General features: G+C 46.1%; 1 protein-coding gene across 1 annotated transcript; it reads right to left on the bottom strand.

Annotated features, from left to right (window-relative positions):
• Window positions 1-22,965: 22,965 nt before the first annotated feature.
• Window positions 22,966-64,945, bottom strand: LOC116967250 (synaptic vesicular amine transporter-like). The gene is made up of 16 exons (XM_033013712.1): window positions 64,888-64,945; window positions 56,837-57,004; window positions 50,661-50,994; window positions 46,784-46,842; window positions 45,850-45,933; window positions 42,251-42,343; window positions 41,463-41,552; window positions 38,969-39,012; window positions 38,663-38,723; window positions 35,994-36,089; window positions 35,806-35,884; window positions 30,392-30,443; window positions 30,227-30,290; window positions 27,188-27,307; window positions 24,621-24,754; window positions 22,966-23,100 (listed from the first exon to the last, which is right to left on the bottom strand). The coding sequence occupies exons 2-16, from the start codon at window positions 56,961-56,963 to the stop codon at window positions 23,014-23,016; spliced, it is 1,524 nt and encodes a 507-aa protein (XP_032869603.1). The 5' UTR covers window positions 56,964-57,004; window positions 64,888-64,945; the 3' UTR covers window positions 22,966-23,013.
• Between the last annotated feature and the right edge of the window lie 1,814 nt (window positions 64,946-66,759).

The following is a 66,759-nucleotide window of genomic DNA, read 5'->3' as shown; positions in this document are numbered from 1 at the left end:
CTGTATGTGTGTGTGTGTGTCTCCCCATGTGTGTGTGTATTCCTGTATGTGTGTGTGTGTCTCCCCATTTGTGTGTGTGTCTCCCCCCGTGTGTGTGTGTCTCCCTGTGTGTGTGTGTGTGTCTGTCTCCCTGTGTGTGTGTGTGTGTGTGTGTCTTCCTTTGTGTATGTGTCTCCCTGTGCGTCTGTTGTCACTGGCCTTAGACAGGGCTGCCAACTCTATCGATTTGAGCGTGAGAGTCACGCATTTCAGCCAATTCTCACGCTGATGACAGAATTCTCACGCTGTATTCAGTCCCTGCGCAGTTTGTCTTTTTGCGCCATATCACAACGATCTGTGCGGTCTGTGGAAGCGCGTCAGTTGGCGGCTGTGAGTGACGTCGCATCTCTTTCTTGGTTGGATGTGCAGCCGCCGACAACATGAAGCAGCCGGAGATAAAACTAACCAGGTGAATCGGTTGTAAAACATGGGGAGGACCACAATGAGGCCAAACATCTAGGATGGGGTTCGGCAACCTACGGCACACGGGCCGTAACCCAAAAAACCTGAACACCCTCCTCCCATCCACCCCCCGCCTCCCCCCTCCCACCACCCCCCCCCCCCCCCCCCCCCCCCCCCCCCCCCCCCCCCCCCCCCCCCCCCCCCCCCCCGGTCGCAACGCACCCACGCAATTTCTCACTCTCAACTCTCACCCAATGTTGGCAGCCCTGAGGAAGGACTCAAGTAGAACAACAGACGCAGGAACAAAGATGAGAAATGGAATCGCCAAGATCCAGTTAAATGGCAGAGCGGCTGAAGACTTCTCTTTGCACAAAACAGACTTTAAGATGAGTCGAGGTCACTGAGTTTTGTTACCAATATTACACCGTTTCTTCCATTCTCAGAAATATAGAAAAAAGGAACTGCAGATACTTCTTTACACCAAAGAATACAAACTGCTGGGGGAACTCAATAGGTCAGACAACATCCCTGGAGAACATGGAGAGGGACTCTATCAGTCTAAAGAAAGGTCCTCACCCAAAACATCACCTATCCATATTCTCTGGAGATGCAGCCTGACATACTGAGTTGCTCCAGCATATATGTATATATATATTTCCTCATTTAGGTGCATAGATCCTTGGGACATATCATTGTGTTTCATTTGATGTGAGCAAGGTTTTCCTTTGGAAAGCATCACAGCCTTGATACATCGAACAATCCAACATTTTCATCTCTAGATGGCAGTAGTGTTAATCAAATGCTTCTGTATAATTACATCCAGCCAGAAAGCCTTTTGCATGGTGGCAAAGCCAGTTGTAACTAGCACCACGACATAAATACTTACTCACTCTTGCATTTGAGCAAACAATAGCGATGGAGCTGAGCACACTGTGGCACAACTGGTGGAGCCACTAGTTAATAGTGTTTTTTTATTGCCACCTATGTTACTTGTTAACACTGTGAAATTCTCTTCCTTACGAACAGTCCCGGCAGCTCGTTGTGGCCGGTGACTTCAACTGCATCATTGATGCGGCTGGACGATCCGGCAGTGCCGACAACAGACTGGACAGCACGTCCAAGTTCCTGATGGAGACGGTAAAATACGCAAAGCTGCACGACGCCTTCAGCGACCCTGCAGGTGGGCCCCAGCCGCGGTTCACCTGGTCGAGATCGGACGGTTCAGCCCGATCCCGGATAGACTTCCTCTTCACGACGAAGGCCCTCACGGTGAGACACACCGACCTCACGCCGGTGTTCTTCACTGACCACTGCCTCCTTCAGGCTTCCTGTCACCTACAGGAGGACCGGAAGGCAGGCAGAGGGACGTGGAAGTTAAATGTGAAGCTGCTGACCCCAGAGAACGTTGAGGAGCTAAAGAGGGACTACGCAGGTTGGAGAACGGTGAAGTCCCTCTTTGACTCCCTGACACACTGGTGGGAAGCAACCAAGGAGAACATCAAGAGGTTCTTCATATTTAAAGGGGTTCAGAGAGCAAGACAGAGTCAGAGGGAATTGTGTCAACTCCAGACAGATTAGTAGCAACTGCTCCTTCTGCAGTCGAGAGGGGTGGATGTGAGGGAGGAACTTAGAGAGGTGAAGGACCGGCAAGCTCGGCTCTTTACCTCTGAATCCTCCAAGATCATCTTCCGATCCAGGGTCCGCCATGTGGAGCAGGATGAGACGTACTCGCGTTTCTTCTTCCATAAGGTTCACAGGGGGCGCTCTGTGATCAACAGCCTTAGGGAGGAGGACGGCTCGGTAGCATCCTCGCAGTCAGACATGCTGAGGGTCTGCAAATCCTTTTATACGGAATTGTATGACAGAAAGTCCACAGACAGCACCGCCTCCCAGAACTTCCTGTCCTCTATCACGGAGGTCTTAGAGGACAGCAAGCGGGAGAGTCTGGACCAACCACTGACCCTAGAGGAGCTGACTGGCTCCATCTGTTCCTTTGACTCGAGTAAAACTCCCGGAAGCGATGGCTTACCGGCCGAGTTGTATTCGGCTCTGTGGGACTGGGTGGGCCCAAACCTGCTGGAAATGTACAATGACATGCTTCTAGCTGGCAGCATGTCAGACTCTATGAGGAAGGGCAGCATCACCCTAATCTACAAGCAGAAGGGGGAGATATAAGGAATTGGAGACCCATCACATTGTTGAATGTTGATTACAAGATCCTGTCTAAGGCCATCGCCAACCGGGTCAAGTCTGTTCTGGGACAGGTGATCCACCCGGACCAAACCTTTGCTGTACCTGGCAGGAAAATCTCAGACAGCTTAGCGTTGCTGAGAGATACCATCGCCTACGTGCAGGACAGACAGGTGGATGCCTGCCTAGTCAGCTTGGACCAGGAGAAGGCCTTCGACAGGATATCGCACACGTACATGAGGGACGTGCTCTCCAAAATGGGATTTGGGGAAGGAATCAGAAGTTGGATCCAACTGCTCTACACCAATATCCGTAGTGCAGTCCAAATCAATGGGTGGGAATCAGACAGCTTCCCCGTCAGGTCTGGAGTCAGGCAGGGTTGCCTTCTCTCCCCTGTCTTGTTCATCTATTGCATTGAACCTTTTGCCGAGTCCATCAGAAAGGACGCGAGCATAAGAGGAGTGACATTGCCAGGCAGTGGGGGCACTCAAGTCAAAACCGCCCTGTACATGGACGATATCGCCGTCTTCTGCTCGGATCCAGGGTCGGTCCGCAGATTGATCAGCTTCTGTGACCAGTTTGTGTCACCCACTGGAGCCAGGGTGAATTGCAGGAAGAACGAGGCCATGCTCTTTGGCAACTGTCCCGACCGATGTGACAGTGGGGGTGGGACTGCTGATCGAGGGCGCCGATTGGACAAGAGGGATGTCGGTCAGCAGGCAATGGGGGCGGCACAGACCTGCGCCTCATCCACAGCCAGGATCGATCCCGGCTCTCCAGCCTGTCCCTCAGGCTGTCTTCCAGTTCATCTGGGGGTCGAGGATAGACTGGGTGCGACGGGCCACAATACACAAGTCAGCAGACAACGGGAGTAAAAGCGTGCCCAACGTCACCCTCACCCTGATGGCCACCTTCATGTGTGGCTGCATCAGGCAGAGTGTAGAGCCAAGGCACGTGGGCACCAAGTGTCACTACCTGCTGAAGTTCTACCTGTCCCCGGTGTTGCGAAGGATGGGCCTGGCACAGATGCCACGCAATGTGCCAGCCAGCTGGGAATTTCCGCCCCATCTGTCGTTTGTGGAACGGTTCTTCCGGACCAACACCTTTGACCACATGTCCATCGGGCAGTGGTCAGCACGGAATGTCCTGCAGGCACTGCGGGAAAGGACTCGATGGATCCTGTGGCGTGGTTCCCAGAGCAGACTGCCCAGCTTATCTGGCAAAATGCCTCATCGCCAGAACTCACCAACAAGCACCAAGACCTGGCTTGGCTGGCGGTGAGGGGAGCCCCCCCAGTCAGATCCTTCCTGCACAGTCGTAATGTCACTACCAGCTCACGCTGCCCTCGGGACGGCTGCTATGGAGAGGAGACGGTTGCCCACCTCTTTGCAGAGTGTAGATTTGCAAAGAGAGTGGAGAGGTTTGCAACGGTCCCTGTCACGTTTTATTCCGAACAGCTCCGTCACAGAGGACTCTGTGATTTACGGACTGTCCCCAGGGACGCATTCAGAGACTGACATTGAGTGCTGCTGGAGGGTCATCAACTCAGTGAAAGACGGTCTTTGGTCAGCCCGAGCGTTGTTCAACACCCAGCGGAGCGAGATGTCCGTCAGGGAATGTTGCCAACTGGCCCGCTGCAGACTGCAGGAGTACGTGCTGAGGGACGCACTGAAGCTTGCTGCAGCCAACGCCAAGGCTCGGTGGGGGAGGACCACAGTCTAGGGTTCTCCCCGCTGCTGGACATGGGGGGCATGGTGTGATGGAGACGCCCCTCAAAATAAGGGAAGGGATCCCACGCCAGTGGGCACAGGAGTGGCAAGGGTGGGGGATAAATTTGTGAAATTTGAGCAATGTATGTAGACTGTATTGAATAATTTGTATAGCCTCCAAAAATGTTGGATGAATTTGTCGCACGGTTCATGTATTGTATATATTTATTACCTGAATAAAGTCTATTTTGAAATTTTTAAAAAACAGTCTAGTAGAATGTCGCCGTTCCCCAGATTAGTTAAAGTGTACAGGAATCATCTACTGAGCCACATGCAGGAGGATACATGATCTGGGCCCATGTTCAAAATCCAGGCTCTAGATCTACCGAGCGGTGCCTGTTCTAGGCAAGTCCCAGGCTGTTGCTGGCCTCCAGCAGTCTCCTTCCTTCAACGTCACGTCATTCTCTTCACCCCTTCCTTTGTTCCGCGGGAGTGTCTCCCGCAGCCAACCACGAGGGCGGGGTAGGCCAGACCTCCGTTCCCTCTGCTCTCCTACTGGACAGGAATAGATAGGGTAAATGCGTCTTTTACCCAGAGTAGGGGAATCAAGAAACAGAGGAAATAGGTTGGAGGTGAGGGGCGGGGAAGAGGAGGGAAATCTATTCCTCTCATAATTTTATGCACCTGTATAATATTTCCTCTCATCATTTGCGCTCCGAGGAATAAAGTCCTAGCCAGCCCAACCTCTCCCTATAGCTCAGGTGCTCAAGTCCTGGTATCATCCTCATAAATCTTCTTTGCACTCTTTTGAGCTTAATGGCATCCTTCCTATAGCGGGGTGATCAGAATTGAACACAATACTCCAAATGCGGTCTCTTCAAAGCGGTGGAAAAGTGGCGGAGCTGCTTGAAATGCTCCCTCACAGCACCAGAGACCCAGGTTCGATTCTGATCTCGGGTGCTGTTGGTGTGGAGTTTGCATGTACTTCCTGTTGCCACGTGGGTTTCCACCAGGTGCTCCAGTTTCGTCTCGCATCCCAAAGATGTGCGGATTTGTAGGTTAATTAGTCTCTGTAAATTGTAATGGATGCTTCTTCTACTTCTTCTTGCGTATGGTGTGCACTGCCTAAAGTTGTAGGACAACTTGTTCTATTTGATCTTATTTGATTGTGGGAAATGTATGCGGAAGTGGGATAACAGAACTAGTGTGAGCGGTGATCAGTGGTCGGCATGGACTCAGTGGGCCAAATGGCCTGTTTCCATGCTGTACCTCCATAACTAAAACTAAAACCCAACTATGTTGTACAACTGTAACATAATGTCCCACCTTCTATACACAATACCTTGACTGATATGAAAAAAGCCTTAAGTTACAGCTGCATAAATGGCAATAAAGAGCAAGACAATGTTTGGAAGATGTGCGATGAACACGTTCCTAATGAGATTGACACAAAAAGCTGGCATAACTCAGCGGGACAGGCAGCATCTCTGGAGAGAAGGAACGGGTGACGTTTCATGTCGAGACCCTTCTACCCATCCTAAGAATCCAGTTCTTGAACACCTCTTACGTATCCTTCTAAGGCCAATCGTCGTTCTTCCTATTGAAATGATCAGTAACAGTGACTGTGGAAACCAACCAGTCAGGAAGAAAACCCAGAGTCAAGGACTCAGAGAAGAACGAGCCAAGGGAGCCCTGGCTGGTTCACCAGACGTGGGTGATATCTGAGTACAAATGGTGGGGTTTGGATGTTGGGAAAGTAGATCAAAGATTTCTGTAATGAAAGACTAGGTAATTGTTCAAAACGAGGTCATAAATCTTCGAGTTGTTTGAACTAATCAGGACAGCACAATGGCACGGCTGGTAGAGCTACTGCCTCACAGCACCAGAGACTCGAGTTCGATCCTGATCAGGTGCTGTCTGTGTGGAGTTTGTTCATTCTGCTTCATGGTTTCCTCCGGGTGCTTCTGTTTCCTCCATGTACTAAAGACGTGTGGGTTTGTGGGCTAATTGGCTTCTGTAAATGTGTGCTTGGTAACGAGGAACTAGTGTGAAGAGGCGATCTATTGCCAGCAAGGACAGTGGGCCAAGGGCCCATTTCCATGCTTCATCTCTAAAACCAATCATAATTAATGTAGTTGTTAGGCAAAGTCACTGTCTGATGGGTTTCATTTTGTGCTGCGTTTAATTGGGGAGCAAGGGGCTGAGTGGTGATCTTATAGATCTTATAGAGTAGGAGAATCAAGAAGTAGAGGACATTTTGATAAAAATACATCTTTTGATGCTCCTGAACACATCATCAGTGATGTAACCTGGGGTTTTGGGTCTTTCAACGTCAGACACCCTCGCCCAGGCGACCCAGCCGTGGTTGCTCAGACCACGACTTGTGTTCAGGTGCCATTCACTCCTCCCCATTGACCTTCTCTCCTGATCCAGAGCCATCTTGAAGCCTTCTCCGTTGCCTCTGTGGTGTTGTTGATGGCTCTTCCCCTCGCCACTCCGTTGATGCCCAGTGCACTCAAGGCTTTGTAGAGCGATTGCCCTGCAAAACCTCTGCAGCCAACCTCGATGGGCATACACCTTGCCTTCCAGCCCTGCTTACGGCAGTCTATGACCAGCTCTTCATACCTGGTCATCTTCCTCTCGTGGGCCTCCTCCAGACAGTCCTCCCACGGCACTGTCAGTTTCAAAAGGTGGATGTTTTTGTTCGCCTCTGAGACCAGGAGGATGTCTGGCTTCAGGGTGGTCGTGGCAATGTGCTGTGGGAACTTCAGCTGTTTCACCTGGTCTACAGAAAGCTGCCAGCCCTGCATAGGTTTAAGGTGAGAGGGAAAAGATTTAATTGGAACCTGAGGTGCAATTTTTTTCCACCCAGAAAGTGGTGAGTTGAGTCGTACACCAACTCACAAATGTTGAGCACAACAGTTTAGACTGACACTCGAGTGCATTTCGGTAGGAGTACTTTACCCACAGTGCCTTCTTTGGCTGGGGCCCCATTTCGTCACTTAGGTCCACAGAGCGCTTTAACATAGCACAATGTTGTTTTCTTGACAAAGCTTATCCCTTAACCAACTTTAGTTTAGTTTAGTTTAGTCGAGTCCGCGCCAGTATTAGCGCCAGATTAGGATTACTATAACACTGGTTATTAGGATAACATCAGGATAACACTAGATAGGATTAACACTATCCTACGCACACTAGGGACAATTTACACATACACCAAGCCAATTAACCTACATACCAGTATGTCCTTGGAGTTTGGGAGGAAACCAAAGATCTTGGAGAAAGCCTATGCGGTCACTGGGAGAACGTACAAACTCCGTACAGACAGCACCCGTAGTCGGGATCGAACCTGGGTCTCTAGCGCTGTAAGCACTGTAAAGCAGCAACTCTACCGCGGCGCCACAGGAGTTTCAACCGGCCCAACGCCACTGTACCTTTACTTGAGAAGTTACCTGGTCATTTTCTTTTTTCTGTTTGTGAAATATTACTGTGCACAATTTGGATGTTGAGAGACCCATATTACCAGAGCATCCCAACTGGGCGCACATTTAAATGGTTGTTTAGCAGTTCAGAGAACCCTAAAGTCATGAAAGATGACATAGAGAGACGCAGATGCTGGAATCTTGAGGAAAAGGCGAAAGGCTGGAGGAACTCAACGATCATAGTGTTGTTGGTGACTGAAGGTGCTGACATCTATCCAAAGGTGGAACAACACATGCGGTGGTGTGACAGCCCCATCTGATTAAATACTTGGAAATGTAATAACGGCAGTGTGCACACAACCTCTTGCAACCTGCATTGTATACACGGTAACCAGCAACGGAGAAGTGCTGCTTATCATCCAGCGTCGGTCAGATACTAGCGACAAAGACAAGCATTAAATCCGGGCAGAGAAAAGGTCATTGTCGATGTACACATGCATTAATCACACAAAGAGCTCCTGACAAACTTCCTCCAAAGTGATGTTTGTTCAGCTGCTGCCGAGGAAGAGAGATCTGTGCACTCAGTGAAAGGCGACAAAGGGTTCTTTATTTTCTTATATTTTTAGAAATGTGTCAGTCAACGGTAATTGTAAGTAATTTATTCGCCAAGTATGTAAAAACATACAGAGGATTTGATTTGCCGTACAGTCATAAGAAAAAAGCAACAAGACACACAACAACATAAAAATTAACATAAACATCCACCACAGCGCACTGTGATGGAAGGTAATAACATATTATCTTCTTCCCACCTTTTCTCCCGCGGTGGGGGCAGTCGAAACATCCGCAGTCGTGGCGATCAAAGTACCCGCAGCCGGCGATCGAAGCTCCCGCGTCGGGGCGGTTGAAACTCCTGCGGTTGGAGCACAAAGGGACCGCCAGCTCCACGATGTTAGGCCGCAGTGCGGACGGAGATACGGTACGGTAAAAGACGCATCTCTGTCGAGGAAAGAGATTAAAAAGTCCCCCACCCCCCACATAATACAAAACTAAAGATACACTAAAACACACATTTAACAACAGACTAAAAACAACAAAGAAGAAAAGGACCAGACAGACTGTTGGCGAGGCGGCCATTGTACACCGCCACCCCGGTAGATGTAATTACTCATTACAAATATAGAAGTGTATATAATTATGAGCCACATAGATAGGGTAGACAGCCAGAACCAGTTTTCCCAGGGGGGAAATGCCATAAAGGTGGGAGCGCTTAGCTTTGCAGTGCGAGGGGCAGCGTTTAAAGAAGCCGACGAGATGGGTTTTTAGAGCAGCTCGTGGTCGAGCCCACTAGGGAAAAGGCAATTCTGGACTTGGTGTTGTGCAATGAACCAGATGTGATTAGGGTGCCGAAGGTGAAGGAACCCCTTGGAGGCAGTAATCAGAACTAGATAGAATTCAACCTGCAGTTTGAGAGGGAGAAGCCAAAATTAGATGTATCAGTATTTACTGGAGTCACTGCCTCAAAAAGGCAGCCAGCATGATCAGAGACCCACACACTCATTTCACTCCTGCCTTTGGGAAGATGGTTCAGGAGCATGAAAATTGTACCATCCAGGTTCCGAAACAGCATCTTTCTTAGAAACATTTGGCTTTTAAACACTACAACCTCAAATACGCTCCGAACTACATAGACTATTACTGTAATTATTGCACTATTATTGTTTGTTTTTTGTGTGTACGTATGTGTGCGTGTACATACATATATATGATCTATATATATGTGTATTTGTGAGTATGTGTACATTCACACGCACACTGAACTTTTTTTTCCTCTTGTTTATTATATAGTTTACAGTGTACTATGTTTACATATGCTGTTGTGCTGCTGCAAGTAAGAATTTAATTGTTCTATCTGGGACATATGACAATAAAACACTCTTGATTCTCTCACTCTTGGTTCTCTTGACTACTGTTCAGTAATGGTGATGACAGAGACATGAGGGAGGAGTTGATTGGAAGGGGATCCTAGCAGGAATGACAGTGGGGCAGCAATGGCAGGAGTTTCTTGGAGTAATTCAGAAGACGCGGGTTCTTTTTGAGCCAAAGATGAAGAAACATGCTAAGCGGAGAATGAGGTGACCGTGGTCGATGGAAGTCAATGGAAGTCAAAGAGCATAAAAGCAAAAGACAAAGCCTATAACATTGCAACGATTAGTGGGTAGCTAGAGGGTTGGAAGGTTTTATAAACCAACAGAAAGCAACTAGAAAAGCAATAAGGAGAGAAAAGATGAAATATGAAGCTTGCCAAAGTTCTTTCAGATATAGAAAGAGTAAAAGAGAGGCTAGTGTCGACATTCGACTGCGGCAAAAAGAAGTAGTAATGGGGAACAAAGAATTGGTGGACAAACAGACTAAGTCTTTTGTATCAGTCTTCACAGTGGAAGATATTAACAATGTGTCAGAAATTCAAGTCAGAGTTTGGGGGCAGAAGTGAATGCAGTCGCTAATACTGAGGAGAAGGTGCTTGGGCGCTGAAGGGTCTGAAGGTGGATGAGTCACCTGGACCAGATGGACTACACCCCTGGGTTCTAAAAGAGGTAGCTGTAGACATTGTGGAGGCTTGAGCAGTGATCTTTCAAGAAGCACTAGAGTCAGGGATGGTTCCAGAGGACTGGGAAATCGTGAATGTAACTCCACTGTTTGGGAAGAGAGTGAGGCAATAGATAGGAATGTTCACTCTTGCCTCTCTTTTACTGTTTATATATCTGAAAAATGTTTGGTATCCTCGTTTATATTATTGGCAAGCTTACCTTGAGTGTGAGGCAAAAGATAGGAAATCATAGGCTGGTTAGTCTGACTTCAGTGCGTGGTGAGATTTTAGAGTCCATCATTAAGGTTGAGGATTCAGGGTAGTTGGAAGCAAAATATAAAATTGGCTAAAGTTAGATTTTCTTAAGGGGAGATCTTGCCTGACAAATCTTTTGCATTTTTATGAGGAAATAACAAGTAGGATAGACAAAGGAGAGTCAGTGGATGTAGTTTACTTGGATTTTCAGAAGGCCTTTGATAAGGTGACACACACGAGGCTGCTAAAATGATAGGAGCCTCCTAACATTTTAGAGGGAAGAAACTAGCATGGCCTGTACCCGCTGGAGTTGAGGAAAATGAGGGGGATCTCATTGAATTCTACCAAATAATGAAAGGGCTAAATGGAGTGGATGTGAAGAGTATGTTTCCACTAGTCTAGGAGAGTCTAGGTCAAATGGGCACAGCCTCTGAATAAAATGATGTACCTTTAGAATGGAGATGAGGAGGACTTTCTTTAGCCAGAGGGTGGTGAATCTGTGGATTCATTGCCACCGATGGCTGTGGAGGCCAAGTCATTGGGTATTTGCAAAGTGGAGATTGATGGATTGTTGAATAGTAAGGGCGTTAAAGGTTACGGGGAGAAGGCGGAAGAAGGGAAAAATAGATCAGCCATGATGGAGGAGACTCAATGGGCTGATTGGACTCATTCTCCTTCTTTGTCTTATGGAGATGTGGGGGGCAAGTATTTTACACAAGAGTGTGGCGGGTGCCTGGAACGTGCAGCCAGGGATAGCGTTGGAGGCAGATATGATAGAATCAGACTGAAGAAGGGTCTGGACCCAAAAATGTCACCTTTCCTTTTCTCAAGAGATGCTGCCTGACCTACTGAGTTTCTCCAAAATGTTGTGCCAATCCCTACCTGAAATATTATCCGGATGTATTCAAGAGAGAGTTCGATATAACTCTTAGGGCTAACGGAATCAAGGGATATGGGGAGAAAGCAGGAACAGGTTACTGATTTTGGATGATCAGCCATGATCATGTTGAATGGCAGTGCTGGCTCGAAGGGCCGAATGGTCTACTCCTGCACGTATTTTCTACATTTCTATGTTTCTATATCATGTGTCCATTCCCTCCACAGATGCAGCCTTGACCCGCTGAGTTACTCCAGCACTTTATGGGTTGCTCAAGATTCCAGCATCTGCAGTTCCCGGTTTTTCCAATGTTTCCATGTTTTCCAGCAGCTGTTTCCAATTGTCCCTGTAATCTTCAGTCAGTCTCTTTGTCAAGAAATCTTTGTTTAGTTTAGTTTAGCGGAAACAGGCTATTCGGCCCACTGGGTCCGCGCCAACCAGCGATTCTCCGGACATTAACGTGATTCTACACCCACTAGGGACAATGTTTACATTTACCAAGCCAATTAACCTACAAACCTGTATGTCCTTGGAGTGTGGGAGGAAACCAAAGATCTCGGAGAAAATCCACGGGGAGAACATACAAACTCCATATAGATAAACACCCGTAGTCGGGATCGAACCCAGGTCTTCGGCGCTGCATTCGCTGTGAGGCAGCAACTCTACCACTGCGCCACTGTGCTGCCCGTAAATATCTTAAATTCTCTCCAGAGATGAGAACATTGTACAGTACATGCAGGAACAGGCCCTTTGGCCCACAAAGTCTGTGCTGAACCAGATGCCAAGACCCACTTTATCTTCCTGCATGTAACCCATTCTTCCATTCATAAGATCATAAGATTATGTTAAAGGAGCAAATTTAGGCTATTCGGCCCATCAAGTCTACTCTGCCATTCAATCATGGCTGATTTGTCTCTCCCTCTCAACCATATTCTCCTGCCTTCTCCCCATATAACCATATAACCATATAACCATGTGCCTATCCAAAAATCTCTCAAAATGCCACTATTTTATCTGCTTTCAACACCACCCATGGCAGCACATTCCAGGCACTCACCAGGCAACCCTGTGTATAAAAAAACATGGCCCGCACACCTCCTTTAAATTTTACCCCTCTCTCCTTAATGCTGCTATTTCCATTCCGTGGAAAAGGTTTTGACTGTCTACCCTATCTATGGCTTTCATAAGTTTGTATAAATCTATCAGGTCTCCACCAAACCTCCGGCATTGTAGAAAAAACAATCCGAGTCTGTCCATCCCCTCCCTGTAGCTAGCACCATAATCCAGGCCTCATTCTGGGAGATCTCCTCTGCACCCTTTCCAAAAACTCCACATCTTTCCTGTGATGGGGCGACCAGACTGAGAAGTTTAGTTTAGTTCAGTTTAGTTTAGTTTAGTTTAGAGATACAGCGTGGAAACAGGCCCTTCGGCCCACCGAGTCCCTACTGACCAGTGATCCCCTGCACATTAACACTATCCTATACACGAGGGACTGCGTGGGAGGAAACCGAAGATCTCGGAGAAAATCCACGCGTTCACAGGGATAGCGTACAAACTCTGTACAGACAGCACCTGTGGTCAGGATCGAACCCCGGACTTGACAGTGCAAAAGCTGTAAGGCAGCAACTATACAGCTGTGCCACCATGCCGCGAATGTTTGGTTTAATAGAACATATTGTATTAAAGAACAATTGCAATTCAATTCAATTGTAACTTTTTGTAAAGAACAGAATAGAGCTCTAGGGGCTAGTGGAGTCAAGGGATATGGGGAGAAGGGGAGATAGAGCACTAGGGGCTAGTGGAGTCAAGGGATATGGGGAGAAGGCAGGCACGGGTTATTGATAGGGGACGATCAGCCATGATCACAATGAATGGCGGTGCTGGCTCGAAGGGCCGAATGGCCTCCTCCTGCACCTATTTTCTATGTTTCTATGTAATAAACGTAAGGAAATGAATAGCTGATGGGCCTCTGTGGTTTGAATCAATCATCTTTTATTGTTCTCCAATTATTTACAATCTGTTTACCAACTCTCCCTGCAGCGGTTTCAATTTTTTTAATGCTATAAAAACTATTAAATTTTCACTTCATTAGTCTACTCTGTTCTATGGAAACAATCCAGTTTTATGCCACCATTAAAATTGTTCATTGTCACTCGTGTATTTTTTTTTATCATCGAGTCAAAGAGTCACACAGCACAGAAACAGGCCATTCGGCCCAACTAATCCATGCTGACCAAAATGCCATCTAACTGGTTCCGTTTGGCCACATTTGACCTATATCCCTCAAAACCTTTCCCATCCATGTATCTTTCCAAATGCCTTTTATATGTTGTTTTGTATGTGCCTCAACTTCCTCTGGCGATAGCCACTATGTGAAAAGGTTGCCTGTCAGGTCCCTTTTAAATCTTTCCCATCTTACCTTGAACCTATGCCCTTTAGTTCATGATTTCCCATCACCTGTGAAAAGGATTTGGTGTGAATTCATCTCATTGAGGCCCCTTATGACCTTATACGCCTCTATGAGGTCAACCCTTAGTCTCCTAAGACAGGACAGACAGGAAGCAAAGAGTAGGAGTAAACGGGTCCTTTTCAGAATGGCAGGCATGGGGTACCGCAAGGCTCAGTGCTGGGACCCCAGCTATTTGCAATATATATTAATGATTTGGATGAGGGAAATGAATGCAACATCTCCAAGTTTGCGGATGACACGAAACTGGGGGGCAATGTTAGCTGTGAGGAGGATGCTAGGAGACTGCAAGGTGACTTGGATAGGTAGGATGAGTGGGAAAATGCATGGCAGTTGCAGTATAATGTGGATAAATGTGAGGTTATCCACTTTGGTGGCAAAAACAGGAAAGTAGGCTATTATCTGAATGGCGGCCGATTAGGAAAAGGGGAGATGCAACGAGATTTGGGTGTCATGGTACACCAGTCATTGAAAGTAGGCATGCAGTTGCAGCAGGCAGTGAAGAAAGCGAATGGTATGTTAGCATTCATAGCAAAATAATTTGAGTAGAGGAGCAGGGAGGTTCTACTGCAGTTGTACACGGTCTTGGTGAGACCACACCTGGAGTATTGCGTACAGTTTTGGTCTCCTAATCTGAGGAAAGACATTCTTGCCATAGAGGGAGTACAGGGAAGGTTCACCAGACTGATTCCTGGGATGTCAGGACTTTCATATGAAGAAAGACTGGATAGACTCGACATGTACTCACTAGAATTTAGAAGATTGAGGGGGGATCTTAGAGAAACATACAAAATTCTTAAGGGGTCGGACAGGCTAGATGCAGGAAGATTGTTCCCGATGTTGGGGAAGTCCAGGACAAGAGGTCACAGTTTAAGGATAAGGGGGAAATCTTTTAGAACTGAGATGAGAAAAACATTTTTCACACAGAGAGTGGTGAATCTCTGGAATTCTCTGCTACAGAAGGTAGTTGAGGCCAGTTCATTGGCTATATTTAAGAGGGAGTTAGATGTGGCCCTTGTGGCTAAAGGGATCAGGGGGTATGGTGAGAAAGCAGGTACAGGATACTGAGTTGGATGATCAGCCATGATCATATTGAATGGCGGTGCAGGCTCGATGGGCCGAATGGCCTACTCCTGCACCTATTTTCTATGTTTCCTGCACTAAAAAAATAAAAAGCCCAACCTCTCACTTCAGTTTAGGCCCTTGAGTTCTTGCAACATTCTCGTAAATCTGCTTTGCACTCTTTCTAGCCGTTCCTATAACAGAGTTACCAAAATTGTATGCAATACAGTGTGAATCCTCGTCAACGTCTTGTACAGATGTAACATATTATCCTAATGTGTATAAGCAGTCCCCTGACTGAGCCAAGCCAATGTGCCAAAAACCTTCCCCACCCTGTCTCCTTAGGTTCATAGTGTGATACTGTGTGGAAACAGGCCCTTTGGCCCAACCTGTCCACACCGGCCAACATGTCCCAGCTACACTAGTCCCACCTCCGGTACTTGGTCCATGTCCCTCCAAACCTGTCCTATCCATGTACCTGTCTAACTGGTTCTTTAACGCATGGGCCGTGGAACCGGTTTGGCGAGACATGGTTTATAACCCGAAATTATCCGGCCCGCAGCCGTATTTTTCTCTTCTTCTGAGGACCTCCGCCATCCAGAATCTCAGAACAAGCGCACACTGAGTGCGGCGAAACTACGACCAGTCGCGGCGGAATCTGACTGCCCCCCCAAAAACTCTCCCTCCCCTCCGCTCAACGGCCAATCACAGAACGGTTCACAGTCGAGATATGGGGCAGTGAACGAAGCGCTGTGATTAGCCGCCGAGCGGAAGAGAGAGAGTTGGCCTGGGAGTTGGGGGGTGGCCTGTATTATCCCCCAGTTTTTGGAGGTCAAGCAACAACAAAAAATAATAATTGTGCCCTCCTCCTACACCCTCCCCCCGACTCACTCGGTCGCTCCGCTCCCTCACCGGGTTCCCCCAAGGCCGATGATCAGTGATCGCTCAGCCCCCCCCCCCCCCCCACTTTCAAAAATGTTCCGCGGCCCCTGTAACGTTGGGATTGTCACAGCCTCAACTACCTCCTCTAGCAGCTTGTTCCATACGCACACCACCCTTTGTGTGAAAAAGATACCCCTCGGATTCCTATTAAAGCTTTTCTCCGTCACCTTGAAGCTATGTCCTCTGGTCCTCGATTCCCCTACTCTGGGCAAGAGACTCTATGCATCTACCCGATCTATTCCTCTCATGATTTTATACACCTCAATAAGATCACCCCTCATCCTCCTGCGCTCCATGGAATAGAGACCCAGCCTACTCAACCTCTCCCTATAGCTCACACCCTCTAGTCCTGGCAACATCCTCGTAAATCTTTTCTGAACCCTTTCAAGCTTGACAGTATCTATGAAGCATACAAATTAGCCAGAAAAAGCAGCCAACCAGAGGACTGGGAGAAATTCAGATTCCAGCAGAGGAGGACAAAAGGCTTAATTAGGAAAGGGAAAACAGATTATGAAAGAAGGTACACAAAATTGCTGGGGAAACTCAGCATGTGCAGCAGCATCTATGGAGCTCCATAGATGCTGCTGCACACGCTGAGTTTCCCCAGCAATTTTGTGTACCTTCGATATTCCAGCATCTGCAGTTCCCTTTTGAACAGATTATGAAAGAAAACTGGCAGGGAACATAAAAACTGACTGCAAAAGTTTTTATAGATATGTGAAGAGAAAAAGATTAGTTAAAACAAATGTAGGTCCCTTGCAGTCAGAAACAGCTGAATTGATCATGGGGAACAAGGACATGGCAGACCAATTGAATAACTACTTTGATTCTGTCTTCACTAAGGAAGACATGAATAATCTTCCGGAAATAGCAGGGAACCGGGGGTCAAATGAGATGGAGGAACTGAGAGAAATCCAGGTTAGCCGGGAAGTGGTGTTAGGTAAATTGAATGGATTAAAGGCCGATAAATCCCCAGGGCCAGATAGGCTGCATCGCAGAGTACTTAAGGAAGTAGCCCCAGAAATAGTGGATGCATTAGTGATAATTTTTCAAAACTCTTTAGATTCTGGAGTAGTTCCTGAGGATTGGAGGGTAGCTAATGTAACCCCACTTTTTAAAAAGGGAGGGAGAGAGAAAACGGGGAATTACAGACCAGTTAGTCTAACATCGGTAGTGGGGAAACTGCAAGAATCAGTTATTAAAGATGGGATAGCAGCACATTTGGAAAGTGGTGAAATCATTGGACAAAGTCAGCATGGATTTATGAAAGGTAAATCATGTCTGACGAATCTTATAGAATTTTTCGAGGATGTAACTAGTAGAGTGGATAAGGGAGAACCAGTGGATGTGTTATATCTGGCCTTTCAGAAGGCTTTCGACAAGGTCCCACATAAGAGATTAGTATACAAACTTAAAGCACACGGTACTGGGGGTTCAGTATTGATGTGGATAGAGAACTGGCTGGCAGACAGGAAGCAAAGAGTAGGAATAAACGGGCCCTTTTCACAATGACAGGCAGTGACTAGTGGGGTACCGCAAGGCTCAGTGCTGGGACCCCAGCTATTTACAATATATATTAATGATTTGGACGAGGGAATTGAATGCAACATCTCCAAGTTTGCAGATGACACGAAGCTGGGGGGCTGTGTTAGCTGTGAGGAGGATGCTAGGAGGCTGCAAGGTGACTTGGATAGGTTGGGTGAGTGGGCAAATGCATGGCAGATGCAGTATAATGTGGATAACTGTGAGGTTATCCACTTTGGCGGCAAAAACAGGAAGCAGACTATTATTTGAATGGTGGCCGATTAGGAAAAATGGAGATGCAACGAGACCAGGGTGTCATGGTACACCAGTCATTAAAAGTAGGCATGCAGGTGCAGCAGGCAGTGAAGAAAGCGAATGGTATGTTAGCATTCATAGCAAAAAGATTTGAGTATAGGAGCAGGGAGGCTCTACTGCAGTTGTACAGGGTCTTGGTGAGACCACACCTGGAGTATTGAGTTTTGGTCTCCTAATCTGAGGAAAGACATTCTTGCCATAGAGGGAGTACAGAGAAGGTTCACCAGACTGATTCCTGGGATGTCAGGACTTTCATATGAAGAAAGACTGGATAGACTCGGCTTGTACTCGCTAGAATTTAGAAGATTGAGGGGGGGATCTTATAGAAACTTACAAAATTCTTAAGGGGTTGGTCAGGCTAGATGCAGTGAAAGCTTGTTCCCTTATTTCTACTTGATTTAACCACGTCGTTTGAAACAATCACTGCTGAAGTGAATAAATCAGCTAAGTATAAAAAGTGTCAGGCACAATTCACATGTCTGTAATGCCCCTGTCCCACTTAGGAAACCTGAACGGAACCCTCTAGAGGCTTTGCGCCCCACCCAAGGTTTCCGTGCGGTTTCCGTGCGGTTCCCGAAGGTTTTTGTCAGTCTCACGAATGGTCGAAAGTGGTTTCCGCTTCTTCTATGTTCCGGTGATTATTTCAAAAAATTCAAAAACGTTTTAAAATTCGGTAATTTTTTAGTCGAAGCCGGTTGCGATGCTAGTTGAAGGTGGTTGCCGGAGGTTGCAGGTAGTGGAAGGTAAGACCTTCCACTACCGGCAACTACCTGCAACCTCCGGCAACTAGCATCGCAACTGGCTTCGACTAAAAAATTACCGATTTTTAAAACGGCGACCTATTTTTAGTCGCAGCCGGTTTGGAATTTTTTGAAATAATCGCCGGAACATAGAAGAAGCGGAAACCGCTTTCGACCATTAGGGAGACTGACAAAAACCTCCGGAAACCTTGGGTGGGGCGCAAAGTCTCCAGAGGTTTCCGTTCAGGTTTCCTCAGTGGGACAGGGGCATAAATATCTATTTGCGAAAGGAAGTGGTTTACAATTTCAATCAAGTTCTACCTGGCAAACACAAACCTTTATTAGTCTCCCTTTATTTGTCTTCATTTTGATTAGTTTGAGCAATTTAGTGAATTATTATCGTTCAATAATCAGGAGCCTGGGAGAAAGACAGCTGAAAATAGACGACTTTATCATTGGTTATTTTAGCAACAGCCTTTTTTTCCTTCAATTTTGTACCTTCTTACATATTGTCTGAGGTTCCGATGGATGGAATGGAAGTTTATCTTTCCTGTGATAGACACAAAAAGCTGGAGCAACTCAGCCGGGACAGGCAGCATCTCTGGAGAGAAGGAATGGGTGACGTTTCCGGTCAAAACGAGACCCAAAACCAGCTATTCCTTCTCTCCAGAGATGCTGCCTGGCCCGCTGAGTTACTCCAGCATTTTGTGTCTATCTTCGGTTTAATCCAGCATCTGCATTCTTTCCTACACATTTTACCTTTCCTGTATTTTGTTTCCTGGTTGTTTGGGATCTGGCATCTATTTTTCACAGTAGTTACTGGTGCAGACAGAATACCACGAGATGGTTACTCTCTCCCTTGGTTTCCACGGTTCATTGGACAATGTGTGGATCCAGACTGAGGTGATGGCAGAGTGGGCCGCAAGAGGCCCTGCAACAATCTGGGGTCATCTGGAACCAGGAGACCAGGACACCAAGTGCGCGGACCAGATGCAACCTGGAATTGTGGAATTCTCTGCCTCAGAGTGGAATTCTCTGCCTCAGAGGGCGGTGGAGGCAGGTTCTCTGGATGCTTTCAAGAGAGAGCTAGACAGGGCTCTTAAAAATAACGGTCAGGGGATATGGGGGGAAGACAAAAGTGTTGGAGAAACTCAGCGGGTGCGGCAACTTCAATGGAACGAAGGAAATAGACACCGTTTCGGGCCGATACCCTTCTTCAGACTGATGTGGGGGGGGGGGGGGGGAAGGAAAAAGGAAGAGGAGGAGCCCGAGGGCTGAGGGAGAGCTGAGAAGGGGAGGAGACAGCAAGGGCTACCGGAAATTGGAGAATTCAATGTTTATGCCACTAGGGTGCAGACTGCCCAAGCGGAATATGAGGTGCTGCTCCTCCAATTTCCGGTGGTGCTCACTCTGGCCATGGAGGAGGCACAGGAGAAGGCAGGAACTGGGTACTGATTGGGGATGATCAGCCATGATCACATTGAATGGTGGTGCTGGCTCGAAGGGCCGAATGGCCTACTCCTGCATCCATTGTCTATTGTTTATTGGCCTGCAGTAGCACGGAGCAGTGGAGCTGCAGTGAAGGACACCAACAGCTTCACTTGGCCAGGCCGACACTGCAACACTGCCAAGACAACAGGCCTTTGTAGTCAGGTTAAGAAACTCTGCACTTACAACAACTTGGACTTGAAAATGGCGACAAAACCTAGCGACTCTTGTACTCAGTGTACTATTCCTATAAACATACTTGATCCAAGATTCTGCTTAATTGTGGTAATACGTTTGATGAACTGTATGCAATAAAGAATTTCACTGTACCTCAGTGAATGTGACAATAACCCATTGAACCACGATTGAACCATTAACCAGTGTGCTTGTTGGCAGGGTGGATCCACCATGATCAGGTACTGTGACTTTTAACCAAAGACTAAAACTCTAACCAATGAAGCATGGTACGCTTGCCTTCATCGGTTGGGGCATTGAGTATATGATATGAGTATGAAAGTCAGGAAGTCATGTTTCGAGTATTGTGTGCAGTTCTGGTCGTCCCATTACAGGAAGGTAGTGGAGGCTTTGGAGAGAATACAGACCACGTTCACCAGGATGCTGTCTGGATTACAGGATATTAGTACATGGTTGGACAAACTTGGATTGTTCTCTCCGGAGTGTCAGAAGTTGAGGGAAGACCCGATAGAAGTTTACAAAATTGTGGGAGGCATAGACAAAGTAGACAGTGAGAACTCTGCTCCCAGACTGGATGCCAAAGTCTAGAGGGCATAGCTTGAAGTTGATAGGGGAAAAGTTTAAAGGAGTAATGTGGGGCAAGTTTTTTTACACAGAGTGTGGTGGGTGTCTGGAATGTGCTGGCAGGGGTAGTGGTGGATGCAGATAGAATTGTGACGTTTTAGAGGCTTTTAGATAGGTACATGGATATGGAGGATATGGAGTGATATGGATCAATGGAGGACCAGGCGAGGGGGGACTGCTGTGCAGGAGGGGGGAGGGGGGAGAACAAAGGGGGACTTAATGCGGGGGTACTTTGTAACTTTGTATACGCTCTCTATGAGGCAACTTGAGTAGCAAAGAATTTCACTGTGACTTCTTACATGTGATAATAAAGTATACATTCATTCATTCATTCATGTCTAGGCTGAGGGGGGTGGAACATTGCAACCTTCACGTGGTCCTCCCTGTTTCGACTAATGCAATCAACTCGACGTGCACAAACGGAAGATCAAATATAACAAGTTGTCCCAACAACTTTAGGCTGTGCACGCCACACGACAGAAGAAGTATAGGCTGAGGAAATTGGTTCATCTTGGCATCATGTTCAGCGCAGACGTTGTGGGCTGAAGGGCCTGTTTCTGTGCTGTACTGTTCTATGTTCTATGTAGTACAACACCAGCTAAAGTCAAATAAAAGTTGGTTGCAAGATTTCAAAATGGAGATGAGGAGGAATCACTTTAGCCAGAACGTGGTGAATCCGTGGAATTCATTGCCATGGCCGGTTAAGTCATTGGGTGTTTTTTAAGTGGAGATTGATAGGTTCTTGCTTAGTAAGGGCATCAAATGTCATGGGGAGAAGTCAGTAGAATGGGGTTGAGAAGGAAAAATAGATCATCCGTGATCAAAATGGTGGAGCAGACTCGATGGGCTGAATGGCCTAATTCTGCTCCTATGTCATGGTCGATAGATTTGAAATAGTAGAAGATGCAATATATTTTTATTTTCAAAAGGGTTGTTGAAAAAATATTATGTGGTGCAAATAGCAGAATAGTTGGGCAGCTGGCTGCAAAACAAAGATTAGGAGTTAATGCCGGGCGCTCACAAGAAACGGTGGGAACGGTTGATGCACAGAAATTAACAAGAAAGTTATTGTTCAAAACGTGGGCTCAGAAGGTGGCACATTGGAGTATATAGTAAATACTGAAAAAGACATTCTGGGCAGCACAGTGGCACAACGGTAGAGTTACTGCCTTACAGCGCCAGAGACCCAGGTTCGATCCTGACCATGGGTGCTGTTTGAATGGAGTTTGTACGTTCTCCCCGTGACCTGTATGGGTTTTCTCGGAGGTCCGGTTTCCTCCCAGACTTGAAAGATATACAGGTTTGTAGGTTAATTGACTTCGGTAAAATTGTAAATTGCCCTTAGTGCGTGTTGGATAGTGTTAGTGTGTGGGGATCGCTGGTCGGCGCAGACTCGATGGGCCGAAGGGCCTGTTTCTGCGCTGTCTCTCTAAACTAAACTAAAAATTAATTAACTTGTCGAACACAAATGTAATTGAGACAAGTTAATCAGGATATAAAAGGCAAACAAGACTCTGCAGTTCATTTATGGAGAGATATTTAAAAAGCAATTATGTAAACATATCAAATCTTGATTAGAAGGATGGTGATTCATGGAGTGTAAAATAAGAATTTCATTGTTCCAGTTCACATCTGATGCATATGATGACAAACACTTGAATCTCTTGAAGGCAATACGACCTTTAAATAATTAGAACATTTAAAAAGATAGACAAGAGAAGGGGTCTTCACCTTGTAGATTGTGAAACTACAGTCCATAATTATGATAGTTACAAATATGAAATAAATTAAAAATATAGGAAAAGCTGCCATGCATCATGAGTTTTAGAAATATGGAATTCACTATCACAAGGGCAGATCCGGTGAATATATGAAGGCTATTTAATGAAAGCTGGATAAACAAACACAAGAGGAAGGAATAGAAGGATATGTTAAGAGATTTGGATGCAGGGGATTGGGGAGGGAGGGGGGAGGAAGAAAGGGTTGTACCAAACGGCCTGTGGTGTTCTTATGCACTCTGATGTTTCACTGTTGTTTCAAATACAGCAGTCCTGTGTCTCCACGCTGCGTTTGGTCACACATACTGGTCATTTGACACCGAACTAAATGATGGCTTCAATTTATTGGCCGAATAGGGTTACAAGACTTTTTCTGACCACCATCGCACTGACTTTATTTAGTGCCTCCTGCCATCGGAATATCTTGACCGAACCTCTCGGAAGTGTAACAATTGGCTGTATGGTCCTGGTTCAAAATCATCTATAAATAAAAGCAAAATGATTAGTATTTAAGTAGATATTAGGCATAGAGTCAGACAGCATGGAAACAGGCCTTCAGTCAGGGAAAAGGGGTCTACCCTATCTATGCCTCTCAAAATTTTACATACGGCGGCACGGTGGCGCAGCGGTTGAGTTACTGCTGGAGACCCAGGTTCGATGCCGACCATGGGCGCTGTCTGTACGAAGTTTGTCCGTTCTCCCTGTGACCGCGTGGGATTTCTCCGGGAGCTTCGGTTTTCTCCCACACTCCAAAGACGTACATTGGTCAATCGGCTTGGTATAAATGTAAAATTGCCCCTAGTGTGAATGATAGCGTTAGTGTGCGGGGATCACTGGTCAGCATGGACTCAGTGGGCCGAAGGGTTTGTTTCCACACTGAATCTCTGAACTAAACTACCTGGATTAGAGTGTATTTGCTATAAGGAGAGGTGGATATATTTTTTCTTGTAGAATGCCAGAGGTTGAGGAGAGATCTGATAGATGTTTTAGTAACCAGACCTCCCAGAGAAAACCCACACAGTCATGTGGAGAAAGTACAAACTCCGTATAGACAGCACCCGTAGTCAGGATCAAACCCGGGTCTGTGGCGCTGTAAGGCAGCAACTCTACCGCTGCGCCACCGTGCTGCCCCTCTTCCAGTAGATTATGCACTGGGATTGAGAGAAGGGTTGTGAACATTAAGTAAAAGGAGACAATGAATTCATTGGATTCCTTGGCAATAGACTGGAAATGGATGGGCCTCTACAATGTTGATACCTACACAGTCCAATTCACACACATTTAGAGTCATAGTCATCGAGCATGGTCACAGGCCCTTCTGCGTTTGGACTATATCCTTCTAGATCTGTCCTATCCATGTACCTGCTCATGTGTCTTAAATCTTATTATAGTGCCTGCCTCAACTACTTCCTCTGGCAGCTCATTCCCTGTATCCAGCACCCTCTGAGTGAAAAACCTGCCTTCCCGTCTCACCTTAAACCGATGTCCGCTGTTTCTTGATTCCTCTACCCTGGGAAATAAACTCTGTGCATTCACCCTACCTACTGTAGAGTGAATGCACTTGTCACCCCATTCCTCATCCCTTGTTCTCACTCCTCACAACCCTCACCCCTCACCCCTCACTCCTCACCGGCCAACTCCTCACCCCCTCACTCCTCACCACCACTCCTCATCCCCTCACTCCCCTTCCCTCCCCTCCCATACCCCAGCACCACACTCCTCACCACCTCATCACTACCCCACTCCTCTACCCTCCCTCTCTTCACCACCTCACCCCCTCCCCAACATCCCTCACCAGCCCGCTCCTCACCATCTTATCCCTCACCATCTCACCTCTCACCACCCGGCTGCTCTCCCCTCCCAATGCTCAGCGCCCCACCCTCTCATCACCCCATCCCTCACCCGTCACTCTCCCCACCCCACCCCACTGCAGACTGACCCCAGTCTCCATCCCTGACCCCATCCATCACCGTAAGCCAAAGGCCTTTTAACATTGTTTACCATTTTCTCTTCATTGACGGGTGGGTTCCTTAGGATGAAACAGAGTGGAGAATAGCAAATGTTGATGGCCCCGATGATGAACATCACCCATTGGAATCCGATCGTTTTGACAATAGCACCTCCAAGAGAAGGCCCTGTCGGGAAACACAAAATTACTAATCCTTGAGATGCGGCAGGTGCTGTTTTCAAATTAAATTAATCAAACTGCCTGCCTTCCAAGGCAGAAATCCCAGGTTCAGATCCAGATCCTGCTGCAATCTTTCACAACCATCTTCACTATCTGCGAACCCACTAACTTTTGTATCATCAGCAAACTTGCAAATCTTGCCCTGAAGCTTTTCATCCAATTCACTGATGTGGATGATAAACATAACAGGCCCAGCACCGAACCCTGAGGCACACCACTAGTCACAGGCCTCCAGTCCGAGAAGCAACCTTCCACCATCACCCTCTGCTTCCTTCCATGGAGCCAATTTGCGAAACATTCAGCTATCTCTCCTTGGATCCCATGCAATCTAACCTTCCAGAGTAGTCTACCATGCAGAACCTTGTTGAATGCCTTACTAAAGTTCATGTACACAACATCTGCAGCTCTGCCCTCATCAACCTTTTTGGTCATGTCTTCAAAAAAATCAATCAGATATGTGAGACACGACCGTCCACGTACAAAACCATGCTGACTATCCCTAATCAGCCCTTGCCCATACATGCCTGTATAACCTATGATTAGTGGAAGGGTAAGTGGCAAAGGTGAGGAGAAAAGGAGACAACAGCAAAGATCCTATAGCGAGCAAGATAGTCCACTCGACGAAAAAGATGTAGTACGGTCATGGGCAGATTCATGGGTAATATTCGGCCCCATTTCCGTAATCGGCTTCCGTCTCCGCACCAAAGATCCCATAGCGGAGCTTGAAACATAGAAACATAGAAAATAGGTGCAGGAGCAGGCCATTCGGCCCTTCGAGCCTGCACTGCCCTCCCCTTCCATCAATAGAATCACTCCATCACAAACGGTCCGTGTCAAGGGTGAAGAAAATCATCTCTGATCCCTCCCACCCAGCTCACCACATCTTCCACCTGCTGCCATCAGGAAGGCGCTACAGCTCACTGCCCGCCAAGACATCTCGATTTAAAAACAGTTCTTACCCACACGCAATCCGAATTCTGAACACACTATGACAACAGCACATATCCTCCCCTTGCATGTACTGTATATTGTATGATGTTGTGTTTTATGTTATGTTTGACGGGAATCAGCCTACCTTGTAACATCCTGTACTGAACCTGAATTCCACCAGCTTGACTGTGTGGTCATTAAATAATCTAATCTAAACTAATATGATCATGGCTGATCATCCAACTCAGTATCCTGTACCTGCTTTCTCTTCATACCCCCTGATCCCTTTAACCACAAGGGCCACATCTAACTCCCTCTTAAATATAGTCAATGAACTGGCCTCAACTACATTCTGTGGCAGAGAATTCCAGAGATTCACCACTCTGTGTAAAAAATGTTTTTCTCATCTCAGTCCTAAAAGATTTCCCCTTTATCCTTAAACTGTGACCCCTTGTTCTGGACTTCCCCAACATCGGGAACAATCTTCCTGCATCTAGCCTGTCCAACCCCTTAAGAATTTTGTAAGTTTCTATATGATCCCCCCTCAATCTTCTAAATTCTAGCGAGTACAAGCCGAGTCTATCCAGTCTTTCTTCATATGAAAGTCCTGCCATCCCAGGAATCAGTCTGGTGAACCTTCTCTGTACTCCCTCTATGGCAAGAATGTCCTTCCTCAGATTAGGAGACCAAAACTGCACGCAATACTCCAGGTGTGGTCTCAACAAGACCCTGTACAACTGCAGTAGAACCTCCTTGCTCCTATACTCAAATCCTTTTGCTATGAATGCTAATATACCATTCGCTTTCTTCACTGCCTGCTGCACCTGCATGCCTACTTTCAATGACTGGTGTACCATGACACCCAGGTCTCGTTGCATCTCCCCCTTTCCTAACGGCCACCATTCAAGTAAAAGTCTACTTTCCTGTTTTTGCCACCAAAGTGGATAACCTCACATTTATCCACATTATACTGCATCTGCCATGCATTTGCCCACTCACCCAGCCTATCCAAGTCATCTTGCAGCCTCCTAGCATCCTCCTCACAGCTAACACTGCCCCCCAGCTAGTGCGGAGACTGAAGCCGGTTACGGAAACATCCTCGTAAAAATAAAAGTTCTTTGGTAAAAATCTTCTCCTCATTTTCAGAATTATAATTTATTAACACAAACTGTTCCCCCGCAACGTTGATTACACTGCGAGTCAGGTCGGGTCCGGTTACGGAAATGGATGAAAAAAAGACCCACGTTCCGCTCCGTTGCGTACTACACGTCAGCCCGTTGCATTTAGCAGGAGTGGTCTATCTTGCTCCGCTATAGCAGCTTTGGACAACAGGGTGTGAGACCAGGAAGGAAGAAGCTGGGGGGAGGGACACCTAAAGAGCTGCGTGTGTTGCAAGTCTGGACCCGTTGGGCTGAGTAGCCTCACTCCCACCCAAGGAATATTGACTCACCAATAGCGAACCCCATACAAAGCGCCACATCAGCGATGGCAAAAACACTTCCATACACGGACACGTGACGAATATCTACCAGGTGACTCATCGTGGGGACCATCGAAGCATCGATCATCCCTGCTCACATCAGAAGGTATAAAGATAGAAACATACAAAATAGGTGCATGAGTAGGCCATTACGCTCTTTGAGCCATTAACGCCATTCAATATGATCATGGCTGATCATCCAAAATCAGTACCCCGTTCCGGCTTTTTCCCCATATCCCATGATTCCCTTAGCTCTAAGAGCTAAATTTAATTCTCTCAAAATTTAAGTATCAGTCATACTTTACAAATCGTGCATCTGATTTAGGAACAACCCTCTATATAGTCTCAACACCATGTTTAGTTTTGAGTTTTGAGGTACAGTGTAGAAAGAGGCCCTTCGGCCCATCAAGTCCATGCCGATAGTCGATCGCCTGTACACGCTGTCTACGTTATCCCACTTTCGCATCGCACACACTGGGGGAAATTTGCAGAAGCCAATAATCCAACAAACCTCACACGTCTTTGAGATAGGGGAGGAAACCGGAGCATCCTGAGGAAACTCAAGTGGCTACAGGGAGAAGGTACAACCTCCGCAATGACGGCACCTGTAGTCAGGATCAAACGCAGGTCTCTGGCGCTGTGAGGCAGCAACTCTACTCTTCCATCCCAGAGAGCCCGAACAATAATATACTGAGAATGGAGGATGGAGCATCAAAACCAAATGGCTTGAAGCAATCTTTATGTGTGGGACGTGGTCAGTCCATGCCCCGCTGCGTGTAGTTATTGACCAGGAGAGGCGGGGGCTTGCTTTAGCTCTGTGCCTCATATGTAACTTTGGTGATAGTTTGAAATAGGCTGTGTGAGGATTCACACAGTGAAGCTTGCATACAGTGTTCTTGTCTTCATGGGTGGGGGCATTGAGTGCAAGAGTCAGGAAGTCATGTTGCAGCTTTATGAAACTTAGTTAGGCCGCATTTGGAGCCTTGTGGGTCATTCTGGTCACCCCGTTACAGGAAGAATGTGAAGGCTCTGGAGAGGTGCCGAAGAGGATTACCAGAATGCCGCCTGCTTTAGAAGGCATTAGCATGAAGTTGAGAAGAGTTTGAAAGACAGGAGGCACAGCGGTGGTGTTGCTGCTTCACAGCACCAGAGGCCAAGGGTTCAATCCTGACTATGGGTGCTGTCTGTGCAGAGTTTGCATACTCTCTCTGTGACTGCGTGGGTTTTTTCCAGGTGCCCCGGTTTCCTCTCACATTCCAAAGACCTGTAGGTTAATTGACTTATGTAAATTGTCCCCCCAGCAAGTAGGATAGGACTAGTGTACAGATGATGGTTCGTCAGCATGGACTCAGTGGGCTGAAGGGCCTGTATTCATGCTGTATCTCCAAAATGAAAACAAAAAATGTGCATAATTTTCTCTGGAGCGCCGGAGTTCGATGGGAGACCTGCTAGAAGTATATAAAATGATGAAAGACATAGATGTAGGACGACAGAAGGCACAATGGGCTAAGTGTTCGGCTGGCAACCTGAAGGTGGCCGGTTCGAATCCTGCTTGGAGTGTGTACTGTCGTTGTGTCCTTGGGCAAGACACTTCACCTACCTTTGCCTGGGACTAGAGACGGAAATTAGCTACTGATTGGCTACAATCTCGCATATTTACATGCAAATGTTCATTAATATGCACTGTCCCTATAAAACAAATTATTATTATTATATAATTATTATTATTATAGGGTAGACAGTAACCTTATTCTCCAGGATGTAAATGTCCGAGACTAGCGGGCACAGCTTTAAAGTCAGAGGGGGGAAATTTAAAGGAGATGTGTGGGGCAAATTATTACAGGAAGTGTGGTGGATGCCTAGAATGCGTGTCTGGTGTTGGTGCAGAAGTAGCTACAAAGGTAGCATTTAAAAAGGCTTTTAAATAGGCATATGGATATGTTGGGAATGGATTTGGATTGCTTGCAGGCAGGGGAGATTAGTCTAACAGGCTTCATATTTGGCACAGATGTCATGGGCCGAAGACCCTGTTCTTGTGGTGTATATTTTATGTTCTATGAAAGAAAGCATTAAGCTTGTGAAGACAAACAAGGATGTTTGCTTTGGCTTTTGAACTTGAAGTGTCCAATTTTTTAATCCTTCTCATTGTGTAACAATAAAAGGAATTCCAGTTGAAATGTGATTGAGTCTCCCACTTCATACGTCAGCAAAAGGACATGTTGAACCATTTTTGGTTAAACCAAAAATGCTCAGGTCATAATTATCAGTAAGCTGGTCAGAATCTTCCGCCCTACCTAAAGCTCGAGGATACTGAATTCCCAATGAACTGAAACCAGAAACGATGACATATGTTTTAGATGTCTTCTATTCTGCAGTTTGAGAGACACAGATCATATCAATGAGTAGCTGTTGAGTTGAGTAGACCACTCACAAATGGCTGTACAAAAACTGACCCTGCCTGTCACCCAATCCTGGTTGCAAATACATTCAAATGTAGATACCACGAACTGCAGATGGTAGCTTACAAAAAGAGACACAAAGTGCTTGAGTAACACAGCAACTGTGGAGAACATTACAGATCGGGGCATTCTTCAGACTGATTGTGGTGGTGGGAGTGCCGGGGGTGGGAGGCGTAGGGGGGGAGGCGAGGGGGGGACAAAGTTTGACACGTGATAGGTGGATACATATGGGGGGAGGGGGGGGGGGTGGATGGGAAGATGGTTGGACAAAGGCCAGGGATGAAAAGACAAAAAGTGTGAGATAAGGTTAGAAGAAGTGCAAATTGTGAAGCCAGAGGAAGGAATATAGGTGGAAGGTGATGGGGGTAGGGGTAAGGTGGCAGACTTTGTGTAAGTAGTCTACATTTTGTCTTGCCAATGTAAAGGAGGCCACATCGGGAGCTCTGAACCAAAGATACTAGAGGAGCTAGTATCTTTGCTCTGAACGCAGTAGATGAGGTTAGAGTAGGTGCACATGAACAAATGCATTCTTATCCTTTGTCCCACTGACCTATAGCTAAGCCTGCTCCAAAACCAGGCGCTATCAGCACAAAGATGCTCGTTGCAAAAGGAACCTAGGACACAAAAGATATTTATATTAGAAACAAGGAGAGCAAGCAGTCAAAAGAGCTTCAATTTGAATGAAACATTAAAAAAAATGAGATGAGTATCTTACTAAGATTATGCTGATCCCTAAGACCACCATTCCAATCAGGGAACACAGCCACCTATGGATAGACAGAGAATAAGGGTATAAATACATTTATACACAGGTGTTTATTAATATGAGAGAATATTATCATTATTAAAGAGCGGAATAGCTATGTTGGGTTAATACCTTAATACCTCAAGGAGTTCCATAATTCTGTACCTCAGTGTTTTAAATCACTGCATTGATGTTGAATTGAATTTATTGTATTTTAGCGAGACGGGCAGGTTGAGTTAAAGGATTTTTTATTAACAAACAAACACGGAAATTGAACTCTGTACACGCATGCCTGGTCAGCTAACTCTAAAAGAGCTCCTGCTGCTGGGAGGAGCGCTGACGACTGATTAGGCACGCGTTTGCTGAGTTCAATTATCATTTTTGTTTGTTAATAAAAAATCCTTTAACTCAACCTGCCTGTCTCGCTAAAGTGGTGACCCCGACGTGATCGAGCCAACCAATGACGAGGGTTCATACTTCCCCAAACCACCACTAGGTACCGCTACAGTATATTTCTGTCTGAGTGATGATGAATATTTGGCAGCTGTCCATTTCTGAAGAAGGGTCTCGACACAAAACGTCACCCACTCCTTATTTCCTGAGATGCTGCCTGTCCCGCTGAGTTACTCCAGCATTTTGTGTCCATTTCTGATCCAATACCACACATCCTATTCAATTCTCATTCCTGCTCCCACTCTACCTCTGCTTTCCGCTCCAGCTCGTCCGTCCTCTGAGCACTCTCCTAGAATTTAGACATAATCTACATTCACAAGTCTTTGGTTCATTATCGACCCAGCATTAGAAGCTGCATCTCCAGCTTCTAAACTTTAGCACCTCTTCCATAAACATCTTCTTTTTCTGTCTCTCTGGTCTTAAAATTATTCTTAAGCTATTTTAATTCGAGTCACAGGGTTATACAGGACGGAGTAGGCCCTTCTGCACAGTCCATTCATGCTGACCAAGTTGCTTAACCAAGGAGGTCCCACTTGCCTGTGCCAAGTCCACACCCCTCCATACCTTTCCTCTCCTAAGTGTCTTTAACATGTTATAGTTGTACTTGTCTCGATCATTGCTCTGGCAGTAAGTTCTATGTATGCCCCACCCTTCGTCTGAAAAGGTTGCCTCCTGGGTCCCGTTTAAATATTTCCCATTTCATCTTAACCTTTTTCCCTCTGTGGCTATTCACTTTATCTACGCTCTTCATGGTTTTATTTACCTCTATAAGGTCACCTTCAGCGACTCGTGTTCCTGAGAAAAAAACTAGAAAAGCCTAGAAAAATAAGCCAACCCCTCCAGACCTGGTGAGATCCTCATAAAACCTGTTTTCCACCTTTTCCAGTTTAAATATATCATTTCCATGGCAGGAGAAACCAGAACTGTACACAAAACTCCAAATGTGGCCTGTCCCACTTGGCCGTCATTCGCGCGCCATTTACGCGACCTGCTAGTGTGTGGGTAACGTGCGGGTAGCACGTGGGTAGCGCGTGGGTACGCGTGGGTAGTGCGGGACGGGCGCATGGATTGGTGTGGAGAAGCGTGGACTTCGTCCTGTACGAAATCGTCGCGCGCCACCGGACTGTCGCGTAACCGACGGCCAAAGTGGGACAGGCCCAAGACCCTGGCGCAACGCAACATCTCACCTCCAACAGCAGCAGAAGCAGGCAAACGATCGCTGAGCTCGGCCTGGGGCTCACGGCCGTTGCGGTCCGAATCCGCCCCCACTTCTACTCCCAGAGCGGGGTCAAGATGTTTGGAGATAAACACAAAATGCTGGAGTAACTCAGCGGGACCGGCAGCATCTCTGGAGAGAAGCAATGGGTGACGTTTCAGGTCGAGAACCTTCTTCAGACTGAAGAAGAGTCTCGACCCGAATCATCATCCATTCCGTCAAACGTCAGTCACTACCGGCCTGTCACATAAATGACGGCCATGTGGGACAGGCCCTTTACCAATGCCTTGTACAGCTGTAACATAATGTTCCAACTCCTGTACTCAGTATGTGGATTGATAAAGGCAAGTGTAACACCTTCTTCACCACCTGCCCACCTGTGTCACCACCTTCATTGAATAATGTACCAGCTCTCTGTTCAGCAACACTCCCCAAGTCCTGACCATTAATGTGTCTGAAATCTTTAATTCGTCATAAATGCTACTGTTTAACCTCACATTTAGTTACAAATTATTATTAATGGTACTGTGGAAATATAAGATTTGGAAACTGAATAAGGGGTAAGCCATTTAGAACGGAGATAAGGAAACACTTTTTCACACAGAGTTGTGAGTCTGTGGAATTCTCTGCCTCAGAGGGCGGTGGAGGCAGGTTCTCTGGACACTTTCAAGAGAGAGGACTCTTAAAGATAGCGGAGTCAGGGGATATGGGGAGAAGGCAGGAACAGGCTACTGATTAGGGATGATCAGCCATGACTACAGTGAACGGCGGTGCTGGCTCGGAGGGCCGAATGGCCTACTCCTGCGCCTATTGTCTATTGTCAATTGAATTAGAAAAAAAGTGAACAAGAAAAGCAGTTTTGTAAGGTTTTATCAGTGTTTGCACCCATTTCTGGACTTTATTCATTGGAATGCAGGAGGCAGAGGGGTGATCTTATAGAGGTGTATAAAATCATGAAGGGAATAGAGGGAGTCTTTTTTTGCCGGGGTAGATGAATCAAGAATTAGAGGACATAGGTTTAAGGTGAGAGGGAAAAGATGTAATAGGTACCTTTTCAATGGGTGATGGATATATAAATAAGCTGCCAGAAGAAGTATGAGGACTGTAGAAGGAACTGCAGATGCTGGAAAAATTAGATTAAAATGCTGGAGGAACTTAGCAGGTGAGGCAGCATCTATGAAGAATAGGTGACGTTTCGGGTCGAACATTGACAATAGACAATAGACAATAGGTGCAGGATTAGGCCATTCGGCCCTTCGAGCCAGCACCGCCATTCAAAGTGATCATGGCTGATCTTCTCCAATTTCAGGTAGTCCTTGCTTTATCCCTCCTCCCCCTCCCCTTCCCAGCTCTCCCACATCCTACTGTCTCCACCTCTTCCTTTCTTTCCCCCCACAATCAGTCTGAAGAAGGGTCTCGACTGGAAACATCGCCTATTCCTTGTCTCCATATTTGCTGCCTCACCCGCTGAGTTCCTCCAGCAATTTTATCTAATTGCCAGAAGAAATAGTTGAGGCCGATACAGTAACCAAATTCAGAGGACACTAGGACTGGAAAGTCTAAAGGGCCTGTCCCACTTGGGCTTAATTTGCTCGTAATTTACGCAATATAATTTACGCGTCACGACGCACGTATGGTACGTGGTGACGTAGGCAGTGACGCGCGGCCGTGCGCGACGCCCTAGGACTTTGGGATGTACAAAATCTTTGCACGCCATCTGCGTGACGCGCAAATGACGCCCAAGTTTGACAGGCCCTTAAGAGAGATGTGAGCCAAATGATGGTAAATGGGACACACTTAGATGAGGCATTTTGGTCACCATGGACAAGTTAGGTCCAAAGACCTGTTTCCATTCCGTATGATTCTGTGACTGGACATCTTGCTCCCCAGGAAAGTCGACCCCACACTGTCCAAATTCCTTCCCAGATCGGGAATTATTCCCCTGTCATATCTCCTACACACAAAGTGCACGGCAAATGTTTCTAACTAACGCACAAAAGGTTTGGCGCCCACTATAAACAAGAAGTATTGACAGTGAAGTATTTACAGGAATGATCCCAGGATTGAGTAGGTTAACATATGATGAGCGATTGTCGGCACTGGGCCTGGACTCGCTGGGGTTCAGCAGAATGAGGGGGACCTCATTGAAACGTACAGAACAATGAAAGGCTTGGATAGACAATAGTGCAGGAGTAGGCCATTCGGGCCTTCAAGCCAGCACCGCCACTCAATATGATCATGGCTGATCATCCAAAATTCTGCTCCTGCTTTCTCCCCATAATCCCTTGATTCCTTTAGCTTCTTCTTCTTGCATATGGCGTGCACAGCCTAAAGTTGTAGGACAACTTGTTCTATTTGATCTTATATGATTGTGCACGCCAGGTTAATTGCATTTGTCGAAACAGGGTGAAAGTTGCAATCTTCCACCCCATTCCTTTAGCTCTAAGAGCTATATCTAACACCCAGAGAGTGAATTTGCCTCCACTGCCTTCTGTGGCAGAGAATTCCACAGATTCACAACTCTCTGGGTGTAAATGTTTTTCCTTCTGTGGCAGAGAATTCCAGAGATTCACCACTCTCTGCTTTTCCTCATCTCAGTCCTCAATGGCCTATTCTTAAACTGTGACCCCTGGTTCTGGACTCCCCCAACATCGGCAACATTTTTCCTACATCTAGCCTGTCTAATCCCTTCAGAATGTTATGTTTTATATGTTTCTATATAATACCTTTCCAATTTGAAGATGTCCCAAAGTGAGGTTTAGGTACTTTTGAAGCCCATTCACGTGATGAATCTGACACTAATAAAGAACATTGAAGTGTCTCGACCCGAAACGTCACCCATTCCTTCTCTCCAGAGATACTACCTGTCCCGCTGAGTTACTCCTGCATTTTGTGTCTACAAGGAATGAGTTATTTGTAAGCAAGGTCTGATCCAGTTGGTGTTCATAGAAACATAGAAAATAGGTGCAGGAGCAGGCCATTCGGCCCTTCGAGCCTGCACCGCTATTCAATGTGATCACGGCTGATCATCCAACTCAGTATCCTGTACCTGCCTTCTCTCCATACCTCCTGATCCCTTTAGCCACAAGGGCCACATCTAACTCCCTCTTAAATATAGCCAATGAACTGTGGCCTCAACTACCTTCTGTGGCAGAGAATTCCAGAGATTCACCACTCTCTGTGTGAAAAATGTTTTTCTCATCTCGGTCCGAAAAGATTTCCCCCTTATCCTTAAACTGTCACCCCTTGTTCTGGACTTCCCCAACATTGGGAACAATCTTCCTGCATCTAGCCTGTCCAATCCCTTAAGAATTTTATAAGTTTCTATAAGATCCCCCCTCAACCTTCTAAATTCTAGCGAGTACAAGCCGAGTCTATCCAGTCTTTCTTCATATGAAAGTCCTGACATCCCAGGAATCAGTCTGGTGAACCTTCTCTGTACTCCCTCTATGGCAAGAATGTATTTCCTCAGATTAGGAGACCAAAACTGTACGCAATACTCCAGGTGTGGTCTTACCAAGACCCCGTACAACTGCAGTAGAACCTCCCTGCTCCTATACTCAAATCGTTTTGCTATGAATGCTAACATACCATTCGCCTTCTTCACTGCCTGCTGCACCTGCATGCCTACTTTCAATGACTGGTGTACCATGACACCCAGGTCTCGTACCCAGGTGTACCATGACACCCAGTTCACATCTCACATTGTTCCTACCTGCCCATTTTGTTGGCAAGGACTCCGAAGAGATTTGTGCCCAGCAGGTAGGCAATGGCGGAGGGCAAGAAAGCCAGACCTATCCGGAGAAACAGACAGGGATTAATGAAGATGTGGAGGCGTCAGGGAGATGATCTTGTCCGTTACTGAGTCGGCTTTGTAAACAAATGGTTTTGTTGATCTCATACCCAGCTGTAGTTTAGGGGAACACATGGTCTTCATCATCCATAGGGGCAGGCCCTGCTCTAGCATCGCCACCGCCATGTTGGCGAAAATCAAACTTCCTTCAGAGAAAATAAAACGCACAATCTCACCCGCCTGCTCATACGTTCATTAGTGCGGCACGGTGGCGCAGCGGTATAGTTGCTGCCTTACAGCGCCAGAGACCCAGATTCCATCCTGACCATGGGTGCTGTCTGTACGCAGTTTGTGCTTTCTCCCAGATCTCCGGTTTCCTCCCACACTCCAAAGATGTACAGGTTTGTACAATTATACATTGTCCCTCGTGAGTGTAGGGTAGTGTTAGTATGCGGGAATTGCAGGTCATCGCAGACTCAGTGGGCCGAATGGCCTGTTTCCAGGCTGTATGTCTAAACTAAAGTACACTAATTTGAATTTGCATTTGGCAAATCCGTGCTGAAAGCCTGAATAAATATGGAACATTTCAGACACAAAATCTTTCAGACTCAATGTGCTGGACTAATTCAGTGGGTCAAGCAGCATCTCTAGAGAATATAGGTAGATAATGTTTTTGGATCAGACCTTTCTTCAGACTTCTTTCCCAAATGTAACCTACCTACATTTGTTTAAAAGTATGTTTTGGAGGATTTATTTAGCTTTTCTATGTGGGGGAGGGGGATAGGTTAAGAGGGAGACTGTTTCCCAGTCATCTCCTGGCGAGGATGCAACTATTCTCCGAGTCGCGTCCTCGCCCCCCTCTTGCCCCCCTACCAACTGGATTGGCGCGGCCTTTCCTGCCGGAGACCGGCCAAAGATTCGGCGGCGGCGCAGCGCTGGATACATCGCGGAGCGGGCGATGCTTTACCCGGATCGTCGTTTGAAGCTCCAGAGTGTTGGGCCTGCTGTGGAGCTGTGGTTTGCGGAGCTCCCAGCCATGGGCGGCGCTGACTTCAACATCGTAGAGTCCTGAGACCCTTTGCCGAGGGCCGCCAGCGTGAATCTCCGCCCAGCGCGGCCTGTGGACTCCGGTTGGAAGTGGCTGATTCGGAGGTCTGCCGTTCCGACGACGGAGTTCCATCATCCCGGCCATGGGTGAACAACAGAACACATAGGAGGATGACTGAACTTTGGTGCCTTCCCTCACAGTGGGAAACTTGATTCCGCTGTGTGGGGATGTTTGTGTTAAAGACTATCGTGTTCTGTGTTCTTTTTTTATTTGTATGGCTGTAAGGTGACCACAAATTTCACTGTACCAATTGGTGCATGTGACAATAAATGTCTCTTGCTTGTCTCTTGTCTTGTCTTCAGAAGCCCCACCAGTCCATCTATTTTCCCCCAGTTCAAGATAATGTGAAGGTGTTTCAGATTTGAGGTACCTGCATTGATGTTGAACAATCGTTATTCGTGGAGCCCAAAGAACTTCAGGAACAGTCAACTTTCAAAGAGTTATAGAGTCTCACAGCGTGGAAACAGCCCAACTTGCCCACACCGGCCAATATGTCCCATCTACACAAGTCACACCTGCCTGCATTTGGCCCATATCCCTCTAAACTTGTCCTATCCATGTACCTGTCTAAATATTTCTTAAACATTACAATAGTCCCTGGTTCAATTACCTCCTCTGGCAGCTTGTTTCATATATCTACCAACCTTTCCATTAAAAAGTTACCCCACAGGTTCCTATTAAATCTTTCCCCCCTCACCTTAAACCGATATCCTCTGGTTCTCGATTCCCCTACTCTGGGCAAGAGGCTATGCATCTACGTGATCTATTCCTCTCATGATTTTGTACATCCCTCATCTGTGCTCCAAGGATTTGAGTCCTAGCCTGCTCAACCTCTCCCTATAGCAAAAACGTGAAATTGGAATTAAATTAAAAATGAAAACAAAAAGAAAAAGGCAAGCGACTGTTGGCTGTCTGCCGTGTCCACAGCGCTTAAACAGGAACGAATGAATGAACAAACAAATGCCGTGTTATCCCCTGGGCAGAGGTTTCTAAAACTAGAGTGCCCCCCCCCCCCCCCCTCCCCCATGCCCCGGATCCCCATTGTCTTCCCCTCCTCCCCGTCACGCTCATCGGCCACTGATCGCGGGTCAATCACGAGGCCCCACAACCGCTGAGGCTCCTGTAGCCGCCATGGCCCCACCGCTGTCTATGCCGAGGCTCACACTGCTGTCGAGGCTCCACCACCGTATACATCGAGGCTCTCGCCACCGCTGGGGCTCCCACTGTCGCCGCCGATACTCCCATCGCCGGCCCAGGCAGGCCTCACCGCCCGGCTTCTCCGCAGTCCCCTGGGAGGCCTGTGGGGCGAGTCGGGCGCATTCTGGTCGGCGGTGGCGCAGTTGTTCGACGGGTGGATCGGGCGTGCCGATCAGAAACAGGCCCTTCGACCCACCGAGTCCGCACCGACCAGTGATCTCCACACACTAATACTATCCTACACACACTAGCGAATTAACCGACAAACCTGTATGTCTTTGGATTGTGTGAGGAAACCGAAGATCTCGGAGAAAACCCACGCGGTCACGGGGAGAACGTGCAAACTCCGTACAGACAGCACGCATAATCAGGATCAAACCCGGGTCTCTGGCGCTGTGAGGCAGCAACTCTACCGCTGCGCCACCGTGCCACCCTCAAGCAGATCTCAATTGAACAAAGAAGTGATGAACTTACCAGTGGCGATCAGAATATATGGGTCTCTCAGTAATGTGAAAAGCGATGAGCCCTTCTGACTCTAAACGCATAAAAGAAATAACAGTGAGATAGATACGGGCTGGCATGTACACCTTCAGTATGCTGATAACTATTATTTGAATACTATTAATCAAACGTTTGATTTCTGATCCTTACAGTTTAGTTTCTAATATTGTCAGAATATGCTGTGTGAATCACCTTCAGATATATAACCAGTTCAGCAGGACATTTACATGCAAGTGATTCAATGGATATAGAAATTGTTGAAAACAAATGGTTGCTTACCTCTGGGGTAGGCATGGTGGGTTGTAGAATCCAAAGTTGGAGACCTAACCAATTAGTCACAGAATTCAGAATCAATTTTAAAATGATTTCACAATTTCGTCAACTTACTATATACAGCAGGTGATTTAAACTAGTGTAAGTTGTTAGAGAAAATGGATTATAGACAATAGACAATAGACAATAGACAATAGGTGCAGGAGTAGGCCATTTAGCCCTTCAAGTCAGCACCGCCATTCAATGTGATCATGGCTGATCATCCACAATCAGTACCCCGTTCCTGCCTTCTTCCCATATTCCCTGACTCCGCTATTTTTAAGAGCCCTATCTAGCTCTCACTTCAAAGCATCCAGAGATCCCGCCTCCACTGCCCTATGAGGCAGAGAATTCCACAGACCCACCACTCTCTGTGAGAAAAAGTGTTTCCTCCTCTCCATTCTAAATGGCTTACTCCTTATTCTTAAACTGGGGCCCCTAGTTTTGGACTCCCCCAACATCGGGAACATGTTTCCTGCCTCTAGCATGTCCAAACCCTTAACAATCTTATATGTTTCAATGAGATATCCTCTCATCCTTCTAAACTCCAGAGTGTACAAGCCCAGCTGCTCCATTCTCGCAGCATATGCCAGTCCCGCCATCCCAGGAATTAAACTTGTAAACCTACGCTGCACTCCCTCAATAGCAAGAATGTCCTTCCTCAAATTAGGGGACCAAAACTGTACTCAATACTCCAGGTGTGGTCTCTCTAGGGCTCTGTATAACTGCAGAAGGACCTCTTTGCTCCTATATTCGATTCCTCTTGTTATAAAGGCCATGTGTAGGAAGGAACTGCAGATGCTGGTCTACACCGAAGAGAGACACAAAATCCTGGAGTAACTCAGCGGGACAGGCAGCATCTCTGGAGAGAAGGAATGGGTGACGTTTCAGGTCGAGACCCTTTTTCAGACTGTATTTATGTATAGTATCATCTGATCTGATTGGACAGCATACACAACAAAGTATTGTTCCTCAGGACATACGTGCAACAATAATAAACATGAACCTAAATTTATATTGAGAGAGGGGTGCACATAATCAAATGAAATGAATTAATAATTTGCTTTTCAATGGCAGGCCAAGCATTTATTTTGAAATTCTTCACATGGTGAGAACACATCCACAGAATCCCGGCTGACACATTTGAAAAGAGACTAATTGAAACTCTGATAATAATAATAATAATAATAATAATAATAATAATAATAATAATAATAATAATAATAATAATAATAATAATAATAATAATAATAATAATAATAATAATAAATACTTTATTGATCCCCTCAGGGAAATTCAGATGTCCAGAAGCCCTCAGCCAACAAACCCACACATTCAAAACGAACGCAGACAGAAAATACATAAAATACAATGTGGACACTACCTGAGAGCAATAAATACTTAAAAAGACCAATAATTAACAATTATAAAATTAAAAAATGCAAAAATGCATCCCCCTGCAGCCTAGGGGTCTGAATTATAAAATCTAATGGCTGCAGGGGTGAAGGATCTCCTGAACCGCTCCGTGCTACAGCGCAGGGAGAGGAGCCGGTTGTTGTTTCGAGTGCTCTTTTGACTCTCCAGAATTATATGGAGGGGATGCCCGGGGTTTTTCAGGATGACCTGCACCTTGCGCCTCATACGCCTCTCAAGCACATCCATCCCAGAGTCCACTCTCCCCTCCAGCACTGAGCTAGCTCGTTTAACCAGCTTGTCCAGCTTGTTGTTGTTTTCTGGGCTCGGGTAAAGATCACAACACCAATGCTTGAGGAACTCAGCAGGTCAGGCAGCATCCGTGGAGGGAAATGGACAGGCAACGTTTCGGGCCAGGACCCTGCCTCAGACCGATGAAGTGGAGGGGAGACAGCGGGTTGGGGTGGAGCAAAAACTGGCCATTCCCTGCACTGATGCTGCCTGTTTCCTCCACAGATGCTGCCTGACCTGCTGAGTTCCTGCAGCACTGTGTGTTTTGTTCAGGGTTCCAGCATCTGTGGTTTCCTGTGTCTCTCGACATGGGTCAGTCAGTGCTGCTTTCTGCAAGGATGATGCAGAGGGGTGTTCTCCGACAAATCACCTGATGTGGAACAGTCAACAGGAGGACATTTTGTCCACAAAACCTTTTCACAAATCAGGCCATCTTTAAGCCCCTGTCTCACGATGCGAATTTAACCTAGAGCTCTCCCGAGTTTAAAAAAAAATCAAACTCGTGGCACTTCATCACGAGTATTTTTTTACTCTTGGAAATTTTTCACACTGTTGAAAAAACTTCACGAGTTTCCGCATTTCCCTGGTACCTGCCGTTAGCATTACGAGCCGCGATGACACATCCACGAGCTCCGATGTACCCGTTACGTACATTCCACGTATTTACCACGAGTTTGAAATTTTTTTTAAACTCGGGAGAGCTCTTGGGTAAACTCGTATCATGGGACTGGGCCTTTATGATTTAAATTGTACGAACCTCCATTGAGTAAAGTCAAGCCAGCCAAGGTCAGGAAAGGAGATGACTTCCCTGCAAATTCATACATCACGCTTCCAAAAGGTGCTCCAACTACAAGTAGTAGAACAGCTGGAATCAATCCGTGTTCAGGCAGATAAACATCTCAAAGCATCAGTCAGCGGACAATTCATTTTATTCTCTTTGCACTCTTTCGACAAATTAGTTTGGAATGAGCGGGGGTGCAGTCCTGGGTGAGGGTTTCTTGGGTTCCCTCTCCGTCTATTTCTACACCTCTAAGCGGTCTTGCTCCGATAGGAATCACATGGGAAAACTCTGCATCCGGCCTCTCTAATTCCTCCTTCTCGCTCTCCCTTCCTCTCACATACCCCTTCATCCTCCTTCGTTCCCACGCCACCCTTTCATCCCTCTCTTCCATTCCTAAAAAAATCTCCCCTTCATTGTCTGTCATTCCCCCTGTTCTTCTCTTCCTCTCCTCCCCTTCCTTCCCAACCCATCCTCTTTCACCTTCACTCCCCTTCCCCTCCACCTCCCCCCCCCCCACCCCCGCAATCCTTCCTCTACCCACTCCTCCCAGTTTCATTCCCAATTCTCCTCCACCTCTCTCCCCCTGTACTCCCTACACCCCACCTTATCTCCTCTATCCTCTCCTCCCCATCCGCTCCCCATCCCTCTACTTTCAATTCCCCCTCCCGAAGGTGACCCTTACGGGGAAGCGCATGTTATAATATTTGGTCCTTTTTGTTCCTAAAAAATATATTCAATCCTGTTGCGGGTTGGAAATGACTTACTGAGGACGCCCAGTGCAACTCCTCCCAGGGCTATTCCAATGGCTTTGCCTCTTTCATCATCATCAGTGTAATTACTGGCCAGCATTCCCAACCCTACAAGGATAGAAACCATGAGTCACACAGACATGAATCCTCAACGAGAACCAGAGGAACTTCACCTCATGGATTAGCGTTCTCAGTGTCTTGATCCACTTTCATTGTCCTTCGAGCTATAGTGAGTGAGTTGCCTCAGCTCCCATTCATTCAATGCTTTGATTATTTGCAACTGTTGACCAGTCTTCATCAAACAATAGACAATAGACAATAGGTGCAGGAGTAGGCCATTCGGCCCTTCGAGCCAGAACCGCCATTCAATGTGATCATGGCTGATCATTCCCAATCAGTACCCCGTTCCTGCCTTCTCCCCATATCTCCCCATGGATGGATTTAAGAGAGAGTTAGATAGAGCTCTAGGGGCTAGTGGAGTCAAGGGATATGGGGAGAAGGCAGGCACGGGTTATTGATAGGGGACGATCAGCCATTCGAAAGGCCGAATGGCCTCCTCCTGCACCTATTTTCTATGTTTCTATGTTTCTATCCCCCGACTCTGCTATTTTTAAGAGCCCTACCTAGCTCTCTCTTGAAAGCATCCAGAGAACCTGCCTCCACCGCTCTCTAGGCAGAGAATTCCACAGACTCACCACTCTCTGTGAGAAAAAGTGTTTCCTCGTCTCCGTTCTAAATGGCTTACTCCTTATTCTTAAACTGTGGCCCCTGGTGCTGTATTCAAGATAGACACAAAATGCTGGAGGAACTCAGCGGGCCAGGCAGCATCTCTGGAGAGAAGGAATGGGTGACATTTCAGGTCAAGACCCTTCTTCAGTCTTCCATGCTGTCTGTCCCGCTGACTTACTCCAGCATTTTGTGTCTATTTTATAGAGACATGTAGCTGTACAGCACAGAAACAGGCTCTTCAATCCACTTTGTCCATTCTGGGCTAGTTCCTTTTGCCTTCACAGTCCATATCTCTTGAAACCCTTCCAATCCATATATCTATCCAAATGTATTTTAAATATCATTATTGTTACGGCTTCTACAGCTTCCTCGGGCAGGTTCATTCCAGATTAGGATTATCCCCTGAGTGAAAAGTTTGCCTCTCTCACCTTAAAACAATGCTCTCTAGTCTTTAACATTTTCACCCTGGGGAAAAAGGTTTTGACTGTCTACCCTATCTGTGACCTTACATAATTTTGACTGAGTTTACATAGTTCTTTCAAAATTAAGGAGATAGACAATAGACAATAGATGCAGGATTGGCCATTCGACCCTTCGAGCCAGCACCGCCATTCACTGTGATCATGGCTGATCATCCCCAATCAGTACCCCGTTCCTGCCTTCTCCCCATATCCCCTGACTCCGCTATCTTTCAGATGTGAGATATCATAAGAAAGAAGGTAAACTCACCAGTTTGATCTCTAGTCTCCATTCTGGGTAAAGACAGCAACTATTTCCCCTGTAGCAACAAGGAACTTTAGATGCTGGTTTAAGAAAAGGATACAAAGTGATGGAGTAATTCAAAGTATGCCTACCTTTAGGAGATTTGGCAGTGGAGCTGAGAATGTCCCAACCTCAAACGTTCTCCAGAGATGCTGCCTGCACCACTGAGTTACTCCAGCACTTTTTAATCTTTTCCCCTGCCTACATTTGGACAGGTACATGGATAGGAGAGGTTTGGAGGTTTATGGGCCAAATGTGGGCAGCTTGGGCTTGCGTAGATGGGGCATCTTGGTCAGCGTGGGCAAGTTGAGTAGAAGGACCTGTTTCCGTGATGTGTGACTCTACCTCAAGCCAACATTTTCCCATTTTGTTCACTCAATCTTATTGATCTATTCTCAGGTCAATAATCTTTGCATCTCCTTTAAATTGAAGTACTTCATGACGGACTCTAAAATTGTAGCTACATCTATCTATCTATCTATCTATCTATCTATCTATCTATCTATCTATCTATCTATCTATCTATCTATCTATCTATCTATCTATCTATCTATCTATCTATCTATCTATCTATCTATCTTCTATCTATATCTATCTATATCTATATCTTCTATCTATATAATATTAAAACTGTGTGTGTGTGTGTGTGTTTCTGCCTGACTTGTGGGTGCCAGCCTTTGATTCGTTGCTACGCCAACACCAGACCCACAAACGCCCAGATTTCTTCCATTTCGGTAGAGATTTCACTTTTCATTCCAAGTATCCACTCCACATTAAATTTTGTTGTGCTTATGTACACATTTTTAATAAAATCATTCTCCCCCCCCCCCCCCCCCCCCCCCCCCCACTCACTAATTTTGTCGCCTCCTGCTGGCCAGCGACCATAACGGCTGCTGGCGCCCGCCTCTCGCCTCAAAGACGCCATTTAAAAACAGCCGCACTGCTGAGTGCTCGAATCTTCAGTTGGAGGACCACGTCTCCCGTGGGGGCTACGGGTAGGGAACGGCTGCGTTGGGGGAGCAGACCCAACAATTAGTTACCAAGCTAAACTAATTTCATCTGCCTGCTTGTGATGAATATTCCTCCATTCCAGCTTAGCCGTGCCTATCTAAATGCATCTTAAATGTCACTATCGTATCATTAGGATGAGCCCAGTATGCCAACTTGTGGAGCATATTTAAGATGGCCGAGAGGACATGTTTTTGTGTTGTCCAGCTCGATGTCTTAGCTGACCAGAGTTTCTAATCCCCAGGGATCTGCTTTTGAAAACTCCGGTGAATCCTGGGCAAACCTGTTGTCCAAAGATCCTATAGCGGAGCAAGATAGACCACTCCTGCTAAATGCAATGGGCTGACGTGTAGTACGCAACGGAGCGGAACGTGGGCCTTTTTTTCATCCATTTCCGTAACCAGACCCGACCCGACTCGCAATGTAATCAACGTTGTGGGGGAACAGTTGGTGTTAATAAATTAAAATTCTGAAAATGAGGAGAAGATTTTTACCAAAGAACTTTTATTTTTACGAGGATGTTTCCGTAACCGGCTTCTGTCTCCGCACTAGTTATCTTTGCTCCGCTATGGGATCTTTGGTGCGGAGACGGAAGCCGGTTACAGAAATGGGGCCGAAAGTTACACGTGAATCTGCCCATGACCATACTACGTCTTTTTCGTCGAGTGAGCTATCTTGCTTGCTATAGGATCTTTGCTGTTGTCCACCTGGTTGCTCGTGGTGACCAGGTAACCTCTGAACTCTTGCTTGCCTCCACACCCATGATCATGGCACATTAGTTTCCTCTCTAATTACTCTGACTGTGGTGGAGTTATTGGCTCAACTTCCAGCCTGCTATTTCTGTTTAATAATCATTCCTCCATTTCACAAACTCGTTTATGCAACAACTTCCGTCCTCAAGCACTCTTTGCCTGAATGCAGTTCTAAATTCAACAACTTCCTCTGTAAATTGCCCTGAATATGTAGGGAGTGAATGATAAAGTGGGAGAGCATAGAACTAGTGTGAATGGTTGATCGAAGGTCGGTGCAGACATGGTGGGCTGAAGGGCCTGTTTCCATGCTGTATCTTTCAATCAATCTAAAGCACTAGAATTCATCAACGTCGATAGAAATACCTGCCACAGAGGAACACGACGAGCCAACTCCTTGAAGAGATCGAGCAACAAATAGCTGGATGTAGGTGTTCGAGAAAGCGTACACTGTCGACAAGGCGCGAGGGGTTTTCATGTAGGAAGAAGAAGAATATGAATGAGCTTTCAAAATGCCACATATTTTTCCACATCGCAGAAGGGTGACGCAGCAGTAGAGTTGCTGCCTTACAGCGCTGGAGACCCGGGTTCGATCCTGACCACGGGAACTGTCTGTACGGAGATTGTACATTCTCCCTGAGACCTGTGTGGGTTTTCTCCGGGTGCTCCGGTTTCCTCCGACACTCCAAAGACGTACAGGTTTGAAGGTTAATTGGCTTTGGTAACATTGTAAATTCTCCCTAATGTGTGTAGGATAGTGCTAGTGTGTGGGATAGTGATAGTGCTGGTCGGCCCAGACTCAGTGGGCTGAAGGGACTGTATCTGTGCTGTATCTCTAAACTAAATAAAACTGAAACTAAAGGAATTGTTTTCATTTTTACAGTGAGATCCTGGAACTTGCTTGTGGGATCAATGCAGTATTATTATGATTTCACCAGGCCCTCTCTTCACGATCCCCCTCCTCCCCCCCCCCCCCCCCCCCCCCCCCCCCCCCCCCCCCCCCCCTTCTTCAGTCATTCCACTCTCTGCTGTCGAATGCAATGCTGTAATGTGGTGTGAACCTTGTGATCAACATCTCTGTTATAAACGTTCTCCTGGGCTACCATCACTCTTAATCTACAATCAATTCTGCAAACTTGCAATTATCTTGAAGATTTGCACTTTGGTCAAAAGCCTCTGGTACAAAATCATTTGAAATGTGTTATTTGATGTCATTTGAAAAGAATCTGGGCAATGTTATCAGCATCCAGCAATGTCCCCTGCATCACACCAACTAAATGTCCTGCAAGGGTCTACTCACTTATTGTGGACACAAATATTATCAGCAAGCCCGTGAACATTGGAATGCTGTATCCGATTCTGGAAGGAAGAAAATAGGTTTTAATCAAAAAATACTGAGAATGACAGAATCCGCAGTCCTGATGTTATAAGAGTAAACTTTACATAGAATCCAAGAGTGATACAGTGTGGAAACAGGCCCTTCAGCCCAACTTGCCCACACTGGCCAACATGTCCCAGCTAGGCTAGTCCCACCTGCCCACATTTAGTCCATATCCCTCCAAACTTGTCCTATCCATGTACATGTCTAATTGTTTCTTAAACAATGGGATAGTCCCTGCCTCAACTACCTCCTCTGGCAACTTGTTCCGTACACCCACCACACTTCTGTGTGAAAATATTACCCCTCAGATTCCTATGAAATCTTTCCCCCTTCACCTTAAACCTATGTCATCTGGTTCTCGATTCACCTACTCTGGGCAAGAGACTGTGCATCTACCCGATCTCATGAGGCATATTATACTTTATATATTGTACTTTAGATATTGTTCTTTTAGATCTTGCATTTTATATATTCAGTATTGAGGAAACACCTTTATATACTCCAACAGCTTCATAGCTGCAATGAAGAACGCACTTTTGGACTCGGAATAAATGTGATAATAAGCATTTTAAATGAAATAAGAACCCAGAGTCATAGAACCACACAGCATGGAAACAGGCCCTTTGGCCCAATGTATCCATGCTAACAAAGCTGGCGTTTGGCCCATACTCATCTAAACTTTTCCTATCTATATATCTGTCCAAATGTCTTTTGAAAGTTGTAATTGTCTCTGCTTCTGCGGCTTCCTGTAGGAGCGCATTCTAGATAAGGACTACTCTCTGTGAAGACGTTGCTACTGAGGTCTCTCTTAAATCTCTCCCCTCTCACCTTAAGCCTCTGCCCTCCAGTTTTAGAATCCTCTGTCCTGGAAAAAAACTGTGAGCGTTCACTTTATCCATGCCCTTCATGATCTTGTAAACCTCAATAAGGTCACCCCCTCACCAACCTTCACTGTGAAGGAACAAGTCCCAGCCAATCCAACCTCTTAGAGAGTCATTGTCATAGAGTGACACAGTGTGGAAACAGGCCCTTCGGCCCAACTTGCCCACACCGGCCATCATGTCCCAGCTACACTAGTCCCACCTGCCCCCTTTTGGTCCATATCCCTCTAAACCTATCCTAAATGTTGGGATAGTCCCTGCTTCAACTACCTCCGCTAACAGCTTGTTCCATGCACCAACCACCCTTTGTGTGAAAAGGTTACCCCTCAGATTCCTCTTAAATCTTTTCCCCTTCACTTTAAACCTATCTCCCCTGGTCCTTGATTCACCTGCTCTGGGCAAGAGACTCTGTGCATCTACCCGATCTATTCCTCTCATGCCGTCAAGCCCGCAGGTCCAGGTAAAATGCTTGTGAATCAATTCCAACTTAATGACATGCTTTCTATAGCAGGGTGACTGGAACTGCAGACATTACTCCAAGTGTGGCTTCACCTTCAACTTGGACACACTAGAGGCAGGAAACATGTTCCCGATGTTGGGGGAGTCCAGAACTAGGGGACACAGTTTAAGAATAAGGAGTAAGCCATTTAGAACGGAGACGAGGAAACACTTTTTCTCACAGAGAGTGGTGAGTCTGTGGAATTCTTTGCCTCAGAGGGTGGTGGAGGCTGGTTCTCTGGATGCTTTCAGGAGAGAGCTAGATAGGGCTTTTAAAAAGGGAGGGTGGTAGGTATATGGAACGAGCTGCCAAAAGTAGTTGATGCAGATACCATAGCATTTAAAAGGCAATCGGACAGGCACATGGATAGAAAAGGTGTAGAGAGGGATGTGGGCTAAACATGGGCAGGTGGGTCTAGTGGAGATTGGGCATCGTGGTCAGTATGGGCACGTTATTCCGTGCTGTTTGAGTTTATGACTCTATCCCGACTGTCTAAATCTGATGTGTTTTCTTTTTTCCTGACCAGATCCTTGACCTCTCTTGTCAACCAGGGTTCTCTAAACTCACCCCTTCAGGAACACATTGCTCCTGTACTCTTACCGTCTCATTTTTGAAAGCCTCCTGCTTGCCTGCCGCTCCCTTACCTGCCGACAGACTCACCCAATGGACCTCCGCAAATTCCAGCTGAATGCTTCAAAAATCAGCTTCATCCCAATCCATGGCCATAACTTGTGTTCCAGTCTTATCCTTTTCCATGACTACTTAACTAATAGAATATAGAGTTATGTTCACTCATAGAATTATGGTCACGTGTGGAATGATGGCCACTGGTCCCAAAGGTTCCCTCGCTGACACTTCAGTCAATTGCGCTACCTCATTACCTAAGTGAAGAACCAGTTCTGCGCCTCTGTGGTAGGGCCCGTTCTAGATTGATCAAGGAACGTTAAACTACCCAGACGACTATTTATGTGCCAGCCACAGAAGCAGCTCTACAATCACATATTACACTCGCTCCACGCTTTTAAATCTCGAGTCCTCGCATACCATGTGTCTGTGCACTGTGTATGTCTCGATTTTAATCATGCATTGTCTTTCCGCTGGCTGGTTAGCACGCCACGGAAGCTTTTCGCTGCACCTCAGTACATGTGACAATAAACTAAACTAACTAACTAACTAGCTTTTGCCTGTGGCAATTGAAGGACCAATAATAAACAATAGACAATAGGTGCAGGAGTAGGCCATTCGGCCCTTCGATTCAGCACCGCCTATATTTGAGTATAGGAGCAGGGAGATTCTACTGCAGTTATACAGGTTCTTGGTGAGACCACACCTGGAGTATTGCGTACAGTTTTGGTCTCCAAATCTGAGGAAAGACATTCTTGCCATAGAGGGAGTACAGAGAAGTTTCACCAGACTTTCCTGGGATGTCAGGACTTTCATATGAAGAAAGACTGGATAGACTCGGCTTGTACTCGCTAGAATTTAGAAGATTGGGGGGGGATCTTATAGAAACTTACAAAATTCTTAAGTGGTTGGACAGGCTAGATGCAGGAAGATTGTTCCCGATGTTGGAGAAGTCCAGGACAAGGGGTCACAGTTTAAGGATAAAGGGGAAATCCTTTAGGACCGAGATGAGAAAAACATTTTTCACACAGAGAGCGGTGAATCTCTGGAACTCCTTGCCACAGAAGGTAGTTGAGGCCAGTTCAGTGGCTATATTTAAGAGGGAGTTAGATGTGGCCCTTGTGGCTAAAGGGATCAGGGGGTATGGAGAGAAGGCAGGTACTGGACACTGAGTTGGATGATCAGCCATGATCATATTGAATGGCGGTGCAGGCTCGAAGGGCCGAATGGCCTACTCCTGCACCTATTTTCTATGTTTCTACAGTATGTTTCTATTCAATGTGATCATGGCTGATCATCCCCAATCAATACCCCGTTCCTGCCTTCTCCCCATATCCCCTGACTCCGCTATTTTTAAGCCCTATCTAGCTCTCTCTTGAAAGCATCCAGAGAACCTGCCTCCACCGCCCTCTGAGGCAGAGAATTCCACAGACTCACCACTCTCTGTGAGAAAAAGTGTTTCCTTGTATCCGTTCTAAATGGCTTGCTCCTTATTTTTAAACTGTGGCCCCTGGTTCTGGACTCCCCCAACATCTGGAGCATGTTTCCTGCCTCTAGTGTCCAAGCCCTTAACAATAATCAGAATGTCCTAACAATTCAGAATAAATGAACAAATCCTACTCAGCCCAATTTTGGTAAAAAGTGGAGATTTGGTGTAATGGTCACCGAGACCTTAATCTCAGTTTGAGGAGCCGGGGAACAACAGACTGGAGCATCTGGGGGGCGGCACACTGGTGTATACGGACCTCGATGCCCAGCTCTCTGCTGCTGCCTCAGGTGATTACTCACTTACCTGTTGGTCAGTACCCCAACAAATGGATTCACCACCAGCTGCACAATGGCTTTGGAAGCCAGTAACAGTCCAAAGCGAACATTTTCCTCGTCGAGAAACGAATCATTCCTGGGGCACTGGGCGGACAACACATCAGGAGTCGCCACCCCTGTTGCATTACTCCATTCAGAACCTCTGGGCCCAACCTCGGCCACCGTAGTGTTCCCCTCGAGAGCAAATTCCTTGCGGTTAGGATGAGAAAAGACAGAGGGTGGAGTGGATGGCAGCTCTGGTGATGTTGCAGCAATAGATTCTACTTGATGTTTTTCATACAGAAAACTGGGGATGATGGGCACTGAAATAGAAAAGAAATCACTGCAGTAAACCTGCATTGAACAATATTCCATTGACGACAGCATAAACATAGACATAGAAAGATAGAAAATAGGTGCAGGAGTAGGCCATTCGGCCCTTCGAGCCTGCACCGCCATTCAATATGATCATGGCTGATCATCCAACTCAGTATCCTGTACCTGCCTTCTCTCCATACCCCCTGATCCCTTTAGCCACAAGGGCCACATCTAACTCCCTCTTAAATATAGCCAATGAACTGGCCTCAACTACCTTCTGTGGCTGAGAACTCCAGAGATTCACCACTCTCTGTGTGAAAAATGTGTTCCTCATTGTATTGTATTTGTATTATAATGCCCACACAGCCAGGCTGGTGGAATTTGTTATCAGTACAGCTCGGTACAGGTTCCAACATTTCATCAAACATTAAACATATAGATTAGATTAAACTTTATTAATCCCCTTATTCAGGGGAAATTCAGATGTCCTTGCAGCACACTAATAAAAATACAACATCAATGAATAGAATGAATAGAATAGAATGAATACGTTTATTGTCATTGCACAATACTGTGCAACGAAATTCCATTACATCTCCTCCGGATAAAAAATACAAACACGACAACCATTAACACATATGTACACTTATTAGTAAAAAATAAATAGGTATTTTAAAAGAATTTAAAAGAATTTAAAAGAATTTGGCGGCATTTCTTGGAATTACATTTAGCTTCCCCAGCATTCTCTGTTGGAATTTAGCTCTTTTATCGCACATGGGTAGAAACTATTTTTTAGTCTACCGGTGCGAGCCTTCAGAGTCCTGAATCGCCTCCCAGAGGGTAGCAGAGTAAAAAGGTGGTTGGCAGGGTGGGATGTGTCCTGCTTGATATTTGTGGCCCGGCGCAAGCATCGGGCCCTATATATGTCATCCAAGGAGGGCAGTTGGGCGTTTGTAATGTTCTGCGCAGTTTTTATAATTCCCTGCAACGCCCTCCTCTCAGCCACAGTACAGCTAGCAAACCACACCAGGATTCCATAGGAGAGGATACTCTCCACGGCGCATCGGTAGAAGGACAACAGCAGCGGCTGTGAGACGTTTGCTCTCCGCAGAGACCTCAGGAAATACAGCCGCTGATGTGACTTCTTCACGAGAGTGACGGTGTTCATTTGCCATTTGAGGTCCTGGGAGATGTTTATTCCCAGGAACTTAAAGCCAGTGACTCTCTCCACCATGTCTCCTTTGATGTATAAGGGAGCAGGTTCCTCTCTCCTCTTCCTCCTGAAGTCAACGACCAGCTCTTTTGTCTTTGATGGATTGAGTACCAGGTTGTTTTTGGTACACCAGACAGTCAGTTTTTGGACTTCATCCCTGTAGGCAGACTCGTCGTTGTTGTTTATCAGTCCCACCACAGTCGTGTCGTCCGCAAACATAGTATTCAAAAAGAAGTTTAACACAAAAACATCCCCCCACAGTGATTCCGACTGTGGGGGAAGGCACAAAGTCCAGTCCCCATCCTCTTGTCCACCCAAAGTCGGGCCTATTGAGTAGGTATGTTGCAAAGCCTACCTGAAGCGTCGCTGAAAATCTGTCGCGATTTTGGCACCGTTTAGAGGGGGGCGGGTTTAAAACGCGATTTTCTCTAGGTTGTTCAAATCGAAGATGTTCAGCCTTGTTAATTATTAACGAAAAATCGCTGGAAGACCCCGTCGCAAAAGCTATTATTAGTTTTAAAGGCCTTGGATAATAGTTATAGTAGTTTAAAAATCAATCTCTAAACCCGCGACCACCGACAGCCGTCAGGGTCCCATAGAGCAAACCACAGAAGGTATGTAGCTTATTTTTACATTAAAAAGGGCTTCTTAAGATCCCTTTATACAAAGTTTAATATTGCGAGTAGCTCATTTTGGCCCCATTATATCCCGCAGTATTTTTCTGGGCATTTGAGGGCACAAATCTACCGCAATGTGAACGTTCTAAACCAGCGCGTTCCACAGGATCCCACTAGAAAGCTGATTTAAAATGGACTTTAATTTACAGCAATTGAACACTAAATTCCTTCCATTTGGCCTATAAATTAATGTAAATGTTTTATTGTGAATTATTTATGAATATTATTTGCACACTTAGGCTATTTAAAAATGTTAATCATTTATTAAGAAATGGATAGATGTTTAGATCTAGTAATTGAAGTTTGAAATTAGCTACACTTGGGTAACTAACTAATTATATGCTTTAATTTCAGGTCATCCAAGTAAGATTATTTTATATTTGTTTCAGAATGGTTCAATCTATGATAACTGAAAATTTCATTCAGTTCTCTTAATTTTTAAGAAAGTTATGGGCTTTTGACTGTCCACGATCACAGCTTTTTTGTTACGTCCATAGAAAATCAATAGGGAACAAGAAGCTAATTTCCGAGTATGAAAATGGCCATAACTTTTTAAATACATGAGATATGAAAGTGAATTAGGTGTCAAATTAAACTTCTTTTTATGCTTTATCTGATGGGATAAATTACAGACTTGATTTTTTACATCTCAAAATTTTGTAACATTGCTATATTGAGGCCTCCACAGTCGCCGCCACGTCGCCCGATGTTCTCGCCGGGTGATGGTGCTCTGGCGTCGGGAGAACCCCCAGCGGCTTGGGGTGCCAGGAACGGCCGTCTTCCCACCGGAGACCGCGGCTTCCTAGCCAACAGACCGCATCGGACGGAGCTCCACACACTGGCGATCTCAGCAAGAGATCCCAGGCTCCGGGATGTAACGTTCAGCGTCGCAGCTGGCCGCTCCACAGAACCGCGGCTCCACGATGTTCTCATCGGCGGTCCCAGCATACTGGACTTCCAGCGCGGCGACCCAGGAAAGGCATCGCCCGCTCCGCAATAGCGCTCCAGCGCTGCGCCGCCGCCAAAGCCGATGTTCTGTGCCGCCGTCAAAGCCGATGTTCTGCGCCGCCGCCAAAGCCGATGTTCTGGCCAGGTCCCCTCAGGGAAACGTCGCTCCAGGACCCGCTGGTAGGCCGCAAGGACAGGTCGAAGTCGCTGCTCGGAGGAAGGCAACCCCTCCGACCAGGTAGGGACTCGAAAAGCAGTTTCCCCCTTCCCCCCCACCACCCCCCACACATAAAAAGATTAGGCATCCTGACTACACACTCAACGTACTAAAAATAATAAAAAAGAAGGGGAAAAAAACGGACAGCTGCCGTTCAGGACAGCGCCTCCTCCGGATATACATACATAACATAGATATACATACAGACAGACACATTACATGATACATAAGGGCCATGCTTATTCTTATTCCTCACCGTACAGAGTTTAAAATGTTAATTGCAGTGGGAATGAAACTGTTTTTGAAGCGGTTTGTTTTGGAGGCAATTGTCCTGTAACGCCTCCCAGAGGGCAGTAGCTGAAAGGCATAGTGTGCAGGGTGAGTGGGATCAGAAATGATCTTGCGGGTTTTGTGTAGTGTCCGTTTGTGGTAAAATGACTCAAGGGATGGTAGGGGTAAGCCAATAATTTTGGATGCTCTATTGATGATGCGCTGTAATTTCTTCCGCAAGAGTGAGTCGAGACTGCCGAACCAGACTGTGATGGATGAAGTGAGGATGCTTTCGATGATGGCTGTATAGAAGCGGAGCATGAGATGAGACCTTACTCTGAACTTCCTGAGCTGTCTCATCTCAGTCCTAAAAGATTTCCCCCTTATCCTTAAACTGTGACCCCTTGTTTTGGACTTCCCCAACATTGGGAACAATCTTCCTGCATCTAGCCTGTCCAACCCCTTAAGAATTTTGCAAGTTTCTATAAGATCCCCCCTCAATTTTATAAATTCTAGCGAGTACAAGCCGAGTCTGTCCAGTCTTTCTTCATATGAAAGTCCTGACATCCCAGGAATCAGTCTGGTGAACCTTCTCTGTACTCCCTCTATGGAAAGAATGTCTTTCCTCAGATTAGGAGACCAAAACTGTACGCAATACTCCAGGTGTGGTCTCACCAAGACCCTGTACAACTGTAGTAGAACCTCCCTGCTCCTATGCTCAAATCCTTTTGCTATGAATGCTAACATACCATTCACTTTCTTCACTGCCTGCTGCACCTGCATGCCTACTTTCAATGACTGGTGTACCATGACACCCAGGTCTCGTTGCATCTCCTCTTTTCCTAATCGGCCACCATTCAGATAATAAACGTTACACTGAAGCAATTGCAGATGGGATTTGTAAGTTTTGTAAGGTACAAAACGTACAAAATTCTATGCAAGAGGGATGGTTTGCACCTGAAATGGAAGGTAGCCAATATCCTGGCGGGGAGGTTTTCTAGCCCTTGGGAGGTGTAAACTAGACTGGCAGGGATGTGGGAGCCAAGTCAACGGTGAGGCAGATGAGAAGATTGAGGCAAATACAGAGGCTAAGAAGAACAAGTTCAGTAACAGGACAGGGAGTGAGGGAAGGCCGATGGAGCAGAACTCAGGCCTGTACTCGCTGGAGTTTAGAAGGTTGAGGGGGGACCTCATTGAAACTTACAGAATAATGAAAGGCACAGATAGAGTGGATGTGGACAGGATGTTTCCACTGGTGGGAGAGTCTAGGACCAGAGATCACAGCCTCGGAATTAAAGGACGCTCGTTTAAAAAGGAGAAGTAACTTCTTTAGTCAGAGGGTGGTTTATCTGTGGAACTCATTGCCATGGAGGGCTGTGGAGGCCAAGTCAGTGGATATTTTTAAGGCAGAGATAGACAAGTTCGTGATTAGAACGGGTGTCAAGGGTTATGGGGAGAAGGCGGGAAAAAGGGATTAGGTGGCAGAGATCAGCCATGATTGGATGGCGGAGTAGACTCGATGGGCTGAATGGCCTCATTCTACTCCTATAACTTGTGAACTTGTGACATTGATCGGTGCACAGACTTGAAATATTAAAACTATTACAGAAACATGGCGGAAGAAACCTCAGGCCCGCCAAAGTCCCTCATTACTCCTGCACCTGAACTCCAATAGAGTCATAGAGTTGTACAGTATGGGACAGGGCCAACATGTCCATGCTGACCTAGACACCCCATCTAGGCCCATTGGCCCATGTTTGACCCATATCCTGCTAAACTCTTTCCAATCCATGTACCTGTCCAAGTGTTCTTCTGCAGTTGTATAGGGCTCTGGTGAGACCACATCTGGAGTATTGTGTCCAGTTTTGGTCTCCTAATCTGAGGAAGGACATCCTTGTGATTGAGGCAGTGCAGCGCAGGTTCATGAGATTGATCCCTGGGATGGTGGGACTGTCATATGAGGAAAGATTGAAAAGACTAGGCTTGTATTCACTAGAGTTTAGAAGGATGAGGGGGATCGTATAGAAACATATACAAATATAAAAGGACTGGACAAGCTAGATGCAGGAAAAATGTTCCCAATGTTGGGCGAGTCCAGAACCAGGGGCCACAGTCTTAGAATAAAGGGGAAGCCATTTAAGACTGAGGTGAGAAAAAACCTTTTCACCCAGAGAGTTGTGAATTTGTGGAATTCCCTGCCACAGAGGGCAGTGGAGGCCAAATCACCGGATGGATTTAAGAGAGAGTTAGATAGAGCTCTAGGGGCTAGTGGAGTCAAGGGATATGGGGAGAAGGCAGGCACGGGTTATTGATTGGGGATGATCAGCCATGATCACAATGAATGGTGGTGCTGGCTCGAAGGGCCGAATGGCCTCCTCCTGCACCTATTTTCTATGTTTCTATGTATCTTAATTGCTATTATAGAATGTGCCTCAACTACCTCCTCTGGCAGCTTGTTCCTTATACCCACCCATGGGATGTGTTATTTGACCTTCACCAGGTAAAGTTACATTTGAACTTACCAACAACAGTCAGCAGAATATAGTCCAGAAAGAGTGCGATATAGACAACAACCACCAACATGCCCTTGGATTGCCGTGCCTTCTTGATCTTCCGCCATATTCTCAACTCTTCAAAACATGTCCCCATTTTGGTCCAGGTCAGGAGATTTGATCACCTCCTTTGAAAGCCTGAAATATGTCAAAGCATATATTGCACATGAGATGACGACAGCCGCTCTGGTGCCAAATTAACAACAGGTAATGAGTGATGGTTCTGAAGGGAAAAGTAATGAGAAGCATTCAGGGACTCTTGTTTTCCCCTCCTTCAGCTGAGACTTATATGCCCCTGTCCCACTTAGGAAACCTGAACGGAAACCTCTGGAGACTTTGCGCCCCACCCATGGTTTCCGTACGGTTCCCGGAGGTTGCACGTGGTTGCCGGAGGTTGCAGGTAGTGGAAGCAGGTAGGGAGACTGGCAAAAACCTCCGGGAACCGCACGGAAACCTAGTGGGTGGGGCGCAAAGTCTCTAGAGGTTTCCGTTCAGGTTTCCTAAGTGGGACAGGGGTTACACCCCGCACCACGGAGGAAGCCTCGCAGATCAGAGTGGTGATTTGGATTCAATTTAGACTTTCTGGTAACAGTACAGCCCTCCATCCTAGGAGTTAAAATAGTTCCCACAACACAGGGCTGCAGGGTGGCACAGCGGTAGAGTTGCTGCCTTACAACGCTTTCAGCACCGGAGACCTGGGTTCGATACCGACTACAGGTGCTGTCTGTACGGAGTTTGTATGTTCTCCCCGTGACCGGGTGGGTTTTCTCCTAGATCTTCGGTTTCCTCCTACGCTCCAAGGGCATACAGGTTTGTAGGTTAATTGGATTGGTATAAGTGTGCAATTGTCCCTAGTGTGTGTAGGATAGTGTTAATGTGCGGGGATCGCTGGTTGGTGTGGATTCGGTGGGCCGAAGGGCCTGTTTCCGTGCTGTATCTCTAAACTAAACTAAATTTGATTTGCATTTGGTCTGGTATTGAATAAAAGGCCTCATTCTGTGGTCAAAGAGCAAAAATTCAGCAGCTGCAGGAAATCTGAAATAAAATTTTAAATGCTGAAAGTACCCTGAAGATCACGCAACTTCTGTGGAAAGATGCAGATGCTGGTTTACACCAAAGACAGACACAAACTCCTGGAGTAACTCAGCGGGTCTGGAAGCATCTCTGGATGGTAAGAATTGGTGATGTTTCAGGTCAAGACCCTTCAGCTCAGTCTGAAGAAGGGTCTCCACCTGAAACGCCACCCATTCCTTCCATCCGGAGATGCGGCCTGTCCTGCTGAGTTACTCCAGCACTTATGTCTATCTTCTGTGGAAAGATGTCGTCTGTAGTGCTGTTTTCATTATTTATGGTCCATTAGTGGCCATGCACAGTTGGCGGTGAGGCAGCTACTACCTCACAGTATCAGTTCGATCCTAACCTCAAGTGCTGTCTGTGTGAAGTTTTCACATTCTCCATGTGAGCATATGGGTTTCCTCCCATACCCTAATGATATGCAAGCTTGTGGGTTAATTGGCCTCTGTAAATCGCCCTGTGTGTGTAGGGAGTGGATGCAAAAGTAGGATAACAAAGAACTGGTGATTGGCGGTTGGCATGGACTCGGTGGGCCGAAGGGTCTGTTTCCATGCTGTATCTTTCAATCAATCTTTGCAGTTCCTTCCTACACATTTTGTCCGCTCCACTGCGAAATCTCCTCAAGGTGTGCCTACTTTGAAGACGTTCTCCTCCTCTCTCTGACGAGAGTTCAGCAACATCCTCTCTCGCTGCTCCTGCTCTGTGCCTCCTCCTGCTCTCCGACTCTCCACATTTTAAACCAGATATGCAGTCTGAAGAAAGGTCTCGACCCGAAATGTCACTTATTGCTTTTCTCCAGAGATGCTGCCTGACCCGCTGAGTTGCTCCAGCATTCGGTGTTTATCTTCAGAGCTTGGGAACACTTGGATTGTTTTCTCTGGATAGCCGGAGGCTGAGAGGAAGTATAGAAAATTCCGACAGGCATAGATAGGGTAGATCGTCAGTACCTTTCCCCCCAGGATAGAAATGTCAAAGACGAGAGGACTTAGTTTTAAGGTGAGAGAGGCAGGGTTTAAAGGAGATGTGTGAGACAAGTTTTTTACACGGGCGGTAGATAACACAGCACAGTGTTTTTACACATTCCCAGCATATTCATGTGTCTATCTAAATGACCTTTAACCTGTTCAGTGGCAGCCCCGAGTAAACTTGGGTGATGGCCAAAAGTGTAAAAAAAAGCTTGGCAGTGAACAGGTTAAACACCACTGTCATGTCTGCCTCCACCACCCCCATCAGCAGTGGTATCAGGCACCCACAACACCGGCACTGGGTGTGGTGCATGCCTGGATCAAGTTGCCGTAGGTGGTGCTGGAAGCAGATATGATAGTGGTTTTAAAACCTTTTAGGCTGACACAGGAATATCCTGGGAATGGAGGAATGTGGAACACGTGCCGGCAGATAGAAACATAGAAAATAGGTGCAGGAGTAGGCCATTCGGCCCTTCGAGCCTGCACCGCCATTCAATATGATCATGGCTGATCATCCAACTCAGTATCCTGTACCTGCCTTCTCTCCATACCCCCTGATCCCTTTAGCCACAAAGGCCATATCTAACTCCCTCTTAAATATAGCCAATGAACTGGTCTCAACTACCTTCTGTGGCAGAGAATTCCACAGATTCACCACTGTGTGAAAAAAAAAATCTCATCTCGTTCCTAAAAGACTTCCCCCTTATCCTTATACTGTGACCCCTTGTTCTGGACTTCCCCAACATCGGGAACAATCTTCTTGCATCTAGCCCGTCCAACCCCTTAAGAATTTTGTAAGTTTCTATAAGATCCCCCCTCAATCTTCTAAATTCCAGTCTTTCTTCATATGAAAGTCCTGACATCGCAGGAATCAGTCTGGTGAACCTTCTCTGTATTCCCTCTATGGCAAGAATGTCTTTCTGCAGATGAGATTAGTTTAACCTGACATCATGTTCGGCACAGACAATGTGGCTTGTTTCAGTCGAATATTCGATCTTTTAAGAGTCTGGTGTGTAATTGTCACATGTACTGCAATAATATTCTCACTTACTGCAGCTTTTGAATCCCATTAACGTAATAACACACAAATAAATATACAATAATCAATAATACAATGAATTAATCATGTAAGAAGTATGAAGGTCTCGACCCAAAACGTCATCCATTCCTTCTCTCCAGAGATGCTGCCTGTCCCGCTGAGTTACTCCAGCTTTTTGTGTCTATCTTTGGTTTAAAGCAACATCTGCTGTTCCTTCCTAGAAATTAATCATGTAGCACTAAATAACCTGACCCTAATAGTGTAAAATCAAAAGTTCATATAGCATCCAAAACAAAGTCCAAAGTTGAGCGTAGTTGCGTAGTTGGGCAGTTGCGAGGTAGGGTTGTGATTTGTGTTGTGCAGTGTTCAAGAGCCTGAAGGTTGCTGGGAAGAAGCTGTTATTGAACTTGGAGGTCATAATTGTCAGGCTCATGATGGTGGTGGCGAGATGAGAACGTAACATGGCTGACGTGGGCCTTTGATGATATTAGCTGCCTTTTTGCCAATAAATCCCTCAATGGTGTGGAGGTCAGTACCTGTGATGGACCCAGCAGTGTCTAACACTCTCTGTCATCTACTTTGTTCCTGGGTGTTTGAGTTGCTGAACCCTCTTCCCAATGTTTGCAGTGAGATGAGAGCTTGGCCAGGACGGTGCGGGTTTATTTAGAGATACAGCGCGGAAACAGGCCCTACGGCCCACCGAGTCCACACTGCCTAGCGATTCCTGCACATTAACACTATCCTACACACACTAGGGACAATTTACACTTACCAAGCCAATTAACCTACAAACCTGTACGTCTTTGGAGTGTGGGAGGAAACCGAAGATCTCGGGAAAACCCACGCGGTTACGGGGATAACGTACAAACTCCGTGCAGACAGCACCCGTAGTCGAGATCGAGCCCGGGTCTCCATCGCTGCAAGTGCTGTAAGGCAGCAACTCTGCCGCTCTCCACCGTGCCACCCCTGGTCTTTGATGATATTAGCTGCCTTTTTGTGGCACTTCTGGTTCTGGCTGTTACTTCACTAGTTTATAGAATAGCTCGCCTAATTTAGACACGTACCCAGTTGTTTGTGAGAGTGACCTTGCAACGCCACCTGGACTGGGTTCACCTCTATCACCTGATTTTGAGCAATATATCTTCAGATTGTTCTTTTTTTTATTTTTTTTTATTTTATTTTATTAGAAGTAAGTACAGTCATATGGCACCAAAGTGCCTAATATATATTTTCATAATACATTTTATGTACAACTTCTTTTTTTTTTTTTTTGTTACATTGAAAAAAGATTAGAATAAGAAAAAGAAGTTAGATAGTAAAGGATAGAAAGATGTGAAATATATAGTGAAAAAAGAAAACGAGTAAATGAAGAAAGTTGAGAGAGAAAATAGAGAAAATAAAATAAAATAAAAAAGAAAAGGAGATCATTATTTATAATCTTGACCAACCCTCGTCCAGTCCTGAAAGTTATTTTTTACAATTGTGTTGCATCTTCAGATTGTACTGACCTTACAACAAATCCAATGGATAGTTAATATAAATACTCATCATTAAGGATGTTAGCCTTATATGAATTAGATTGGCATTAACATTTTAGAAAATCAGGTTCACTTATTCTGTGTGACAGGCTGTGTGGCACCATCAGAAGAAGATCATAAGGTTATAAGGTCATAAGTGATAGGAGTAGAATCCCATTCGGCCCATCTAGTCTATCATAGCTGATCTATCTCTCCCTCCGAACCCCATTCTCCTGCCTTATCCCCATAACCTCTGACACCATACTAATCAAGAATCTATCTGTTTCTGCCTTAAAATATCCACTGACTTGGCCTCCAAAGAATTCCTCAGATTCACCAACCTCTGGCTAGAGAAATTCCTCTTCATCTCCTTCCTAAAAGAACGTCCGTTAATTCTGAGGCGATGACCTCTAGCCCTAGACTCTCCCTTCAACGGAAACATCCTCTCCACATCCACTCTATCCAAGCGTTTCACTATTCTGTATGTTTCAATGAGGTCCCCCCTCATTCTTCGATACTCCAGCGAGTACAGGCCCAGTGCCAACAAACGCTCATCATAGGTTAACCCACTCATTCCTGGGATAATTCGTGTAAACCTCCTCTGGACCCACTCCAGACCCAGCACATCCTTCCTCAGATATGGTGCCCAAAATTGCTCACAATATTCCAAATGCGGCCTTCCCAGCGGCTTATAGAGCCTCAGCATTACATCCCTGTTTTTGTAAACAAGCCCTCTTGAAATAAATCAGTTGTAGACCTTGGCCAAGACACATGTCAGGCTGATACCACGATAGTTGTCCGTCTTGTTCAGGCTCCCAGATTTGGGGTCGGGGATGATGTTGGATTGTGATCACTGTATTGGCTTGTCATTCGTCATTAGCGCTGTGTTGCAGAACTTGAGCATGATGTCGTCGAACTCACATTTTTTCAACACCTCGGGAGGGATGTTATCATGGCCTGGACTCTTCCCTTGCTTCAGCGAGGTCTTCACTTCTCCTCCATGGTGAAGGGGTCGTCGTGAATCTGTACATCCATGAGGACAGTCTCGATCTCCTCATCTTCCTCAATGTCAGTTGGAGGTGACCCAAGCAGGTTCTTGAAGTGGATGAAACCATGTGTTGATTCGGTCCTCTGGAGAGTTCCCGTTGACTTGACCTGACTTGGCCTTCTTCCTGCCACTGATCTCGTTCACGACCCTCCATGCCTCGCTATATCGCTTGCCATCGGTGGCTGCCTCTACTCCCTCTATCACACTCGCTACCTCCTTCAGTTTGTCGAACCCCTCAAAGAGTTGGGATTTGACTGCCTTCAGGTCCACCTTGAGCTGCTCCATCCTGCTCCTAGTGTAGGCCTCGGCATTCTACAACTACTTGACTCCGCTTGATTCTAAACCGGATTAGGGTTGCTATCGACACAAAGCTACATTATAATCAGAACGGCTTCAGAGAGAAGAGGAACATGGTCACACAGATCCTTGCCCTCTGAAGAGTCATTGAGGAGATGAAGAATAACAACCGTCCTAACCTTCAAGAAGACGTTTGACTCGATTCATCGATGCTGAATGATGAGGATTTTGAATGATGAGGATTTACGGTATCTCTCCTTAGACTAATTGAGGATATGTACTTGGGCACCAAGGTCAAGGTTGTCACCCCAGATGGTGAGGGCAAAGTGTTCGAGATCCTCGCGGGGGTCTTACAGGGAGACACGCTGGCACCCTTTCCCTTCGTCATTGTCCTTGATTATGCCATGAGGCAGGAGCTCAAGGAACATGAGGACCTCGGCTTCACAATCACCCCAAGGCGTTCGAGAAGAATCGGGCCAGTCAACTTGTCAGACCTCGACTTTGCTGATGACATCATCCTGCTGTCAGACCAGATGAGGGAGGCACAGGAGCTGCTGGGCCGGATCGAGACGGAGTGCGGGAAAGTGGGCCTTCACCTCAATGCCAAGAAGACGGAGTACATGGCATTCAACGTTGGTGACTATGAGCCTCTCAAGGCCAGTGACAGTGCATCTCTCAAAATAGTGGAGGACTTCAAATACCTGGGAGCGAGGATGCAGAGCTCGGAGAATGACATCAAGGTCTGGAAAGCGCTCGCATGGAAAGCCCTGAATAACATGAGGAAAATCTGGACGTCTCGGATGTCCAAGGGTCTCAAATTGAGATTGTTCCATGCAACTGTAGAGACCATATTATTGTACGGGTATGAGGCATGGAGTCTTACTCGAGCACTGTCCAAGTCTCTCGATGGTACCTGCACCCGAATGCTCGGAAAGGTTCAAAATGTCAGTTGGAGGGACCACATCACCAGCGCCCAGCTCCATGGGGAGATTCCACCACTGACGGAGAAGATCAGGTGGAGAAGGATGAGGCTCGCTGGTCACTGCCAGCGCCACCCAGAAATGCCAGCGAACAAGGTTGTGCTGTGGGAACCCACCCATGGAAGACACGACCCGGGACGGCCAACACTGAAGATGGTGATGGAAGACGCATGTGTAGAGACAAAAGAGGAGCTTGCCAGCTGCACGGTGGAGAGAGATGTGTGGTGCGTCCGTCACCGTGTCCGTCGCAAACCAGCACCACTGTGTCGCTAATGTTTTCAACGATGATGATGAGGATGATGATTGAAATAAATGCTAGCGTTCAGTTTGCTTTCTTTACTACTGATTTACTACCAAAGAATGGGATAAAATGGAAAGGAGAATGAAAGGGAAGCAGGGAGTGGAAACAGAAAATTGAAAGATTGGATAATGCAGAGCAGGCTAAATAAAGCAACATCCTCAGGGCAGAATAGGCTTGCAATCTAAAATCGAGACTTAGTGTCACAGAATACTGTCGCGTAGAGCTACCAAAACGTGACTCATTGCGCCTGTCCTAGTTCCCTGCAAGAGCTTAACCTCAACTCTATTGACAAACGCCTTTCAAATCAGTTTCCACCACTCTTTCAGAAAGTATGTTTCCAATTGCAACTTCACTCAGTTGAAATATACTTCCTCTTTGTCTCGGTCATTTACATGAAATCTGTGCTTCTGGTCACTGACTCAAATTAGAAACATAGAAACATAGAATTCTAGCAGAAACAATCATTTCTTATTGATTCACTGCATTGAATCCCACACAAAGCCTTTGCTCAACAGTGTGTACAGTATAAATATAAAGATAACTTGAATCTTAGTTATTTTTACATCATTTCGTTTTTTTCATATTTAAGTCGCAATAAGTGTCAGTGGCACGGGTGGGGGACAGTTTCGTGGAATTTGAAAAATGTATAAACTGTATTGAACAATTTGTATAGCCTCCGAAAAATGTCGGATGAATTTTTCGCACGGTTCACGCATTGTATATATATTTATTACTTGAACAAAGTCTATTTTGAAATTAAAAAAATAAAAATAAGTGTCATTTTATAGTACTATACTTACCTCCTCCACAATATCTTGTACTGTGCTCCTAAGGTTTGCCGAACGTTGTCAGTTCCAGTTTATAATCTGTGCGGTTTCAGCTGCAGGTGGATATGGAAATCAGTGAAGAGCTGTATATCATGCATAGATAAAGGATTCCAAATAAACACAGTCTTAACTCTCTTCCTTACGTCAGGCAGGAGGAAATGAGTCAGGTGTAGGGCTTCCATTAGACCGAGCAAGGTGAGTTTAACATTGATGTGATTAGTTTGTTCAACAAGATAATCTATATTCAAAACTATTGACTGTATAATTTCAGATCTTCGACTAATCATTTCAAGACTGAAGCTTAGGAAAAAAAAGAATTCTTGATAACCTATATTCCTCATGCTTGAAGAGGGATCCTGACCCAAATAGTCACCTATCCATGTTCTCCAGGGATGCTGCCTTACCCGCTGAGTTACTCCAGCACTTTGTACCTTTTTTCGGCAAAAGCAATCTCTTGGCTTTGTTCCTTGCTATTGGTGTCAATGGCGGATTGACATCCTACAAACTGCTGACCATCTAATTTGGTTAATAAATTTTATTTTTAAACTTTCGTCATCTTTTTGTGATAAAACTCTAAAAATGTAGAAAATCCTTTTAAATGTTTTAGAAGTGCAGCATTACCTCAAAATGAGGACTGGTGCTTTGTCTTTTCACAACTTAGACCTCCAGTTTTCAGTCATTCATTCTTGCTATATTACAACAGTATCATATCCAAGATTTCTCCATCGGGTTTTCCATAACCCATCAGCTCCCATTCCCTTCCTATGACTTTGAAAAGCTAGGCATGTGTTTCCTGAAGTTTCGAAGAGTGAAACTACACTGAAATTTGTAGGGTCAGAGAGGTCTTAAGAGGGAGGATGAGGAGACATTCCCATGTGAGAGAATATAGAAGTGCGGAGCACATAGCAAAAATGTAAAGTCTTCATCTTATCAAGGAACTGCAGATGCTGGTTAACAAAAAAAAACCACCAAGTGCTGGAGTAACTCAGTGGGTCAAGCAGACTTGGAATCAGTTTGAAGAAGGGTCCCAACCTGAAATGTCACCTGCCTATGCTCTCCTGAGATGCTGCCTGACCTGCTGAGTTACTCCGGAATTGTGTCTTTAGATAGTATTCATGTTCTGATGGCACGTATACAAAGTTTTTCTATATATCTCCCTGCACATGATAATAATAAGCTAATAGTGATACGAAATTCCATGATTTCTTAAATCTGTCAAAAGCTCGGTGCTAAGGCTACACCTATCTCACCTCTTTTGGACCAGAGGTATAACTCTTCCATTTATGTACCACCAATGCCTTCAATATCTTGACTCTCATGAGTCTTTTCACATCCTGTGAACGTAACTAGTAATTTGGAAATTTGATATTAAGCCCTCCCCCATCTAAGAAAATTAGGTGACTAACAGAGGTCATTTTCGAGGACAGAAGTTAGTAGAAATTAGAAACCGCAGATTGATGCGGGTTGACAAAAAAGGATATCAAATACTGAAGTAACTCAGCGGACCAGGCACCATCCCTGGAGATGCAGTCTGTGAGGAGAAGCTGGGGAAAGAAATGAGCAATCTGCAGAAGGTGTGAAGAGACATCACTTTACACTCGTACTCGGCTTGTACTCGCTAGAATTTGGAAGATTGAGGGGGGATCTTATAGAAACTTACAAAATTCTTAAGGGGTTGGACAGGCTAGATGCAGGAAGATTGTTCCCGATGTTGGGGAAGTCCTGAACAAGGGGTCACAGTTTAAGGATAAGGGAGGAAGTCTTTTAGGACCGAGATGAGAAAAACATTTTTCACACAGAGAGTGGTGAATCTGTGGAATTCTCTGCCACAGAAGGTAGTTGAGG

Source organism: Amblyraja radiata, chromosome 39, assembly GCF_010909765.2.
Source record: "Amblyraja radiata isolate CabotCenter1 chromosome 39, sAmbRad1.1.pri, whole genome shotgun sequence".
Taxonomy (NCBI): domain Eukaryota; kingdom Metazoa; phylum Chordata; class Chondrichthyes; order Rajiformes; family Rajidae; genus Amblyraja; species Amblyraja radiata.
This window is presented reverse-complemented; position numbering and strand designations above follow the sequence as displayed.

Coding starts and splice junctions, on each gene's coding strand:
- LOC116967250 (XM_033013712.1), bottom strand. CDS start 56,963: ATGGGGACATGTTTTGAAGAGTTGAGAATATGGCGGAAGATCAAGAAG. Junction 50,995..56,836: donor TATTCTGCTGACTGTTGTTG/GTAAGTTCAAAT, acceptor TTTCTATTTCAG/TGCCCATCATCCCCAGTTTT. Junction 24,755..27,187: donor TTGTATGGGGTTCGCTATTG/GTGAGTCAATAT, acceptor GTTTCCCGACAG/GGCCTTCTCTTGGAGGTGCT.